The sequence below is a fragment of the Hemicordylus capensis genome, chromosome 4 (genome assembly GCF_027244095.1).
Source record: "Hemicordylus capensis ecotype Gifberg chromosome 4, rHemCap1.1.pri, whole genome shotgun sequence".
In the NCBI taxonomy this organism is placed as follows: domain Eukaryota; kingdom Metazoa; phylum Chordata; class Lepidosauria; order Squamata; family Cordylidae; genus Hemicordylus; species Hemicordylus capensis.
The window spans coordinates 118,674,906-118,734,789 of NC_069660.1; the positions used below are offsets into that span (position 1 = coordinate 118,674,906).

Below are 59,884 nucleotides of genomic sequence, written 5' to 3' on the forward strand. Positions count from 1 at the left end.
TATACACACACACACACACCTATGTGCCACAATAGAACATCATCCTAAATTATTTTTTTTAAGGTTTTGTCAATTGTGGACGATGCAAGTCATTTAATGGTACTAGAGAAAGACATGCTGTTCTGGTAGCTCCAGGTCTTAACACTCACATCCATTTAGGAGGATGAATACAACTGAAGGAAGCCCGGGCGGGTAAGCAGCTGGGGGAGTCAGTCATGTGACTTGCCTCTGGGGGGCCCCCCCAAGGCAGTGGGCCCTCAGACAACTGTCTTCCCTTGCCCTATTATAGTTATGCCCCTGTCTATGGCCTTTCATTTGGACTTCCGGATGCTGCCATCCAGAATATTGGTCGATGGCGTTTGCACACCTTCTAGCATTATATCTGTTAAAGTTATGAGTTTGCGTTAATGTGCATTTTATCTTGGCAGGTGCTAGACAGGTGGCAGCTCCACTGTGTTTGCCGATTTGTGGACATTCAGTTGTCTTCTGGGTGCACAGCACCTCCCATTTCAGTACCCAGTTGGGCTTGGGTGACTGAGTGTTGATATGTCGGCACAGCATGGGTGGCATGTTATGGGCACAGTTACTAGTTGTAATTAGGGAGTTGTTGGAAGTTCATCCTCCCCCTGGTTTGATTTTAGTGCTCTTGAGAGAAAATTATTTGGCCCAATGGACGGGAATATCTTTGATTCTGCAAGCTAAGGTGGACTTTGCAGCACTCCAGGTATGGATCCTGGGGCTTGTCATAGCTGGGAGAGATTTGTGGCAATGTAGAGTATGGAGGAGTGTTTCCAACTTGAGGGTAGGGATGTGCATGAACCTGTTCAGAGGAGGGCCTCTGAACTAGTTCAAACGACTGGCTGTTTGGCCAGTTCGGAGGCGGTGGGGAATGCAAGGGAGAGTGCCTTCACCCCTCCCACCACATTTCCCCCACTGGCGCTCCATTTTAAAAATGTCCGTCGGGGTTACAGCATACCTCCCTGCCGCCCTGTGTCCTCTTCAGCCAGAAGTAATAGGAAGTGCCCGACGTGTGTGTGCATGCCCGGCACTTCCTGTTACTTCCAGCTGAAGAGGACGCGGGGCGGCAGGGAAGTATGCTCACCCTGATGGAAACTTTTAAAGTGGAGCGCCGACATGGGAAACATGGCGGGAGGGGTAAGGGCACCCTCCTCCACCCTTAAAGGTATCCCCCCACCCCACCAGTTCTGTGCACATCCCTACTTGAGGGGCATGGAAAGGGCTAGGAGCAAAGTTAACAAGGACATGGGACGGACAGTCCTTGAGTGGAATGGCTTTGTTGTGGCCCACCCTGGGATTTATTTTTCCAACCCTGAACTGTTTAGGCTGGATGGTGTCCACTTCTCTGCCTTAGGCTGTGATACTTATCTATCTGACCTGTGGCAGGGGCTTGCAGAATTCCGGGGGCGGGGGGCAAGACCAAGCAAGACTAGCCTTCTCCTGTAGCAGGGGCAGTGCGGAGGTGAGGGGGATCAGTGGAAGTTGGGGGTTTGCACCAATGAACATCCTAGGGCTACTTAAATAAGGGGAGTGTGCTTCGCGGCTCAGGGGCTACATTTCACACTCTAACCTGCTTTAAGGACTTCACAACTTCAAAGGCTGTGTGGCTTGAGGGCATGAAGTCTAAGAAAGGGCCCCAACCCTTTGGGTTGGCCATGAAGGACAGGTTTCAGTACTGAACTAATGCCAGTTTCTGAGCCAGGATGTGTCACCCGTCTGGGCCAGGGAAGGGCGACATTGTCCAACCTTGGCATAGGTTAGTACCGCACTACTTGGGGTGGATTTTTCCAGCAGTAAAACCCAATTTGAATGTATCAATAAAGTTGTGGCCCTTTCTCCCAAGTCTTGTTTCCAGTGTATTTTTTGGGCACCGTGCTGGTAGGTGTGGGGAAAAGGAAAATTAGTCCTGAGCACCCAAAGAGAGCTTTAAAATTGTGCAACCACGGGTACTCAGCCAGCCAGATTTGCACTGTTGGATGGAAGAGAAGGGTGGGGAAAGCAAGCTCAACGATCTGGACTGGAGAATTACTTCAGCCAAGGCTGAGAGCTACTGGTATAGCTGCTGAGCAATTTAATGCCCAACCTGCTATAGAGTTGTCATAATCTAAGGGTTAATCTCCTGCTCTGCAAGAGATGTGGTTCCCTGCTGGGGTGGAGTTATTTGTTCAAAATCTGTTCTTACTATTTTTATTTATTTATTTATTTATTATTAATGACATTTTATATCCTGCTCTTCCTCCAAGGATACCAGAGCGGTGTACTACATACTTGAGTTTTTCCTCACAAAAACCCTGTGAAGCAGGTTAGGCTGAGAGAGAAGTGACTGGCCCAGAGTCACCCAGCAAGTATCATGGCTGAATGGGGATTTGAACTCAGTTTTCCCCGCTCCTAGTCCAGCGCTCTAACCACTGCACCACACTACACATGCACTAGAGGGCTGTGCTAGAATTGTGGTCTGCATCTTCCTTGTAAACTAGGCCCAGCTTACAGTGTTTGTAAATAAATAATTTCCTTTTCTTCTCAAGTCATGCCTCCTCAGGGCTACTGAGCTGTGTGGGGAATCCATCCACGGTGAAGCATCCATTACCAGAATGCCAGCACAGTGTACTTGTGCTTTAAGCCTCTTACCAACCTGAAGGCCTTGTAATAATTCTGTTATTAATATTTAGCACCCTGGGCTCTGCCTTTTCTGATATCTAAGAAGTAAGATAGATGTGAAGGGCTTCAAGAGAAAATAGCTGCCCAGTGTTTTCTGTTTAATCAGTCCGTGTATCTATATCTAACCCACTCAATGCTTACCTCAAACACTGCCTGGCAACTATCTAGAGAGAGTATATGTTCCACCTAGAAAGCAAGCAGCGTGTTTACAACAGGCAAATACAGTACTAACAACAGGTAAGTACAAGCATACTTGTAGTTACTGCAAACAGCAAGTCAAAAGGCAAGCCTTAAGTAGCAAAAGGCCTTTCTCTCTCTTTATCAGCATAGCTTGCAGAAAAGAGAGCACAAGATTGATATTCCATCCAAGGTGGTTACAATCCACTTCCATTCAAGATGTTTCCCTTCTGCTGTGATGTTCTGTTTCAGGCCTCAATTAAAGCGTTTCTTACTCTCCTCCCTCCTTCCATCCTGTAAAGATGAAACCAGGTGCAAGATGAACTAAGGTCATTGTTTTAAGTAGCTAGGGCTATCAAAGGCCACAGATGTTCTGCCCAGCAGCACAAATAAATTAGACAATGGCCGCCTTCAGATGTAATGTGGTACCATGGTCCAATGGACCTGAAGTTCCATGTTCCACCACCAAATTAGGCACAGGGAAGGTAACCTCTAAGGATGTGCTCAAAGCATTTCGGCACCTCTATTTCCAGTTGCCGAGACACTTTGAGCTATCCCAGCCGAATCCCTCATTCAGCTGGGGATGAGTTGGCACTTTAAAAGGAGGAAGGCAGGTCTTATTGGCTAATTGGTTGCAGCTCCACTGCCTCCGCCCCCACCATCTCAGAGTGGTGCTGTTTGTATGAAGCAGCCAGCTGTTTGCTGGCTAAATTTGCTGAGGAACATGAAGTTCCCTGTTCCCAGCAGGAAATAGCATCTGAGCATCTTGAGTATGCAATGTTGTTCAAATGTGAAATTGCTGATCTCCTAGCAGAAATATGTAACTTGTGCAGCGTGGGAGAAGCTATGGAAAAATGATTTAAAATTCACTGCATGTTATGCTATAAAAGAAAACTATTATAAAATGATGTATAGATGGTATCTAACGCCTAAAAAACTGGCATTAATGTATAAAAATGTTTCAAACAAATGTTGGAAGTGTGGGCATACTGAAGGTACTTTTTTTCATATGTGGTGGACCTGTGGGAGGGCCAAGGCCTATTGGGACATGATATATAATGAACTGAAGAAGATATTTAAAGTGACATTTCCTAAGAAGCCAGAATTCTTCCTGCTAGGAATAACACAAGGAGCAATTTCTACAAATAATTTAACTTTTTTAATGTATGTTTCTACGGCGGCCAGAATATTATATGCACAGAAATGGAAGACTAACGAACTGCCTTCAAAAGAAGATTGGCTGATAAAAACTTTAGAATATGCAGAAATGGCAAAACTTACAACACTGATCAGAGACCAAAGTTTAGAACGTTTCAAGGAAGATTGGAAACCTTTTTTGGTTTATTTAAAGAATTATTTTCCTACTATGGATCTTACAGCAGGATTTGAAATTTGAAATGCAGGTTGGGCAGATTAATGGTGGTGGAAGGTTTAAATGTGTGTTTTTCTTTTTAAATTAATATTACAATAAGGGTAAAACTTATAGTTGGTATCACGAAAAGAGGTGCGTGGGAAGTCAACTTGTAACTGTGTTTATTATTATTGTTATGGTTACTATTATTGTTAAAAGTTAATAAAAATTTGAAACAAACAAACAAACAAAAATATGTAACTTGTCTCTACAGTCAGGCTCTATACTAGCGGACTGGAAAGCAGTTAATGTAACTCCGGTGTTCAAAAAGGGATCCGGGGGGGATCCAGGAAATTTCAGGCCAGTTAGCTTAACTTCTGTACCAAGTAATTGATGGAAACCATACTTAAGGACAAAATTGTTAAACACATAAAAGACTGAGCCTTGCTGAAGGAGAACCAGCATGGCTTCTGCAAGGACAAGTCTTGCCTCACTAACCTTTTGGAGTTCTTTGAAAACATCAACAGGCATGTGGATAAAGGTGATCCTGTTGACATGGTATACTTGGATTTCCAAACAGTTTTTGACAAAGTTTCCCACCAAAGGCTCTTGAGTAAACCTAGCTGTCATGGAATAAGGGGTAGGTTCATGTGTGGATTGGTAACTGGTTGAAGGACAGGAAACAGAGAGTAGGAATAAATATACAATTTCACAATGGAGGGAAGTAAGAAGTGGAGTCTCCCCAGGGATCAGTACTCGGACCAGTGCTCTTGAACTTGTTCATCAATGATTTAGAAGTTGGGGTAAGCAGCATAGTGGCCAAATTAGCAGATGACACTAAACTATTTTGGGTAGTGAAATCCAAAACAGATTGTGAGGAGCTCCAAGAAGATCTCTTCAAACGGGGTGATTGGGTGACAAAATGGCAGATGCGGATCAATGTAAGCACTCACTGCCAAAAACCCCAACTTCACATACAGTATGGGAGCTGAGCTGTCGGTGGCTGCCCAGGAGAAAGATCTTGGGGTCGTGGTGTACAGTTAGTTGAAAGTGTCAACTCAATGTGTGGCAGTGGTGAGAAAGGCAAATTCCATGCTATGGATCATTAGGAAGGGGATTGAAAATAAGAATGCTAATATTATAATGCCATTATACAAAGCTATGGTGTGACCACATTTGGAGTATTGTGTACAGTTCTGGTCACCGTATCTTAAAAAGAATATTGTAGAACTCAAAAAGTTCTGGTCACCATATCTCAATACCAGTTGCAGGAAAGCAACAACAGGAGAGAGGGCATTCCCTTACCTCCTGCTTGTGGGCTTTCCAGAGGCATGTGGGCTTCCCAGAAGCAGAGTATTCAAACACACTATTAACTTCACACACTTTTAATTCCACACAGTCAATATGGGGTGTGAGGGAAAGTTTTATTAAAAGTTTATGAATAAGGACCAAAGTTTGAGAGAAAGACCAGCCATATAAGAAAGAAAAACTGGTATGGTATCTTTCATGTGTTTCAGATAACCTTGCTGAAAACACTATTGTAGTGATCAGACTCCCCTCACCCTAAAGAGTTAACTGGAAGTGAACCCTGTCTTGACTGACAGGCTGGTGAACTCCAGGGCTCAGCTGATCAGCACACCAGGTGGGTGGGACCTGAAGAACTGTTGCCAGGAGAAGAGAGTTCTTTGTTAGAGAAGCAGCTTGGTTGGAGGTGCTGAGGAGGACATGTGGCCATGGAGGTTGGCTGCAGAATAATAATTCTACAGATCCTTGAAAGACAGGAGGCAGGAAATTTGAATTCAAAAAGCCTGGCAACATTTAGGTTTCTTTTGTAGTAATGAGAAGGAAAAGAAGTTCATCTAGTGAGAATTACCCTATATTCTTTCCATGGGCTGTAACAAGGCTAAAACCTGCCTAAGCTGCTGACATCCAAACCAAATTATTCAAATTACTCAAGAATTATTCTAAAGGACTACTAAATTTTAATAGGGCTACTCGAGAGTAATTTAGTCTAGCTATCAGCCATTGGATTTTAGATATTGATTATCATAATTGTATTTATTTCCCACAGTGGCACACCTAGGAGAAACTGGTGCTCAGACCACGCCCGATGCGAGGCCCTCCTGCATTTTGGGAGGGCCTCCTGCCGCCACCCCACGCCCTCCCCTGTTCTGCTGTGAACTATCAAAAGTTACCTTACATTAGCCATCAATGTGCACGGCAGGGGAGTGGGGGTGAGCTGAACAGGCCTCCCCCTGCCCCATGGCAGCAGCGATGGAGGCAGGTGGAGCAGCCGCTTGGCCTGCCTGTCTGGCCCAGTGGTCCTTTCAAACTGTGAGGCACTCCTTTCTTGCAGGCACGCTGGAGCGCCTCGCAGTTTGCAAGGACCACTGGGCCACTGCCACCACAGGGAGGAGGGAGGCCTGCTCAGCTCACCCCACCCCCACCCCTGCCCCCCCCCCCAGCTGCACACATTGGTAGCTAAAGTAATGTAACTTTTGATGATTTGGCGCAGTGGGGCAGCGGCAGGCCGAGCCCCCCAGGAGGCTCCCCTGCTCCAGTGCAGCACCCCGGACCTTGGAGGCTACAGGCTGGGTCCCCAGGATCTGGGGGTTAAGCGCTGCTGGTTTTCTAGCACACTGGCAGGTCCCCATAAAGTCACAATAAGATGGGCTGAAAACTTAAGTTTCATATTTGTTCCTGCAGACAGGAAAGCATTTACAGTACTGTCCTTCACTTCAGTGACCTTCCTTTGGCTATTTTGGAAAAGAGATCCAATTGCATTACTTACAAAAGTATAGAATTAGAAATTGTATTTCACATGTTATTACTTAGTAAATTTTACAGAGACAAAAAAGCAAGACTTTTATTACTTCTGATTGCTTCCTTTCCAAGGAAACCATTGGAATGGTCTATGGCCTTCCTGGTTAAGGATACACAAACTCAAGTAACAAAGACAGTCACAAATGTTGCATTCAGATGTAATGGGTAAAACCTGGCTGAGGTTGTAACTCTTACGCCTGGATGCACGGAACCATGGTTACAGCATAAAAGCTAACTCTTGTTAGCTTTGCCTCACCAAACTTCAGTTGGAACCTTAGATTATATCTAATGTTTGCTGCCGACAACTGAGATTTTGCTGCCAAGGCATTGCGTCCTACTCCTTGCACAGTTATAACCATGGTTTTGTGCCAATTTCCAAACCCTAATCATAGTGGTGCAGACCCAACCAAGGATATGGCTGCTCCATGCTTTTGACGCTTCTCACTGGAAACCTTTTGGAAAATCACCCATGCCTCTCCTGTCAGCTATGTGACTATGGAGTTAGTACACTACAGAGATGCCACCATGCCCCATCCCGGACTGGCCAGCCTGTCAAGCTGTGCAGTCACTTGGGGACAGCCCCAATTCCCACTCTGCCCCTTGTTCTGCCTACCTGGCAAGCAGGTGGAAAAGGGGATGGGATGACAGGACAGGCAGTAAGTGCTTTACTCCCTGAGAAGGGGGCAACAGTCATGTATGCTTACAAGAACAAATATCATTAGTTGCAACATGAGCAGGGCACCCCATCACAGCTCTGGGAGGGAAGCAAATGCCTGGAGGAGAGAAATCTCAGAGGTTGGGTATAAAAGTCTGGGCAGTAAAATTCAACTTTTTGCACATAGCAGTTGGGGAAGAGGGGCCCAGCCCCTTGCACTTTGGGGGGTTCATGCCCACCTTGGCTTACTCACGAGCAGGGCTGGGCGGCTGGATTGCCAATGCTCCACCATCATAGCCTGCACCAAAAACCACTGTTCAAGAGAGTGTCAGGCCATCGGGACACCCCCAGACAACTCATGAGAAGGAGCATCAGAGGGGAGGGGTGAGACTTGCTGAGCAAAAACTCTACTGATTCATGACAGCAAACACATCCCCTCCTTCCATAGAGAGCCCTCTCATGAGAGTGCCAGGCCATTGAGGCTCTAAATAAAGCAAGGTTTATTTTGAGATGGCAGCCATCAGGAATGGTGCCATGGTGACAGCTTTCTATGTCTTGGGTACCATGGCCAAGCTGCTGCAAAAACATGCTCCCTGCCAGCCCAGCCACTTATGTGGAGATGTGTGCACCCCCCACCCCATGGGCAACACAGCCATCCTGGGGCATCTGGAAACTGGGGCTCTCTACTCCTGGGAATCCCCGCGCCTGGAGATCTGCATATGGTGCCATGCCAGGCTGGACCCAGGAATTTAGAATGGGTTTAAGGGTCTGTGCCACAGCAGCTTGTCTGCACCATCCATGCAAATGCTTTGGTTGGGGTGCTATTGGCAGGCTTTGAAAGGAAGCCCCTAGCAGCCAAGTTCTGTCATTTTCACAGAGAATTTGAGGCAGGGGTGGCCAGCCCCTTCCCGGGGGGAGGGGTTGTGCCAACAACACCGCCCTCATGAGAGTGTGAGACCATGAGACCAAGACCAGGGAATTTTGAATGAGTTGAAATGTACATCCCAGTGTCAACTCATTCCCTTTTGTGTCAACTCATCCCCTTGGGACTTGTTTGCAAGGTGCTGCGGAAGCAAGTCTCCTGCCTGGCTGTCCACACCTGTCCACAGGTGTGCCCTCACTTACTGTCCCTGCTGTCACCCCACTGCCCTGGGGCTGGGGAAGAAGAGGAAAGTGCCCTTTCCCATGATTCCCCATGCCCACTTATCTGCAAATGGCGCACAGACAGAATGGACCCAGGATTTTTAAATTTGTGCAAATGTATGGTTCCTCTGGTGCACTCCAGGGCTGTACACACAGTCAGGCTATGGCACATATGGTGTCAGGATCTGCTCTGGGGCTCATGCAAGGCTTCAGAGGGATTCAGGAAGAGGGAAGGAGTGGAGAATCATTTCTAATTTTTAACAAAGAGAGTTGGGGGCCCCACTAAAGCAGGAACCCCTTAGATTCCCTGGTAATTAAGTGGACTGGCTATACTCATGAGCTCGCAGTCCATGGGTAGGGATTTGCCCTTTTATGAGCAAGACCATCTACATCCCCAGTAGGCTGGCCCTCTCATGAGACAGACAGCCCACCTGGTAGCAAGCTGCTGGACAGAAGGAACTCTCTTGGGTTTCCCTGGACTGCTCTGCTGGGCTCATCCCTCATGACATCTTCTTAGGTTATAGTGGGACAAATTTGTAAACAAATAATATTGAATTGAAACAATAACAAATTTGTAAACAAATAATATTGAATTATTAAAGGGCATTTGTTTTAAACCATTTAGTCTTTTAACCATTTAACCATTTAATGCAATTACATTTTAATTGTTTAGTTTTAATTGGAGCCCCTTTGTGTTTTATCTTTTTAGAACATTATTATTACTATTTATTGATTCATGGGACAGTTCATCTGTCCCAGATTTATAAACTGAATGTTGCCATTTGTGTTTATAAACTGGCAGTCTGTTAACCTCTAAAGAGGATTTTAATATTATAGGATATCATAGCTATTTAAAATAAATACATGAAACTGATTGTTAGGCTCTTCTCCTTTGTGTCTTTGTTTGTACTGGTTGCAATTTCTTGAGGCTGTGGTGAGCAAGAGAGGTTTTCTGCGCTGTGCCTCCTTACAGCAGCTATTTAATGTCCCCAGATAAAGTGTAGGACTGCAACATTCTGCGGGGTGTGGGCGGAATGGTAGGTACCATGCTGTTGTTGTTTTTGTGGTGGGCACCATTTCATTCCCCCACAATGATTTGGAGAGATGCTGCATCTGAGACATTGCACAAATGAGGGTGAATGCTAGACGGGTGGCACTGGCTGCACTGATACATCAATTGTCTGCTGAATAAACTAAGCACCCAATCCCAAATGCTGCATGGGTGATTGGTTCTGAGGGTGGGCCACCAGTGGTGGTCAGCATGTCTTTCTGATAAGCATCATTTCATTTCCCTCACAATGCTTTGGACAGCTGCTGCATCTGAGATATATTGGGGAAGTAGTAGCAACCATTATTAGGAACTGGCTGGCTACACAGAAGATGTCCATGGTCTCCTCCATCCCAAATGCTGAATGAGTAATAAATGGGGTTGTGAGGGGAGAGGGAAACATTTGAACCCATTCACTGCAGATCAACTTAGTTCTGGAATACAAACTGAATTGATTGCTCTTGGTTTATTCTCCCTTCGTCCAGAAAGCACATTCACACCCTTAATAATATCCAAGTCCCTGATCACACAAGCAGTGCAAACACATCACGTCACCGTATTCATATATCTAGTAAAATCAAGAGACCACCACATTATTTTTCTTTTTGAATGCAAGGGTTTATTAGGAAATCATCTATTTCATTTATGGTTAAACTTTTTTCTACAGGGAAATGGCTCTTTAGAAAATCAGATTTCTTTTAGAAGATTCAGGAGAGTTTTTAAAAGACTGTTTAAGTTAACATCTGTGCAGTTGCCTTATATTGACATTCTGGCCTCACAGAAGACAGAATTATGGGTTTCTAAATGGTTGAGCAGGAAATTCATTGAGTACAAGAGCATGCCGTGTGGAATTCAGTAAGCTTCTCCATGTCTTCATATTTTTCAGTATGTCTTCTAGTCAAGCTCACAGTGGAATCTGAAGACAAAGAAAGAGAGTGAAAAAGTTAAAAGAATGAAATATTTTGCAATGTGAAGAGCTTTTTCTTACTTGCATTGGAAATGCATTACATGGGGGAAAGTTCATTTCAAATCAACAGGACATATCTCAGATTCAGACTGCAAATGAGACTTCCTTCTGGGTTTAGGATAGGGTTAGGGTTAGGGGGCTGTTGCCCCTGAGACTCTGTTAACTTCTGCTCTAATGGGAGTGAGTTAGCTCCTGAAATACTCGGCTATATAAGTAATTACCCTCAACAGAATCATTCTAAAAGGCCTCCATTGTTTATATTATTAATTCTCCTGGGTGTGCCTTGGAATGTGCATCCCAGCACCCAGCTGATTGGGTGGGCGGCGGAGGCACCTGATTGGCTGAGGCGCATCCAGGAAGATTGGTCGTCATGGTGGCAGCGGCCAGCCACTGAGGCCAGAGGCAGCAGCAGGCCCAGCCCGGCCACGGAGGCAAGGCCCAGGAGGAGGGAAAGAAAGTGGGGGGGGCAGAAGTGGCAGTGGAGAGGAGAGGCAGCTGGGCCTGGCATGGGCTGGCCATGGTTAGGAAGTGGAGACTGGGGCAGAAGGTGGCGGGGGGGGGGAGAGGTAACCGCCGGCCCCAAAGAGCGCACAGATGCTCTGTGTGGGGTTGGCTGGTAGAAGCCTAATTCATGTACTCCTCTACCCCAGAATGATGCTGCCAGGTAGGAGACTCCTTCAACCTTCCAGGAACCAGGCCCTTTGTTTCCTTCCTAGCCAGAAATCAGGCTGGGTGAGACCATGTGTGCAGGATCATCTCCCCTGTGGATTTCAGCTGGCCTCATATAGACCTCTCTGTCCATCTCTGTTTTTCCTGCCACATGATCTTGGACAGGAAGAGAAAACTAGCCTGGGAGTTATTCACACTTGGCTTCAGGCTTCGGGGTAAACGTTGAGCGAAGGCACTTCAAAGTACACTTGAGGCATTGAGGAAAGCAGCCTCTCCCCTCTGCTCTTGGGTTTTGTTTCTGCAAGTTCACATGGCATGCTCCGTGTTTTCCTTCTAGCCAAGGGGATGGGGGAGCTCCTGCAGAGATAGATCTGCATTTCTGAAGAAAGTATGCCTCTTATCACGCTAGTGATTGCAGGTCAATGCCTCTCCCGTTTGCTCCAGCGTTTTCAGAAAAAGTAGCTTAAAACCAGCATTTTAAAAAACCTGTACATACATCGAGATAAGCTAGAGTTCGCTTCACAAAGCCCGGTTTGTGTGGGGGGTGGGTCCAAAAATCTCAAAGGGACTTTGGGGTAAATTTGGCTGGTGTGTGAATGCACACGCTCTCTTCTGAAGAAGATTCGGGGCAGAAGCCCTGTGTGTAAAGCCTCCTGGAGAGCAGATTGGAAGGTTTGACCTAATCCAAAAGGTGGTAATTTCAAGGAAGAATTTGGCCCATTTTCTGAATGTTTGAAAATGGAAAGCAAGCAACCATTGACAATTCCAGAGCTTTTTATGAAACAGAATGCAAATAAAAGCAGATACTCCCACATTCAACAAGACTTGCCCCCCCACCTCACACCATTGGCTATTATTAGTATTGAAAAAAGTTGTCAAAGTCTCTTCATATAAAGAAAGTTGTAGACAAGTTGGTTTCTTGTCCCACAACAGGGATAAGCAGGTTCATTAGTAAGATAAATCAACTAACAACATTAATCACCTAACCTCTGTAAGTATTTGATATATAGCAAAAGCCTTGCTCCCCTAATAATGCTCTTTGCCGCCCCTTTGCTTCCCCAAAAATGTTGTTCTGGAATTGCCTCTGTCTCTTACACTAGAACAACTTTTCAAAGCACTGCAGCTGTACAAAGTCTTTCCATTAGTACCCACTTTGTATAATCTAAACCACTATATTGACTTACTTGATGGCACACAGTGGAAACCAACAGTAAACTCTCTGGTTTCAGAGGGCATGCACCCATCAATACAGCGCAACACAGGCATATTGGGAAGGCATCTTGACAATTCACCTTTTCCTGTATATTCCACAGATTCTTGCTTTAGTTTACAGGCTGCAACAGAAAAAGCACGGATCTTTTAAGAAACCAGAGGTTCTCTCACAGCATTCCTCCCTATCTATCTGTGATCATTTTTGATGAAACATCAATTGAACTTCACCCCTCAGTTACACAGCAACATTCATAGAATCAACATCTTGCTGCTTATTTAAGCAGGTATGTGTTCAAGACATTTATTTCAGCTGCTGAATAGATTTATTGGCTGACATACAGACTAAGGCAGCATCAGTGCTCTCAACATTGGGAGTGCTGGTGTTGTCTTAGTCTGCATTTCGGCCACTGATTTTAGATGGCTGAAATAATAAATGATTTTAGAAAATTTCAAGAGAAGAAAAACAAATCTAAGTGTTGCATGGATTGACTACAAGAAAGCCTTCAACTCATTGCCTCACAGATGGATACTAAAATGTTTAGAAACAACTGGTGTCAGCAAAAACATTCAGATATTTATTTTTTAAAAAGCAATGAGTATGTGGAGTACACAGTTAACAATCAATGGCGAGACACTTGGACAGGTTAGCATTAGAAAAGGTATTTTCCAAGGGGACTCACTATCCCTTCTGTTGTTTGTAACCGGCATGACTCCACTTTCACAAATGCTAAACAAAACAGGCCTTGGATACCAAACATCTAAAACATCAAGTAAAATAAAACATCTGTTGTACATGGACAATCTGAAGTTGTATGGGAAGTCCCAATCAGAAATTGAAACACTGCTAAACACTGTCCGTATATTCAGAAGCGATATAGCAATGGAGTTTGGACTAGACAAGTGTGCTGCATTAATAATGAACAGAGGAAAAATAAGAAAAACAGAAGGAATAGAACTGCCCAATGGAAGCAACATCAAGAACCTAGAAGAGAAAGAACATTACCAGTACTTGGGCATTCTCCGGGCTGATAACATTCCATACACTGAAGTTAAAAGAAAAATTGGAAGTGAATACATCAGGAGAGTTAGAAAAATCCTCAAGTCCAAACTCAATGACGGGAACACCATACACGCCATAAACAACTGGGCTATAGACTGGACCCAGGCGGAGCTAGAGACGCTAGATTGTAAGACCAGGAAAATCATGACCATCAATCATGCTCTACACCCCCTCAGTGGTGTAGATAGGCTATACCTCCCTCGCAGCTCAGGTGGAAGAGGAATGCTGCAAGTCCATCAAACAGTAGAGGAGGAGAAAAGAGGCCTTGAAGAATATATCAAGGACAGTGAAGAAGATGCACTTCAAATGGTCAATAATGAGAAACTATTCAACACCAATATAACCAAGCAGGCCTAGAAGAAAGAACAAGTCAAGAACCAAGCAGAAAAATGGAAAAATAAGCCACTGCATGGTCAATATTTGCACAATATAAGCGGAAAAATCAGACATCACAAGATGTGGCAATAGCTTAAGAATGGCAACTTGAAGAAAGAAACAGAGGGTTTAATACTGGCTGCACAAGAACAGGCACTAAGAACAAATGCAATAAGAGCAAAAGTCAAAAAATCAACCACAAACAGCAAGTGCCGCCTTTGTAAAGAAGCAGATGAAACAGTGGACCACCTAATCAGCTGTTGTAAAAAGATCGCACAGACTGACTACAAACAAAGGCATGACAAGATAGCAGGGATTATACACAAATATCTGCAAAAAAATACAAGCTACCTGTAGCCAAAAACTGGTGGGACCATAAAATTGAAAAAGTTGAAGAAAATGAAGATGCAAAAATATTATGGGACTTCCAACTACAAACAGACAAACATCTGCCACACAATACACCAGATATAACTGTAGTTGAGAAGAAAGAAAAACATGTTTTTACATACACACACACACACACACACACACACACAGATCTACAAATTGAAAATGAAAGGCTGTGGCAGAAGAAGACCACAATAATCCCAGTGGTAACTGGCGCCCTAGGTGCAATTCCAAAACAACTTGAAGAGCACCTCAACACCATAGGGGCCACAGAAATCACCATCAGGCAATTACAAAAAGCAACTTTACTGGGAACAGCCTATATTCTGCAACAATATCTATAATAACAGCAACAACATTGATAATAAAATTTAGCTATCCCAGGTCCTTGGGAAGGACTCAATGTCTGGATAAAACAAACCAGTCAATAACACCTGTCTGACTGTGTAAATAAATAAATAAATAAATAAATAATAAATGATGATGATGGTGATTGATGGCAGTGGATCAAGACAGGCAACTTGAAGAAAGAAACAGAGGGTTTAATACTGGCAAACAGGCACTAAGAACAAATGCAATAAGAGCAGAAGTAGAAAAATCCACAACAAATAGCAAGTACTGCCTCTGTAAAGAAGCAGATGAAATAGTGGAAGATGAAATCAGCTGTTGTAAAAAGATCGCACAGACTGACTACAAACAAAGGCATGACAAGGTAGCAGGGATGATACACTGGAACATCTGCAAAAAATACAAGCTACCTGCAGCCAAAAATTGGTGGGACCACAAAACTAAAAAAGTTGTAGAAAATGAAGATGTAAACATATTATGGAACTTTTGACTACAAACAGACAAAAATCTGCCACACGATAAACCAGATATAATTGTAGTCGAGAAGAAAGAAAAACAAGTCAAAATAATCAACATAGCAATACCAGGTGACAGCAGAATAGAAAAAAAAGCAACAGAAAAAATCACAAAACACAAAGATCTCCAAATTGAAATTGAAAGGCTGTGGCAGAAGAAGACCAAAATAATCCAGTAGTAACTGACACCCTAGGTGCAATTCCAAAACATCTTGAAGAACATCTCACCACCACAGGTGCCACAGAAATCACCATCAACCAACTACAAAAAACCAGAGGTGTATCTACGGAAAATAGTGCCTATGGCAAGCACCCGAAATTGTGCCCCTGTCCAAACATCTGACACTCATCTTTCAGATAGTAGTGTGCACGGATCGGTTCGGAGGCCATTCTACTGGCCTCCGAACCGGTCAGGACAAGGGGTGGTTTTAGTTCGGGAGGGTTAGGGTGGGGGGGTCCATTAAGGGCGGGGGGGGCTTTACTCACCCCTCCCGCGCTTTGCTGCTTCGGCGCCATAATTAGTTTAAAAAATGCGCCGCAGAATCCCTCGCCGCTCCGGGGCTCCTTGACTTCAAAATCGGGCGGCAGGATACTTCCCTGCTGCCCCCAAAGCCCCCTCAAGCCATTTGAGCTCTTTAAATCTCGCCCCGGACCGAGTGCTAAAGCGCTCGGGCGGGCGGCGGGGAGATGTCCTTCCGTCCGCCCGCCCCCTTCCCTGCCTTCTGCCCCGCCGCCCGCCCGAGCGCTTTAGCACTCGGTCCGGGGCGAGATTTAAAGAGCTCAAATGGCTTGAGGGGGCTTTGGGGGCGGCAGGGAAGTATCCTGCCGCCCGATTTTGAAGTCAAGGAAGCAGCAAAGCGCGGGGGGGAAGCAGCAAAGCGCGGGGGGGAAATACTTCCTAAAGCGGCATTAACAAATTCTAGAATGGGAGAGGGGCTTCCTAGTGTGATGCTGAGCCTAATTTCAGTGCTAAGGAAGCAGACAGGTCAAGCAAAGATGCCTAGGGTTCTGAAAGCATCACACCACACTTCCTTACCCTCAGAGGTCTGCCTGGTGGAAATCGTCTAAAAAGCAACCAGCCTTGGACAAGCCGGCAGGAGGATGAGCTCACTCTCAGAACCTTTTGGGAAGCGGGAGGAAGTAGTGGCCTTACCCTTTTGCACCTCCAGCCCCAGTGAGTTCCACGTCTTGTTTTTGCCTTCTAGGTACAAAGTCTGCGCAGCTAAGTCTGCAAGGAAGAACAGAAAAGGGGGGGAACCAGATGAGCATAAATAAACCCAGCCTGATCCTGGCCCCCAGCCCAGCCGTTCCCGGCAAGGGAGACAAGGTCCTTTTCCTGAGCCAGCCTTGCTCAAGTTCTCCTCCCACCAGGCTCCGCCACTCTGCCACTCTGCCTCTCCTCCTTCCCCACCCAAGTGGCAAGTCCCGCATCCAAGAAAGAGGAAATCCAACTTCCGACGGCAGCCGTCAGGGCAGCTTTAAATAGGGACGCAGCTCAGTGCGCAACACAGAAGCCCTCAAGGAGCAAGAGCCTGGGTGATGGCAGCAGGGAGGGAAGGGATGGATCCCGCACAGGGAAGGCCCCCCCTGGAGGCTGGGCTGGGCAGCCTAGCATCACTCCCCCACCCTACCTAGCAGGTACATGTTGAGCACCAGGGAGCATGGAGCGCCCGAATGTGGTGATGAGCAGCGCCTGCTGCCCGTGGAACCGGCCAGCAGTGGCAGCACTGAGCGGGGCTACCCAGCCTGGGTTCCATCGCTGGATTGGAAGCAGTGGCAGTGGCACTGGCGCTCCCCCTTCAAGTGGCACCCAGGGCATGTGCCATGCCTGCCCTATCCTAGATACACCTCTGCAGAAACAACTTTACTGGGAACAGCCTACATTTTGTGGCTATACCTATAACAACAACAATATTGATAACAAAATTCTGGCATCCCAGGTCCTTGGGAAGGACTCGATGTCTGGATAACACCTGTTTGTGCAAACAATAAAACAAACAAACAAACAAACAAACAAATATAATAATAATAGCCTAGCCAGCATCTGCCTACCTCTTTCAACATGGGTCACCCAAGAAAGAGCAAAGCTCTGTTCATTTTTAGCTACGTAGCCAGTTGGTGTTCGGTATTCTTTTAATATTTCATCATCAAATTTCCCACAGAGACCACATAAGGCTCCTCTCATCTCGTCATTGACCTCAACCTTCATTTTGGGGGGAACAGTGCTTAGTTTACAATAAGAATGAAAAGTAAAAACAGCACTATAAATTCATCCTATAAAAGCAAGCACTGGAAAAAGAACTGCAAAGCAAAAGTGTATATTTTTCAAATTCAAGTTGTATTCTGACACACCTGAAAGCAAGCACAGGTTGTGTTTTGCAGCTTGCAAATCATTTTACAACTTTGAACATATTAACTGGAGAGAGAGAAATACCTTGATCTTCACTCCATCATAGGTTAATTTTTCAAGTCCATATTCGTGAGCAAGAAGTTCAAGCTCCTTATTTTTTTTCAGATCGATTTCAATGGACGAGTCTGTAAGTGAAACCAAACTGTAATGATCATTCCATCAAGAGGGTATAACAACAAATAAGCAAATCCAATTAGATGGTGCTATTTGGAGCACACTGTTGTGCCTTTTAATCTGAGCATTCTTATGCCTGATATCCTCAGGGTCTATTTTAGTCTATTTGTAAGAGAGGGGACATAAATTAATCTGTCATTATACATAAAGATTGGTGTAACCTACTGCTTAGGTAGAATTTCCCAGCCTTGAACTAGATCAATAAATGCTCAGAATTCAGTATTGCTTCCATGCTGACATTATTATCTTGATATTATCTTGTTATTACATTGATATTTTCTACTTTTCAAACCTTGGGACATACTGTTCAAAACTATGAGGTAAACCATAAATGTATATATATATATTTACATACCAGCTCCTGTTTCCGTTCTGACTGTGTGTGGGAATGACGTAATTTCACCATAATTATCTGTCGCATTGAGCTTTTCATTGCGTCTCAAGTGAATGGTCCTTGTAAAAGACAAAACAAAAAGGAAGGTTGACTTTTTCTGTAATCACAATTAATGATTTTGTCAAATCTAACCAATTGCTGCCAGGCATGCATGCTTATAGGACATTATCTTATTATTAGCCCACAAAACACAAGCAAGTGCAGCCGCAGATTTGTTCTGATGCATTGCAGTAACTTATCTTTATTTATTTATTATCATATTTTTATGCCTCCTGACCTATACATCACTATTATGGAATATCTATAAATAAAATGTGCACGTCGTAAAATATCTGCACATGTATGCATCTTAGAAAATATATGTAAAAGGCATATGAAGGGACAATACCATATCATTTACCTTTTTAATATATTTGTTTATAGCTATTCCCAGAGAAAGATACGTGATTGAAATGCATCAGAATAAATCTCTTCTGCAGCTGTTCTTGCTTTTTTTTCTGTGGCCATCTCAGCTGATATTGATCCTCTGTACCAGGCCTGCACAACATGGATCACCGGGGACTTTTTTGCTGGCTGCCAGGAAGGAATATCCTGCAGCAACAGCAGGAGCCATGAAGACCTCTTGGCCTTTCCCACTGATAAGTGGCAGCAGCTCAATGCAGTTGACTGCTTAAGACCAGATGTCCCATGTCCCCTGCCCCCAGACTAGAGCCTACTGACACCATTCTTTTGCCCGCCCCCCAGACTCCAACCCTCTGCCCCCTTACTTTTGTTAATAATTTAAATAATTAATTTTCATGTAATAATTGATGTGCTGCAAATTGTCCTTGGCCTCGGGCAACAAGTCATGCCCACTGGTGCATTTGAATTGTGCACCCGTGCTCTAAATTATTTTGTTGTCTTCTTTTCTTTCTTTCTTTCTTCGATTTCTATACCGCCCTTCCAAAAATGGTTCAGGGTGGTTTACACCACACACACACACACACACTTGCCATAAAGGGACAAAAAGTTTCTCTGCCTGCACACTGTTTATAGTATTCATTATTTGCATTATTATTTTGTCAATGACTGTGCAGACGACAGATCTCTATTAAGTGATCTGCAGCAGATCAACTGTTTGGACCTTGTATGGCAAGTAAAATAACATGGCTAATGATATATACATATAAAGAACACTGTAAGTGGTTTGAAGAATGAGATCAGCTTTTTGACCTAGAAACTATTCTATTGCTGGATTCTTTTAAAATTAAGTTACATCCTGCTCAGTTAAGGTTAAACCTCCTCTCCTGTTCTGTCCTGTGTATGTTTTTTATTAATTTGCAAAAATATTAAGCTTCACAAAGCCAGAGAAGAGTTTGTTTGCCACATTGATATCCTAAGGAGGAAGAACATTCAAGGAACAAAGGTAGCAAGAAATGTAGAGAGGAAGGGCTCGAATAGACTCAATGTATGCCAGATATGATCATATAGTCCAAATGTGTACGTTGGTGTGGTGAACTTGCTTTTTTTCCTTCTTTGTTCTTGTTTAAGGTTAAGAGGCTGAAAACCTTCCTTTCCACCTGTGATCAGACTGGATTGTTGCATTGGGATTAACTGTACTTACATGCTGCCAAACATGACCATGACTTCTTTATACTCTGGGTTCTCAGACTGCTCTTTCATCATCACCAGGAACTTGCTGTCTTTCTCACAATCCTTGACCAAGATCTGGAAACAGTTTTTAGGCAACACATTCTGTATTTCTTTTTTATTGAAGGTTGTGATTGTTTCACCATTTACTGAGCAAACGCCTGAAAACAGGAAATGGCAGCAAGAGAGAGAGAGAGAAAGAGAGAGAGGGAGGGAGATTTTTATGTTTTTAATATCTTGAAAGCAATAAACACCATATTTAAGATAATTTAATATGAGAGGAAAGTTTGGATATTTTATAGGAAGATTCCCCCCCCCCCCAATAATGCCAACATTTTCCATCCACCCTTCCAAAACAGATAACATTAAGGATGTTTATAGCTGATGGCAGACTGCACATGATATAATATGCCTCTGAAATAAGATTTAAAATCATGGAATCAGGGTGGTCATGCAACAATTTGAAGAATACTTTGGAATATATTATACCAGCTAATAAAGAGATACTTTGACATTAGATCTTTCAGTCTAATTATTTCACATTGTTTTCCCTACATCCACAATAATTTGACATAATTGTGATAAAATACATTAGGTTCTGCAAGGAAACCAATTTGCTACAGTCTATTTTAAGAGAATATCTTTTTAAAGGACTGAAACCTCTGGAGATGATAAAATACTGACCATCCAAACTCAGAAAGCTTATTGGCCGTAAGATGTCAATAGATGGCTTCAGGGTGAGCGGCACTGGAAGCCTACCATCTGTAACATAGATGACCTCCTGGAAAGGAATATTAAAATTGATTAAAACAGGGCCAATGTCCCTTCAGCCCAACATCCTTGTTCTGATTGTGCTGGAGAGGGGTGCAAGGAAAGAGCCAACATCAAAACATTAGTTTGTGGAAACAAACTTCATTTTTCATGAATGGTTTTGTACCTTATCTTTGGTCGTTTCTTCAGCCTATATCAGCTAAATCATATCAGTAAAATAAACCACATTACATACATTATATGTCAGAAGTGTATTGCTGAGGTTGTTAAGTAGCAAGGTTGAAGTGGGCTCTGGGACAAAAAGTAAAGATGGGCCTTCTTCTTCTCCCTCCCTGTGCCTTTGGTGCAGAATATCTATGTGGACATGTTGAAAAGCAAAACATTCTCAGCATGCCCTTTCTCTTGCTTCTAGGCAAATAATATCACACACTCCCCATACAGAAGTCAGCAGATTTCTACTGTGTCAAAGGTAGGACAGGAGAGCAAAGGGTGAGCCTTTTCCTAGCCAGTGGGCTCCCCTCCCCCATGGGCCCGGAAACATTTGTCCCTCCACTTATTCAATGAGAGCTATGCCCTGTTGCGGAACACTTTTGAACATACAATGCAGTAACAAACTGATATGTAAGTGCACATTTTTTAATTTTATTTATTTATTTAAGGTATTTGTATACCGCCCTAAACACATAAGTACTGGCATATGTATCTTCTGCTTCTAACATGATTATCTATCCCTAGAGAAATTCTCTTCGGAAACAGAAGGGAAGGTCACAAATAAAGGTGAATAGAAACTCTTTGATTTTAACTGGAACCGATACTTTCAGATCTGGCACCATGGAAATAATACTGCATAGAACTCACAGTTGGCATCCTCATGACCAAGAAATAGTTCCATGGATTAGTTAGACCTGCTATCAGCTCCAGCTGTTGAGGGGGGTTTCTCTCTTCTTTCTGTGTATAGCCCATCATGGCAGCAATTCCAGGGACCAGTGTTAAAAGCCTTGAAAAAGGAAATCAAAGATGGGTTAACTGGCTACAGGAACTCTGTGATGTACTAAGGACATCTATCACATGGCCATATGAATTTTACTCTGGATAGGGACTGGACTGATAGATTGGAAGGCTTCATTCCATGTTACTGGACCTTGGATCAGCAACGGAATTGCCTGGCAGGCCAGTGTAACACAGAGAGAGCACAATTGTGAAGGGTGCGATCTCCACTCCCCTCCCTTTTACTCAGCTGACATACTCAAAGATGGCTGCCTGTTCTGTGAAGGAAGCCCTTGCTTGTGACGCCACCCCCACCCCACGCCTTGCTTGAGAAGCCCTTGCATTTCTTCTGACCAGCTAGGCTGGCTGGAGCTAAAAGGTCTCCTTTTTGCATCTAAGCCACACAGGAGTGACAAGCTAGAGCTGGTCCCCTCACCTTCAGTTATCAATAGTGTCAGGATAGTGCTACCAGTTTCCCTGCTTCTTTGCCTTTAGCAGCTGGCCAAGGGCACATGAACAATATTCATATCCCATTTTATATATTTTAGGCCTTAACAAACAAGTTTTGAACCTGATCAGGACCAGAAAGCCTGTTTCCAGTCATCTGTGTGAAGAGCTCAGTATGGTCGCACCCACACACACCACTGCATAGCACAATTCATCCTACATGAATTATTTAAAGTTATAGCTTGACTCACTCTTTTCCTATGTACTTCAAACATGGAGGAACCTTGAGGAAGTCAACCATCAACCGAACAGCAGGATAATGAGCAAATGTGCCATTTTCATATACTGCTCTAACCTCGTACTCCTGGCAATCACGACCTGCCTTCAGGGTGGCCTAAGTGGCAGAACGGAATATGAAACAATTTGGTCAAAATCGATCATTCGCTTCTGGATTTAATGCTTTGTGGGAATAAATGTGCCTTGAAGAGACTCACCATGACCCTGTGTTCGGAGAATGCAGCATGCAAGCAGGTTACTGGCCTTTCTGTTCCTATGGTCTTTGCCACAAGAATCTGTAGCTCGACTTTAGAGACTGCATATACGGCAGCATCGTATCCTTCTACTTTTTTATTATTTTGTAAGCCATAAAGACTAGCAACCAGAAATGCTCTCCCATTTTTGGTCTAGAAGTCAAAAGGGGGGGAAATCTTTACATTTCTGCTCTAGTAAAAGTAACTACAGAAATCTAACAACAGGTGCCAGTGGCTCTTAAGCATTTTGTTAATGGGACCTACCAGCAGAAACTGGCCTTTGTTTCTTCACTGATTTTGGAAAGCCGAGGATCAAATGGAATGTTTTGCCTACAAGCATCTTACTTTAGAAGAGGGACACTGCACCACCCTGAATATACATGGAGTTTGTTCATTCAGTTACCAGACCTACTGAAGTAATTCTAACAGTAAATAAGCATGGGAGAGAATGCTTGGTGCCTTTCTAGTTTAATGTATTTATTTATTTTTCAATTTATATTGCCCCCTTGTAACATAAATGCTCTTGAGACATCTGGCAAACAATTTAAAAGTATATTATCAATCACAATTAGAAACTTTATATCATGTATCTCACAACCACAAGAAAAACCAGAAACACATCAATATTAAAAAGTAGCTGTAGCAAAAGCACACACAGCAGGCATAGGCATGTGGAGCAGAAGATCTTTGGCAGGTCTTAATGGGTGCAGAATCATAGGGACTTAGGCAATCCTTTACCTTGGTCCCAAACAATTTAGCTGGACTGAAACAAACAGGTTTCAACAATTGCTGGAGATTCTTAACAAACAGATTCATTATCAGAATGTCAGAGGAAGGTTCATGTGATCAACAGGTGTATAAACCAGTGGTTCCTAATCTGGGGGCCTCCAGATGCTGCTGAACCTCAACTCCCGTCAGCCCCAGCTACAATTCATTGTGGCTGGGGATGATGGAAGTTGTAGTGCATCGACATCTGGAGGCCCCCAGGTTGGAAACCTATTTAAACAAGATTCTGATCCATTTTTGAGAGTGAAACTACTCTGATCACAGTGGGGGATGATTTTTCATGGTAACTAGAAAGTGGGAAGTGATCTTTCTAGACTTCTTAGCACCTTTCAGCACCATTAACTATGATTACCTTCTAGAAAATGTTTCCAGAATGGGAGTGTGGTTTACTACTTACTGCAATCTTAATGTACAGGAAAGTTCCAGCGGTGTGGTGCTGGGAGACTGATATTCAGTTTACCAGTGAGTTTCAGGGTGTAGTTCAAGCTGCTGCTATTGATGTTTACACTAAGTGTTCTCAGAGAGTACCTTGTCCCATCTGGACTCAGATAACCAAATACATTATAAGGTTATGATCACAGCCTTTTTGGTTCAGGACATTTGGAGAGGAGAGCTGGTAGCAAGCATGACTTGTCCCTTTAGCTAAGCAGGATCTGCCATGGTTGCTTATGAATGGGAGACTAGAAGTGTAAGCACTGTAAGATATTCCCCTCAGGGGATGGAGCCGCTCTGGGAAGAGCAGAAGGTTTCAAGTTCCCTCTCTGGCTTCTCCAAAATAGGGCTGAGAGAGATTCCTGCCTACAACCCTGGAGAAGCCGCTGCTGGTCTGTGAAGACAATACTGAGCTAGATAGACCAATGGTCTAACTTACTCAGTATTAGGGGTGTGCATTTTGGATTTTGTTTTGTTTTGTTTTCAGCTGAATCTGAAGCCCTCCCGATTCGGATAGGGTCCGAAACAAAGCCCCCCGAAAACCCAAATTTTCGGTTTTGGAGCTGACTTGCTCCGAAGCTGAATTACAGGCTGCCAATCTCCCCGCCACTTCCCCCTCCTCCCCCCCCCAGTCCGTTCCCCGTTCTGTTCTCCTTGTTCTGTTCTCCTTCCCCAGTCCATTCCCTGCCTTCTGTTCTCCTTCCCCAGTCCATTCTCCTGTCCTTTCTCTCCCCAGCACCGGACTCCCTCCTTCCCTCCCACCACCCTCACTAAGGAGCTCTTGGGCTGGCAACCCAAGCTCCCTGTCCCTGTCCCTGTCCCTGCCACTCTGGAAACTCCCTGCCACATCTGGCCCTGCTTTTGCCTGCCAATCTGCAGGCCTGAAGGGTGGGAAATTCAAGCTGATGTCAGAAGAAGAACTAAAGGGAGACTCTTGAGAGGCTGTTACGATTGCAAAACAGGTCAGAAATGGGGTAATTTCAATTCGGCTACAAAAATCTTCATTGTGGCATTTTTCATTTTCGGTAGGTGTACAAAACATCCGAAAGTGCCATTTTCAGTCACAAAACATTTTGTAGCTGAATCAAAATGCACATCCCTACTCAGTATATGGCATCTTCCTAGGTTCCTAGGTTCCTCTGACTGTTCCTTTAGTTCAGGTAAGTTCTAGAGATAATCCTTTAGAAGGACAATTGCAAGTTTGTTCTGCAAGGCTTTTGGTTATTCTTTTAGTTGTTATTTGGTTCAATTCAGTTCTATTAAACTCTTTTATATTGGTATGAATTGCTTAGCATATATAGCCTTGTTAGGTCAAAAGACAATTTATCAATTAAAAAACAGTAATGCAAAACACAAACAAATCAGAACTAATGCCAAACTATGCCAAATTCGCAAATTCCCATCAGTGTTGCTGTTTGCCAAAGAGAATGTATTTCAAAACTTACCTGAAAGCCAGTCTTATCAGTTGGTTTGTCCTGCAATATATTATTATTATTATTATTAGCATCCTCAAGACTTATAGCAGTTTGCTGAAACTTATTCTATACAATCACTTAGGCAATCCTGGAGGCACCAACAGTTTTGATACCACAGTCACCATTTGGAGTTTGCAAATGAAAAATGGGAGACTCTAGCAAACAGTCGTGGGGAGATAAACTATGCTTGGAATCATTAGGGGCTAATTGAGGTTTCATTTATTGCAATGGAAGCTTGTCGTGACTAACATTTGCTGGATTGTGCCCCCATTCTTTGCCCTTTCTGTGATCATTCTGACATGGTAAATGTCAACCACTTTCACTTTATGTCCGTGTATTCACTTTTAATTTATAATAAATGATTTCTCAGATAATCTGGAATTCACAGTGCACTGACGAAATGGATCCTACAAGAAACCAACCCCTGAGTCACACACACACCCCAAATGCTATAAGAACATAAGAACAGCCCTGCTGGATCAGGCCCAAGGCCCATCTAGTCCAGCATCCTGTTTCGCACAGTGGCCCACCAGATGCCGCTGGAAGCCTCAGACAGGAGTTGAGGACATGCCCTCTCTCCTGCCATTACTCCCCCGCAACTGGTACTCAGAGACACCCCGCCCCCGAGATGGGGGTCATCAAACTAGTGATGATTGCTAGTCCCCATGCAAAATGGAAGGTTCTTTGGAAGCAAAGGCATCAAGCTTTTTCTAGCTTCAGCTGTGTTCAGTCACCCCATGTTACGGCCATTCATTAAAATAAAAGAACAAAAGGTGGCGATATTTACTCTTCCTCGCCTCCATGTAAACACGTGAATATAAGATGAAGCTTTTCACACTGGGCTTTTGAAGCCCTTTAACCTGCATCTCCTCTGGAATGGAGGGGGTGCATTCACATATTGCCTAGATTTACCCCAAAGTCCCTGTGAGTTTGCAGGGAGCAGCTCACACACAATTTGGGGTTTTCACTGCATGTTAGCCCAATTTCTATCCAGGGTAAAAAAAAATCCATTATTTGCAGCAGGTGTTTTTGACAACTTTGAGTTTGCAGTAAAGCCTCCCCATAACCCCACAGTGAAATCTGCTGTGTGTAAAAGTCCCTGGTGAAACTGAAAAGCTATGCTTGCTTTCAGTGAGATTTTCAAGCTCCTTGCATAGACAGAAGGGAAAGCCTGGCTTAATGCCTGGCAAACTTTGCTTTTGGGGTGGGGGACAGAATACTGATGCAAACATATAGTGTGGCTTTCCCACATGGCTCCTGATGTGGAGTGAAATTGTTTTGTGTTTCATCACCGTATTTTTTTTTTAAACCGTAAAAATAATGGCAGTGGCAGGATATGGGCAGATGCCACTGGGGCTGGAGAGGTTGGTGTACATACCATCATTACCAATGTTACCACCCCAGCTAGGGTTGCCAATTGTCCCTCCTTATGCAGGATGTCCCTCATTTCAGGAATGAAATGTTGGTCCCTATAGGGACAGCATTTGTCCCTCATTTATTCAATAATTCAATTGCATATACATCAATGATACTCAGGCTCTTGATTACCACTGCATACACCTGCCAGCCCCCCAGCCAGCGCCCCCAGCCAGCCCCCACAAACTTGTGTCCCTCATTCTGGCAATGAAATATTGGCAACCCTAACCCCAGATGAGATTAGAGTGCTACCGTCAGTTCACACCTAAAAGAACAGCTGCAACTGCAGTGGAAGTTCTTAAAAAACATGGTAAATCTGAACTTGGAAAATTGGAGAGACAACAGAAAAACACAGGAATGCTGTGCTATGGAATGAAAGGCATCAAAGAATAAAGGAGTGGGCCAAAGTTTAAGGCACCCTTATCACTTATACATTTCAGGGAAATACAGTGGAAGGAACATTCTAAAATACTGCAATATTAATAATGTCTCTTTGATTGTTTTTTGGCTTCAAATTTTCCCTCTATTCAATCAGCCTTCTATGATAGTACAGACTGAGCTGGAGAATCTTACCTGCTGTTCATGCCATGAACGGAACTCATTATTGTAGATCTTTTCTAAGCTTTCCTTGGAAAAAAGAAAAGTAAGAAAAGTTGAAGAGCTTTAAAGAGATATGCTTTTCTTTTGCAATAGCATTAGCAAAACAGGTAAAAACCAAAGAGATAGATTTGATGGTATTCATTTTAATGAATGGAAGTGCCAGTGCTTCTGAATGTTAAACTCTTGAAAATATTGTTTGAGAATTTGGATAGTAATTCACACCGGCAACAGCTAAACCTATTTTGTTGGATGACTGGCTACAAAAAATGACCTGCCTCATCAACATTACCTTATCTAAACCTAAAATAATATTTTGCTAAAGTTTCCAAGTTTCATCAATGTTGCCAGGTCTTGTACTTTAGACACTGGGCAGAAAGAATGAACTTCATACTATCCTGCAAGAGCATAACAGCAACACAACACCGTAGTTTCCAGAGACTATTGCTTTACGGTTTAAGGGATTCTTCCTGCGAGATTATGTGCTTGTCTTTCACATCCAGTATCTTCAGATCATATAGGTGCCCTTCTCCATGCTGATCTCTGGGAATCCAAATGGCCGACCAGGAGTCAGCACAGATGGTATATGGTGGGGTTGTTGAACAAAATTCCACGCAGCCTTTTACCTAATAGTGTGTAATCAATGGATTCCTACCCTTCTGGTTTCATGCCACAGTGTGACAAGAAGCTGTTGCTGTAAAGACACAACTTTACGTACTGCTTCATAATCCAGAGCAGTTCCACTGACCTCCTGCCATGCAATAAGTGGTTTAAGGATTACAGACTGGCATCCTAGTCCTCAACACTCATGCCATCATTTCCTTTTGTGGCACAAAGCCTAACACCATGCATTACTCATTATAGTGTACATTCTGCAGAAGCTGCTTTTGTTCTCCAGGACTTGGGCTGAGCAGATGGAGGGGGTCTCCAACTAGATCAGCTGATGGAGCATTATGAGTTCTAACGGATTCACATTGTGCACCCAGTCAGCTGGAACTTGAAGCAACATAGCTACATATCCTCAGTCCTACTGTGGCCCAGATGAGTAGATCTGCTTGTAAGTTGGATCCATTAGACAAGGTTTCCTCTGCTTCTAGAGTGAAGCTCTTCCCGACCCTCCCACTAGGGATATGCATGGAACCAGTTTGCCCAGGCAGCTTGGGCTTCATTGAGCCAGGGCCAAGTCCAGTCTCCTGTTGAGCCATGTGGTGGTAGAAAGAACCTCACTGCCACCTCTACTGTCCCTGCAGCAGCAGCTTGTTTTTAAAGATAAAAGAAAGACTACCTTTTTGCTGACCCCTTTAGCCCTTTACTTTTACAGTGGAGTCCTTGCCAGATTCTCCTTTACAAGTACAACCACTGAGCCCCTCCAGCTGGCTTGCAGGTTTTCAAGCCAGACTTGGTTCGACTCCCCTCGGAATAGCTCCCCTCCAGTTTAGTTTGAGGGCAGGCCTTTGAGCTGAGTTGGCTTGATACCAAGAAAGACTAAGACTACCTTTTTCTTTGCCCCACCCTCACACTTGGCCCTTTACTTGTAAAGGAGAATCCTTGCCGGATGCCCCTTCACAAGTACACCCACCGAGCCCTTGAGTTGGCTTGCAGATTTTTGAGCCAGGCTTGTCTCAACTCACCCTTGGACCAACTCCCCTCCTGTTCAGTTTAAGGGCGAGCCTTCGAGCCAAGCTGGCTCAATCCCAAAATGGCTCACACACCTCTACCTCCCACAACACAGAAATCAGCTTGTGGCAATGATAAGACAGTTACCTTTTTCTTGTAAATTTCAGCACTCTCACTGCTACTGCTGCTGCTGCTCCTGCTGCCACTGCTGCTGCTCCTGCTGCCACTGCTGCTGCTCCTGCTCCTGCTGCCGCCACTGCTGCTGCCACTGCCACTGCTGCTGCTGCCACTGCTGCTGCTGGAAGAGTGACCTCTTAACCTTTTTTGAGAAGAGCGCCTGGCTCTGGCTCCATGGTGACCTGCTGCCTTGCTCTCACTGCTGGATCTGGTGTTGCTGCTACTGCTGTCACTGCTGTCACTGCTGCTGCTACTCTTGCTGCTGTCACTGCTGCTCTTGCGGCTGTCGCTGCTACTCTTGCGGCTGTCGCTGCTGCTGCTGCTCTTGCGGCTGTTGCTGCTGCTGCTGCTCTTGCGGCTGTCGCTGCTGCTGCTGCTCTTGCGGCTGTCGCTGCTGCTGCTGCTGCTGCTGCTGCTGCTGCTGCTCTTGCGGCTGTCGCTGCTGCTACTGCTCTTGCGGCTGTCACTGCTGCTGCCTCTCTTGCGGCTGTCACTGCTGCTGCTGCTGCTGCTGTCAATGCTGCTGCTACTCTTGATGCTGCCACTGCTGCTGCTGCTGCTTCTCTTGCTGCTGTCACTGCTGCTCCTTCCGCTGCTGCTGCCGCCACTACTACTCTGACTACTCTGAGGAGAGCAAGGAGGCAGAAGAGAAAGGTGAGGAGGAGGAGGAGGAGGAGGAGGAAGGGCTAGATTTCAAAGAAGAGAATCTAGCTGGTTCTGACTGAGGTTTATCACTGTTTCTTTGATTTCCTAGAAGAATGCTTATTTTGAGACTGTAACATTCGAAGGAAGGCAAACACCTTGGTTAAAACCCTAATTATTGTTTGATGAAATTGTATTTGATCATTTCCTTTTCTTATCAGGGAAAGAAAATAATTGGAATTAGAATGACTATTTTTATAACACCATGATAAGAATGGTAGACAAAATAAGCATGTTGTTTCATTTAAAAGAAATTTTAGCTCTGAACAAAGGATTCACAGAACCGCTCAATTCCTACCTGGAGAGTTTTGGTCCTTTAAAACTGTATCATCTCCATAAAGCCTTCCCTGTAGATTGTTCCAGAGAACATTTATTTGGGCAATTCATGGAATATTATTTCTAAGTTTGATGTTGTTTATATACCTGGTATCCTTTTTTGTCTCCAGTGAATACTATGCGTCTAAGGTTTTCCATACTTAAATCAGTCTCAAAATCATGATCGTCATTGTCATCATCTTCCACATTCCTTTTCGTCCTTTGTTGGAAACGCATTTGGACCCTTGCTTCAATCTTGTCAACAGGCACACCTTTGCGGACTATAGTTCATACATATGCATTAGAACAGGAATTCTTCACGAGTGCTACTAAGAATACAAAGTGCACACATTGGTCACGTGATAATTACCTGGTCTCAGCAGAATTCTAAATTTATGTTCTCTACACAAGGCATGCATCCATGGGTTCCATAAGGATACGGCATCTTTTGTTTTCCTTATCGTCTGTTTACAGACTTCCGCATAGAAGATAGGGATTGGGATTGCGAATGGCTCGCAGTCAGATGTGCGTGATTCTGCATTGTAGTAACATTCCTCTTTAGCCCGGTCTCTGTGCTCCTTGGATCTTTGCTGTATTGAACATGGATTTGTCAATACTTGGCAATATGGCCCAACAAAGTAGCATGCAAGGTATGCATCCCCCCAAATGAAAATGATTCAATCAATAAACCCCAGGTCAATGATATCCAAGGAAAAGTCACTACATTTGTTCTTTGTTATGCCTCCAAGCCCTTGATTTGCAAGCCTTCCTATGAATAATGGCTTATTATGATTTCTTTCTTTCTTTTATTGACCGCCTTAATGTTGGTTTCAATTTTTTATTGTATCCTTTCCTCTGTGGCCCTTGATAGACAGAACACTGGGTCAAACATTCAAAATCAAATGTGGCAGGGCGGGGGGGGGGGGTGAATGACATGATGAAAGAAGATTAACAATACTGTTAAATAATCTTAAGATTACCAGTAGTAGGTCATCTAAGGTTTAGTAGGTCTTCAATATCTAATTGATTAACTGAATAAAAAGTGTAGTTAGTTTTAATGTAAAACCTGACAAACATGCTCATGGCTGGTGCCATCTTAGGAGTCTTCCTAGCCTGGTGGGGGTGGGTGAGGGTGGGGCGTGCCTTTTTCAAGATTGTGCTTATGATAATAGCTGCATGCATTTTCTAAAAATGAAATATGCTTTCTTTCCTTCCAAGTTATCGCTTCTGCTCATATACAAACCTATCCAATCAATTGTTTGATCAGCTAAAACTCATGCAATTAATCAACTAGGATTTCTTTAACTTGGTGACAGCCCTAGTCTTTAGCTATTGTCTTTATCCTTAATTAGGTCTTTGCCAGTAAATATTGACTTTTACCAAGACATTTATCAAGGCTTCCCCTGTGGCCCTTGCCCAAAATGTCTCAACCCTTACCTGAAGATATAATTTGTTTGTTGGTTTATTTGCTTGATTCATAATTGTTTTATTTATATGAAGATACAATCATTTGAGATGTACATATCAGGTGGTATAGAAATATGATAAATAGATACATTTGTTATGGATATAAATATCTCAACAATTTCCAAGCACAGTCAACAAATGATTTAATTTTATCCTCAGTTCCATCACTTGCCATTAAATAATGACAAACCAGAGGATACGTGCCTGTGCTCACAAGCGTAAGTGCACAGACAGACACACACACACACACACACACACAGAGCAAGATATTTACTGTTCTGTCATTTCTGCCTGAAGTAGTTCCATCAGGGTAGAAATATCCATCCTCAATTCTGGTTGCAGCTCTTGGAGGAAGGACTGGAGCTGCTTTCTCATCATCTGCATCTCTTGACACAACGTGAGCCTCATGACTGTGTAAATATGCAATGAAATCTATTAAACCTATGCAAATGCAAACCCTGATTGAAGAAGTCTAGGAATGCAGCAAAATGGGAGAGGTCATTGCTCAGTAGCAGATCACAGGCTTTGCATACAAGCCTCCTCCATTCAGTTCTTACTATCTCCAGTTAAAAGGATCTTAGTTAGCAGGGTTTGGAAAGACCTTCACTTTAGACCTTGAGAGCCAGCTGGACAACATAGTCCTGGGCTACTTCAGCCCGATTCAATATAAAGCAACTTCCTATGTTTATAAACCTTCCTCAACACTGCAAAAGAGCAATATAACACAACAGGATTTTTTGGGAAGCCAATGAAAACATTTAGTCATGGTCCCTGCTGCCCCTATGACTCTTACCTTCAAAAATCCTACTAGTTGCATGGGTTCCTAATTAGGGAAAGCTTTAGGGAACAGGAAGTAACAGAAACAACATATTTTACTACACTACCTTACAAGCAGCAGCTCAACCTGCTCATGAAGTGGAGTGGTTTCAATCTTCAAGTGCTGATTTGCCATGTTCACCGTGACAGTAAACCTGGGTGAGGCTACGGCACGTAATGAGCCTTTGATTTCCACAAGATGCTGCATGTCATGTGTGTTAATTCCAAAATGTAATGTACCATTACCCTGGAGGCTAAAAGAAGAGGGGAAAGAGCACACATTTGAAATCCTTACACTGTGTTTACCAGATGTTCTGTCAGAGTCAATATTCACTTTTCATGAAGGACTGTTAACCTGGATAATTATTTTAAAATTAATATATATGTCATTATTTTCCTTACACAAGGTTGCCATCAACATGAACTTGTACATTGTCAATCCTTTTTTGCCGTGCGTTTTCATGTGATAGAGTTATCTCTGTATTTACTACAAGACAAAAAAAGAAGAAGAAATCAGCCAAGATGAAAACAAACATGTATAAAGAATCTGGGACTTCCTTCACCATTTACTACTGAATCTCTAATTCATAGCATTCTTTGACTTAATTTTTTTTAATGACTCATTATTAAGAAAAACCCAAGAGTAGGTCCTCAGTGTCAGAACACTAGGTGTTATATGATGTGCTATGATTACTGCTCAATAGTATACTTGCTTATGATTTGCAGCAGAAATGGACCACCCACTGGTGGAATGTTTTGGAAAAACTAGGTTGCTCCTTTGTTTATAAATACAGCAAAGTTGTAAGACAGACTGGTTCTAATGAGTATTGGCTAGTTTGACAGTATGATGGCTGATGATGCTTTGATGTATTGATTGATCCTACGTAGCATATGACAGATATTGATTGTGCCCTCATAACTCTGTAATTTATCTCATTAAATTAGAATACTGTGCAGAAAATTTTAGCAGGATCAGAATCCAAACCATACCCTGAGTCCTAGAGCATTATTGTATAAATGATTCAGAATTGGCAAGTGACATTGAAAGAAGAAAGTAATTATAATATTAGTCAACCAGTGGAAAACAGGTATTTAAAAAGCTACTTGAGCACAGGGTATTATATGAATATATTTTATATACTATATGTACTGAAGAGATTTTTACATTCTGTATCTGTGTTCATGTACTGTATTTCTTTGTATTTGAATATATTAATAAATTGTAATGTATTCTTGTAGGGGGGGAAACAGCTAGTGAAGACAAATGTAATTGTAAGTGTCCAGGATCCTAACCAGATCACACCCACTGATTAAATGGTTAAACCTCTTTTTTTGTTTAGTCTTTTGTACCTTGTGTATATATTTGCAGGAAGGGGGCAAATAATCCCTGCTCTATTTTTAGGAATAGCTATAGCACATTAATCAAACCTCCTCCCTAACTTGGGTCTGAGTTTGGTCATACCCTGCAGCTTTCCCCAGTGCATTTTACTCCCAATAGAGTTTTGAAATGTTGCAATCTCCAGGCTCACCCTTTAATTGTGCCAAAGCTACACCACTGCCACTTGCTTGAAATGGCAGACCAACAATACAAGGAGCCCTGAACCCAATCTCTGTAATCATAGCATGAGTCTTTTCTCCTTGAACTTGTTCTCCGAGGAAATCAATGAAGTCCTTCAATGGTTCTTTGCGATTCAATATCTGCAGCAGGGCAAAGATACAGTATGTTAAAAGATAAGGCAATAAAGCCGCTAAGTAGCTTGTGAAAGAAAAAAGGACCATCCCTACCTCCTGTATAACTTTTTCATCTGTTTTCAAAAAGGCAATTTCTTGGCCTAACAATTTAAGAGAACCCATCATCAACAGAGCTTCAGGCGATGACCATTCGTTCTGCTGAAATCACACCAATGACAGTGATGTAATATTAGAGCTGTTCCAACAGGCAAATGTAAGAAAATAAAGAGCAGTATAATTGCTTATGATTCTGTGCCTACTCCCCTTACAAATGCTAATACTTTCCCTTTTTAAGAGCCAAACTCTTGCAATATCCTCAGACTGGCTTAATACGCATCAAAGCTATAATACGACTAGGTGATCTGGTTGCTTACTGCACTTCACACCATGGGTCTTCTTGGTGGCTGACATTGGGGAGAAATTTACCACCAAACTCTGGGTTTCACTAGTGCAACTTTCCTGACCAAAGCTTTTCCAGTTCTGGCTTAAGCCCACCCACCATTTCCCTAGGCAAATGCACTCAAACAATGAAAACATGTACCTGTCGTTGAGTCCTCTGTTGGGTAGGGTCCTGATCAAATGGGTTCTTCCTGAGCAATTTATTGAGATTTTGAGTGTGCAGCGCAACCTATGTTGTTTGGGTTTTGAAAAGAGCATGATATTAGTTAAAATGAATCATAGCTGAAGCAAGATGATAATGAAACAAAGCAAAACTATGGAAGTATTTTTTTCGAGAAGGAAATTCTATTAATGCAACACACACCTCTGTCAGTTGAAGACCTGCACGTCCAAAGAATACTTCCCAGTTTGAGATAATATCTGTGGGGAACACTGTTTTGGGGCTGTTCAACATGAAGAATTTCCCAAGTACTCCATATCTGTATCGACCTGAAAGAGAAACAAAGGCAAATCTTTGTAAATCGAAACAGGATGTCTCTGTTACTATCCTAAGGAAACATTTCCCTGTTTCTTGCAGTCATTTATGTTTTCATTCATGAGATGCTATGGGATGTTATTTCAGACACAATCCTAAATAGTTATGCTCACATACCCTTGCAAATAAGAACATGAATGTTACTAGCTCACTGGGTGGGGGCGGGGGGCGGAATTGCTACTCCTTCTTTCATGCCTTCTTTCCTCTTATCTAATTCATTGACTAAAAATGGGATTGGGGGTGGGAGAAAAAACATCTTCTGCAAAGCTTCCCTACTTCGCCTGGCCATGCGAATGTGAGCAAGTGGCTGTTTACAAGCCTGAACTAACGTATCTGTCTTCTGTAACATGAGTTTGCAATGTTGTGCCAATACACCACATTTCAAGATTGGGTCTCTGAAACCGGTCTGTTGAACTGAGGAACATGTTACAAAGACAGACATTATATGGCTTCATCCTTCAAACTTCACTGTGGAAAACCACTTTGAAGGAATAGTGCTTCCAAAGAATAGTGTGTGCAAACTTTTCAGTAGCATAGAACAAAGGTTTTCAGTCCTCCTATATCTTTCACAACTTTCCTTTTATATAAGATCTGCACAAACTGTGGCTTGCCAAGCTGAATGTAGACCACCAAACTTATGGGTGTTGGGGCAGGGTTTCCTCAGTGGTGGTATTGCAGGTGTGGAAGCAACTATGCAAAGAGGCCTGCCCAGCTTCCTCTTTATTAGAAATTAGGTACCAAGGAAAGAACAGTTCATCTTCTCAGACATGTTAACTGAGGGAACAGGGTGGAATGGAATCTTTATTTCAGTCATTGACCAAACAAAAATATAACATAATAGATAAGTAGTAACCTCCAGCATTCATGATTCTGCCAGTACTTTCTTATAAAACACCGTTTACAATGTAAACAATATATATAGTACACTCAACACTCATGATTTTACCCATTGCTTCCTTACACTGCTTGCAATGTAGCAAAATTTTGCCACCTTGGTAGAAACATTAATATCACTGTCAGAGAAAAGGAGAGACACATAAAAAGCCAATGGTGTACCTGGAAATCTAGACAAAATAGGTGACAAATTGCTAGCCGAATATCTCTATAAAACAAACAGTGATGTAACATATGATCAATCATCTCAACCACTCCTGACTGATGTGCATAACCGTTGAAAGGAATACCAAGATAGCAACCCTCTAAGAAAGCTGAGGGTAGCGCATTCAAGCATGCCAAGGCAAATGCCCTTCTTGATTTGGCAAGAATAAGCTCATGAAATATTTAGCTGGTCTATGAGGGTGAGTTGCATTACCGGTCCTAAGAAAGGTAGATGTCTGACTCAGGCCCTGTCTTCCTGAGTCACTATGTCCCAATCCGCTGCCTAATTATCTTCTTGGCTTTTAAGTTCCCTAAGGAGACCAATGTTGGGATACTTGGCCCATAACTTTCTAATTTCCTCACAACTCCCTTTCCATGCAGATGCAAAGTTGTCTTTCAGGACCAGAGGTGCAAGGTTTGCTTGACCAAGATTTAGTTTCAGATAATAAGAGAACTTCGCAACCCAGACATGCGCTTCAATCGGTATTAACTCCAGCTCCAGCCTTAACGCTGCATTGGGCATCCTTCTTGGCGCCCAGGATTGTTCTAATGAATTTGGTTTGTACCAACTCTAGGGGACAGTAATCCTTGTAATTACTCAGCTGGGCACTATTTAGTAGTTGGGCTAATATTTTCCCTTTGAAGACCTGAATTGCCGCGGAGACGTAACCATCTCCCTTCCCGGAAAAAAATCTAATGAGCACCATTGCAGTCTTTTGTACCTCTTATGTAACGTGGGGCAGATGTGCTCTCTAATAATCATTAAACTGGAAAACCACACCCAAATATTTATAGAGCTTGACTTGTTCTATATCATGGCCATCAATTTGCCACTTATTCTGCACAAATTTCTTCTGAAACACCATGATCTTGGTCTTCAGATAGTTAATTTCTAGTTCTTCCTCTTGGCAATATATAGCAAATTTTCCAAGGACTCTGTGCAAGCCTGTCTCTGTAAAGGAGAGAATTGCTGTGTCATCTGCATACAGTAGTGCTGGAACTGGTTGCTGGCCTAATTTCGGAGAATGGAAATCTAACAGAGTTTATATCAATTGGTTTATATAAAAAACGGAGAGGGGTCAAAATGCAACCCTGTCTCACTCCTTGCTGAACGAGTATCCTCTGCATTAAATGGCCCTGTGTACTGTATCTCACGATAAGCCAATTGTTATCATGTAGCATACGTATAAGGACCAAGAGGCTGTGGTCTATGGAGGAGACCTCCAATTTCCTCCATAGCTGTCCCTAGCTATCAATTCAAATGCTGCTTTAAAATCCACGAAAATCGGAGAGGGGGGGAGTCATAATAGCTTAATTTTCTAGGGCATAGTGAGGGCTTCTCAGGTGTGTCAGAATGTCTATGCTGAGTATGAGGTGGCTGTGACCCAAATGGTGAACCTGGAGCTGCATGCTAGCTACGTTTATTTGTCTATGTCTTATCAATTTGACCGTGATGATGTAGCCTTGAAACCCATGGCCAAGTTCCTGGGGGAGCAGTTCCTCCAGTACCAGGCCAAGCGAAGAGGCCATGTGGTGCTCCAGGACATCCAGTGGTATATCCACAGTGGTGTCTGGTCTTTAAATTTGACTCTTGGCACAGAAGCCAGAGCAGGACAAGTGGGGCAGTGGCCTGGATGCCCTGGAAAAGTCCCTGCAGCTGGAGAAGAAGGTGAACCTGGCCCAGCTGGATCTGCACAAGCTGGCAAAGAAGGGAGACCCCCACCTGTGTGACTTCCTGGAGTCTGAATACCTGGAGGAGCAAGTGAAGGCCATCAAGCGGCTAGGAGACCACCTCACTAACCTGAGGTGCCTGGGATTGCCCCAGAGCAGCATGGGGGAATACCTCTTTGACAAGCTCACCTTCGGGGAGAAGAGCTGAACTCCCATCACTGAAACTCTCTTATATGTGTGTTTCTCAAAAATAAATGTCAAAAATAAAAATAAAAATAAAAATCCACGAATGCTACAAATAGGACACTCTTTGGCCAGTTACAGTATTTGTTGATAAGATGTTGCAGAGGAAACAGGGTCTGTTGCTATCTCCTGTACTTCTATTGACTATTGTTTTAATGGTGTTTTAGCTGTTATGTGGTCTGATTATTGTGGTTGATTGTACATGACTTGGGCATCTTAAAAATAATCATCACCACCAACACCAACACCAATACCCGTTTTTTGTAGTGCAAGGCCTGTTTGAGGCTAATATTTTCTGAAGTTTATAGATAACAGCTTATGATATACATTTGAATATGAAGACCAAGAAATTGGATGAGAAATTAAACATCCTATGACATATAAATTATAAACATATTTTATAATTCTCTAGTATTTGGAACAGAATGGATGCTCCTGTGAAGGAACAGGTGATTATGTTTAACAGATCATAGATTATTTGGCAAAGAGTTGAGCAATAAATGTCTGCTACTCACAGTTGAAGAGATGGAAATAAATAGCTTTGCTATAACGATAGCTCAGATCACCAAAGGTGGTGCTCAGAAGTTTAATGGCGATATTGCAAGCTGAAGACCTACATAAAACAGATGACACTATTGAAATGAAAAGCAGCTACGTGGCACCCTAAAGACAAAAAGATCTAATTCTGATGAACTAATCATGCATCTGATTAACTGGTATCTTGTCCACAAAAAAATATGCCACAGTAAATCTGTGAATAAGTACATTGAATGAACAACAAGAATAGTTCCATTTTGTGATGGAGAGTCTGGTTTTTTTCTACTTACACACTGTAGAGGTGTGGGAGGTCAGTGTTCACCAAAGACTTCATGTAAGAGTATACAAAGCTGCCAAGCTGCATATTTTTCTGCATGAGCACTATATTAGCAATAGTTGTTGGCATAGTGAGAGTGGGTTTAGTTTCAAGGAGGCCCACGCAAGCCATCATTCGAACAGAAAGAGGACGTGTGTCATCTGCAAAGATGTTCATGAGGATGACTTGTGCCTAGAGAAAGAACCAATGTTCCATGGGTATCTGCTAATTGCATTCATCTTGCCATAACAGTGTAAGTTCCAGACCAGATGAGCCTTTGGGAAAGTGTATTGGTGGGTTCCCCAAGCCTTAGTATGTGCTTACCTTAGCTTCTAGGCAGGTAGTGGCCCACTATAACTATGCTGGTGGCCACCATATTTCCCACCATCTTTCCTATATTTCCTAAGTATTACCACTAATGCAATGCATTTCAACAAACCTTTCCCATGTGCTAGTTACACAGTAACTGGGGCACTGAATTATTGGTTTGTTTTTAAGACAGCTACAAGCATGGCCAGGGGTGCTCTGGGTCCCCGTTGCCACCACTGTCAAAGTGAGCCCCCACAAGAGTTTGTGTGAGACTGATTTTGGCAGTGGTGATTGTGGTGGCTCAGACTGCTTCTCATCAGCTTCACTGGCAGCTAATGTCTGCATTTACTACATAAAGTCAGGGACTGGGACAGGCCTCATGGCTTGTCGTGGGTCCCCCGATAATCGTGGGCCCCTAGCTAGTGGCCGAGTTGGTGAATCCTTGACTCTAGACCTGGTTGCACAGATCATCCACCTATTCAGATTTAAAGAGGAGCAAACTGATCTATTATTGAGTCAAATCACAAAGTACCGTTAATAGGTTCAAACAAGAACCTATCATCGGTGCTACATGGCTGTTCTATGGCTGCAGAATTATATCACTGATATGTAATCCTTGGATATATATATATGAGAATTGTAGTTCATTGAGTCTACTCTGTGGCCTTTAGTGCCCAGACCGATGCCCTTGGGAGGGTGTGATGGTGATAGCCGTCCCCCATTTTATGCCCCCATCCAGCACTTAGATGTCTATTGCCTTTGAATATGGAGCTTTTGTGTTTAGCCATCATGCCTAATACACCTGTCTTCGATTAATCTTCCTCTGATACAGAATTTGGCAGTCTGGGAACTTCAGCTGTCTCTTTTCTTTTCTTTTCAAGCAAATTTCAAATCCTAAAGATTGCAGAGAATACCTTGGAAATGTGTAGGCAAGAATGTACTGTAGAAACAAGCAATGGTGCAACTTAGGTTGGGTCTGCACAAATGAAGACCTTTAAGGGCTAGTTTGGCACTTTGTTAGAGTAGATCTCAGTGCTCAAAAAGCCTATGCAGATTTGTATTGTGCTGGCTATAGGACATGGACATGGAATTAATTTATTTCATGAAAACATAATTTGCACTTAACATGCACCTAATATTTTGTTTTGATTGTCCTGATTAATTGTTGCTGCTTTTTCTATTTGTATACTGCTTTATTGTATACTTATTTTATTTTGTTTGTTAATGTGATAAGTATTGTTTTCATTATTGAGTTTAATGCTTAGTTCAATTTCTTTGAAGAAAAACTGGGACTTACTATTATATTATATTATATTATATTATATTATATTATATTATATTATATTACAAAGTGAGTTTCCTTCCTTCCATTTACCTTTATAGGATCCTGTTTGCCAATCTTCATGATGGCCCGAACGGCTTCTAGCTGAATATAGTCTGGACGACTATTTTCTGGACGGTCAGACAAGAATTTCATGACTGGCTTCAAACTAGGTGGCTGGCCTGCATTGCTAATAGCTTTCAGAGCCAATATTACTTTGTCTTCATCAGAGTCTTTATTTGTGGTTAAAAGCTCGTGGAGAGGCTGCAGACAAAAAAGATGAAAGCTGTCTAACATCATTCAGAGCTTCGTACATGTAATACAAGTTGTTGTACTTGCTTAATTGGGGGAAGATGAAGAGAGGCATGCAAGTCATATTATTGCAGTCATTAATGAATTTGTTGTTTCAGAATTTGTTGCTGTATATTTATGTAGTATAAAAACGTATCTCATAGCTAAGCTGAGATGGTAGATGCCTTAGAGTCATCTTTGTTGACTCATACAAAGAAAACTCCAAAAATATGCAACAAATATTCATTGGCAAACCAGATCAAGATCATATTTCAAGACTATGATTGCTCTTCATTAAGGAGAGAGAATAAAATTCACTGCAGGGAAAGCAATACAGATTGTAGCCTTGTGTGGGAGCTAATCCAATGGTAAAATTATTCTTTTGACTATGATGGAGTCTTTTGATAATAGCTTGATACCCATAACTTGTCATTGTTTGCTAGAATTGAACAAAGAACGCTCCCCAATTTCTTTGGAATATACATTATTCCTTTATAAATAAGTTGTACATTAATCTGACATGAGGATCACATACCTGAAGAAATGAAGGGGAGCAAGATTGATACTGAGCACAGTGCCTGTAAACCAGGGAACCATATGCCAGATAACTAAACATAGTAGTCACCTCCCATGGATCTTGTATATTGCGAAGAATTGCCTGTTGGAGAGAGAGAGAGAGAGAGAGAAATCGCTCTGTGAGCCAGAATTTGATGGAAGGTTCTTCTTACTCAGGTGCAACCATTATTTGCATTGTGGTTTTGATTTGCATTCTTCTGATTTACCAATAAAGTACTTCATATACCACGCTTTTCCATGTTGATATGGACAATGGTGATTTGAAGTGTACTCACTTTTATCTCATTAACTGTAGTCTCATTAGGGCTGGCAAAGTGGATGCACATGGGAACAAACCAAACTTTTTCATAAGTGTCCGGTCTTTTCTTTTCCACACATTCTCTGGTGAATTTCAGTGACTCGGTAGTGCCTGCATAAGCAATTCCAATCAGCAGAGCATGTCTGAAGAAGAGAACATTGTTACATTTTATTGTTAGTCTTTCTTTACAAGAGAAATGCTGATTGGATACTATCAATGGGCCAGCCCTGATGCCCGCTGCTTGAGTAAGAAACTGGGCACCAACCATGTGGCCAGCACAGTAAGGTGATATATTATGTATCGTGTGCTAGTCAGCCAACATACCTGGCACGAGGTTTCTCCTTAAAGGTGTCAAACAGTCTATTTAGATCATTAAAATTCAAACGACGGCACAATTGGGCAAGTAGTAAATACTTCTCAGCATCACTTGCTTGGATACCCTGCCTGCTGCTCTGCTCTACTTCTTCCAATATTCGTTTAGCCTGTCAGATTAACAAGGGGGGAAACCCAGTAACTAGAATATATTCACTATAGTAAAGTATACACTCTCTTAGTGGCTGTAGTAGAATCATTCAGTTTGTTAAAACATCTCTACCTGTTCATTGAAGTTTGTGGCCTTGATCAGCATCTGAGGGGGAAGAACTTTGGGGAAGACATAAGTAATGTTTCCATAGTTTGGCCAATAGTCTTTTGGCCTTTGTTCAGGCACATTTTTCACCGCATTCACCTCTGTCAATATGAGCTCTTGTCTGGAAGAAAAGAGAAAACCACACGTGCCATTAAGGACCAAGCCATTTGCATCCACTCCTATGGGCTGTTTCTGGGTTGCCCCCTGAAAGCCAGGAGAACAGTTGGGAGATATGAGGTACAACATGGACCCTACAGGTGCCAACAGAAATGGAAAAAATGACTTTCTGGAGTCAGGATTGTATTAGTGCACACATTTTACTTGCTTTAACACAAACTCAAGTTTTAAATTTGTATTGCAAACATAACTTTCTTTGCTCTTGAAGGAAAACATGGTGTACTAAAACCCATGGAAGTTTGGGGTAATAGGAAGTAGATTGCACAAGTGAGACCAGTTCTTGCACAGTGGCATTTTTAGCCTACTTTGTGACAGGCTTACAAGTTCATATTTGTGTTGTGTCTTTGTGTGTTTCCCCCAATAACTTTTATGTTTACTGTCAGGTACAAGTCAAACTTGTAGTACATGGAAGGGACCCTAGGGAACCAAGATGGGGAATGTATTTTTATAATCTGCTATACTGAAACATGACGGAAGCCACTCAAATGAGAAGTACTGCCCTTTTAGAACTCATGCATTGATAGTCCAGTACAAACCAAACCTAAATTAAGAGAGTAGAGGATCCTTGGTGAGGCTATTTTTATTGCCATCTGCCATCTTGAAGCAACTTTGTGACCATTCAGATTATAACCACCATCTTTTGTGTTTACAGTTCAATACCAATCAAACTCACAGCACATGAGAGGAGGCCCTAGGATATTTTGGTAGAAATATTTCTATTCCAATTGATTCCCTGGAAACAGGATAGTAGCCACTCAACTGACAAGCATACCTCTTTACAACTCTGTGCTTAGAGTTTGATACAAACCCAAATCATAGCACATCATAAGGTGTCACTGGGTATAGAGGAGAGCTGGTCTTGTGGTAGCAATCATGAGTTGTCCCCTTAGCTAAGCAGGGTCCACCCTGGTTGCATTTGAATGGGAGACTACATTTGACTGTAAGATATTCCCCTTAGGGGAAGAGCATCTAGGTTCCAAGTTCCCTCTCTGGCATCTCCAAGATAGGGCTGAGAGAGATTCCTGCCTGCAACCTTGGAGAAGCCACTGCCAGTCTGTGTAGACAATACTAGATAGACCAATGGTCTGACTTGGTATATGGCAGCTTCCTATGTTCCTACTCTGACAGAAGTATTTCTACAGCAATCCTCCATCTTGAAACAAGACGGTGGCCACTCAGCTGATTATTACTGCTCCTTTACACTCTGATACAAACACACATGTAAAAACACATGTATTCACACTCTGATACAAATCTGACTTTGATGTTGAAAGAAGCAAAAAGTTGGTCCCATTCGTTTTAGAAACTACTTTTTGCTGTGTTCAAGTAGTTCAGAAACTATTTGTTCCTGTGTTCAAATTCAAAAAGTGTTCTGTGGATGATAACTGAAAAAAAGCTTTTAAATGTGAAATTCCTAAGTTGGGAATTATGTGGTTTATGTCGTTTAACTGCATAAACTACCAGCATTTTCAAAGTCAACATCCTGTATGTCACCCAGCAGTGATAAATTGATTAATTAATCAGTGTGAGATTAATCATGCAGACTGGCTGCAGTACTTTTGCTTGCCATTAGTTCACCTGCTCTGATGTCATAGAGCTGCTGGGTAAACCTGGGGTAGTGGAATGCTAGAACTGGAATTCTGAGGTCAATGAGCAACTTTTGTTGAATTAAATGCATGTGTCTACAGGACAGGGAATTCAAATTATACCTTGTGGGTGTGCAAAGAAGCTAAACAATTCTGAAGACTTATCATGAGCAGTAATTGATCCCATGCAAATAAAGTTAACTGATGATTATATAGAAGGATTCTTTGAATGCCAAAAATTATTGCTGTTGAATGAAGAATGCCAAAAATTATCCAGTGCCTGTTTAGGCTAAATGGAATCATGATTCATGTGGTGCCTTTATTTATTATTATTTCTTGTTTACAAGGTCAGACAGGTGTTATTGACTGGTTTGTTTTATCCAGACATCGAGTCCTTCCCAGGGACTTGGGATGGCTGAATTTTATTGTCAGTTGTTATAGATATTGTTGCAGAATATAGGCTGTTCCCAGTAAAGCTGCTTTTTGTAACTGGCTGATGGTGATTTCTGTGGCCCCTATGGTGTTGAGGTGCTCTTCAAGGTCTTTTGGAACAGCACCTAGGGTGCCAATTACTACTGGGATTATTTTGGTCTTCTTCTGCCACAGCCTTTCAATTTCAATTTGTAGATCTTTGTATTGGGTGATTTTTTCTATTTCTTTTTCTTCTATTCTGCTATCCCCTGGTATTGCTATGTCGATTATTTTCACTTGTTTTTCTATTATTATTATTATTATTATTATTATTATTATTATTATGCTATTTACACACAGTCTACCAGATGTTATTGACTGGATTTGGTACTTTAATTATCAGGTCCTTTCCAAGGGTCTAGGATAACTAAAGAATTAAAGTTATTATATTATTATTATTATTAAGCTTTTTCTACTTACCGTGCTGTCATAACTCCAACGCCATCAGGTTCATTGAATGGAGAAATTTCATATATTTGCTCTGAGTTAACTTCCTTGATCAAAGACATTTGATTGTTTTTATATTGCATTTTGGTGACGAATGATGCAGTTCCTTTTATCATATTATCTTTCTAAATCACAAAAAATGGCAAATTCAGTGAATCTGAATACAGATTGCTTTTCTGCTCATTGGAAAGCAAAATATTTTACAGCATTCTTACCTGTGGGTAGTTAGGGAGGAAATAGATATAGGACATTCCAGTATTCTTCACCACTTTATTCTTGCAGTTGTTCAAATCCTTGGCCCTCGTAATGATGGCAACTTTGTTCTTCCTGTCTTCTTGGATGCTGTACCTTGTGTGGCACACACCTACAATTCCAATCTGCAAATATTGATTATGTCAGTCTACTAAATGACAAACGAACCTACACCTGAATTTGGGGTGGGGGGCAGAATGGATATGTACAGGGAGTATGGGATGTGTTCTAGAACACTGAAACTAATATGATGTTCATAGAGATATTTACTGATGATTCTCCTTTATCATGTAGCCGGGGTCTTATGTCTACTCTTTATATGTCATATGTTACCATGGGTCATTTCTTCATATTTTATTTATTTATCAAATTTTAGAAATCAAGATAGAAATAGACTAGGCTGTTGTTTGGCTAGTTCAAAAACTTTGACAATGGTCTCAGACCTATGGATTTCATAGTGAGGATAACAAAATGGGCACAATTTGTTTGGGTCAAATCTCGTTCATCTGGCAACTCTAATTCTACATTAGACCATTCAATTAAAAGAGTATTGACTTGAATAAAGATTAGCCATTGAACCAGAGATTAGACATTTGGTGGTGGATTGGACAAAAAAGACTGAATTTCTTTGATGACTACTGGTTCATATTTGAACATAAGAAGAGTAAAATGTCAACAAAACAGTGTAATCCTTTAAAAACAAAGAGTTATTTTGTTCCTCTCCATAGCATAGGGATACGTTCAAGTTAGCAGTAGTGTTGAATTACTTCAGGAAGTAATATTTAGTGTTAAATTACTTCAGGAAGATCCAGCAGTGCTTTACTGCTGTTTGAACATGGTGGAAAGATATGGTAATAAAGGTTTTGGAATGGCATATAATTAGTTTGGTCATTCTTAGCAAAAATACAGTGTCCTTTGGTAAGATAGAATCCTCTATCTAGCTTACATATTGCAACTGACTCTCTTGGGACTGCTGTTTTTCTTCACTATCTGGGGAACTAAACAAAGAACAATAGCAATAGTGCAGTAGCCACTGAAGAGAGCATAAATAGTGTTTTTTTAAAGTAAGATATTTCTCTAGTGAAGTAAGCTAAAGCTGCTTGAAAAGATGAATGCAGATACACTCAATATAAATTAAAGATACAAACCTCTTGCAGTTCATATGAATCCTCCTTTATTGTAGTGTACATCATGTTCAGTATCCCTCTGACAAGGTTCATACAAAAGTCAGAGACATCATGAGGTGCATAAATCTTTTCAACACGCCCATCTAAGTATGTGAATTTGTAGTCATAATGGGCACATATCATAACTGCTGCAGTTTGCTTGGGAGAATTAGAGAACTTAATTCTTGAACGGAATCCAACATAGTTGTCCAGCTTTGGATTATGAATCTGAAAACAAGTTTTTAAATTATTTTGACTAGATCATGTTCTTTCATGTTATTCAATGGATCTCAAGAGGAAACAGCTAATAAGTTGATTAATAGGTTAAAAATCATCATTGTATGTCATGTAGATACATTAAGTCCCATTGCAACCAAATTCAACACAGTGTAACTGGTTTGTGAGGCTGTATTCACTAACTAGGTCCTGAGTTCACTTTCTCACAGTAATTCCACTGAGGGAGCTCAGTACTGGGCTACAACTTGCAGAATGCCACTTTTTTCCACACTAGGTAATGCCAGTGAATTTCACAGGACTAATCTACATTTATTGGATTACGTCTGTTTTTCTCAGACTTTATCATAGTAAACCTCTAGAACAGTGTTTCTCAATGTTTTTGGAGTCATGGACCGTACATTATTCATGCACAGTTTCCCGGACCAGCAGTTAGAAAGGGATTGGCCCCCTCTTGCCCCGCCCCACCCCCAGGCAACCCCCCAAAAACAATTTCGGGCAGTTCTCCGGAGCTCATTTCCAGGCAACCCTCACTGCTGGATAATGTTCATTTTGAAGCAAAATGAACATTATCCAGCAGCGAGGGCTGTCTGGGAATGAACTCCAGAGAGCTCCCGCCAGCCCAAAATTGGGGTTTTGGGGTAGGTGATTTTTATTAGTGATGCCTCACGGACTGGTACCCAACACCTTGCAGACCGGCACCAGTCCGCGGACCGGTGGCTGAGAAACACTGCTCTAGAATACAATTACTCAGGCAGGGGCAGAGCCACCATTGGGCAAACGGGTTCAAAGAACCCAGGCCGCCGCTAATCAGGGACCGCGTCTCGTGGCCCCAGACATGTCCCCTGCATCTGATGTCAGATGCGGGGGCATGATTTCACTCCCAAATGGGGCCGCATGGCCCTGTTTGCAAGCGAAATTGGCCAGCGCTGCATTCACAGCATGGCCAGAGCCACTCTCCCTGCCTTTTAAAGGCAGGGAGAGCCTCTCCTGGCCACGCTGCAAACATAGTGCTGGCTGATTTCACTCCAGAATGGGGCTGCATGGCCCCATTCGGGAATTAGATCAGCCAGTGCTGCACTTGCAATGCAGCCGGAGCAGCTCTCCTTGCCTTTAAGGCAGGGAGAGTCACTTTGGTCACGCTGCGAACACAGAGCTTACTGATTTTGCTTCGGAACGGGGCTGCGCCGCCCCATTTGGGAGTAAAACCATGCCCCCTGCGTCTGATGTATGACACAGGGGGCGTGGCTAAATGTGCCATGAATCATACGTCAGATGCAGTGGGCGGGGCTGGGGGGCAGAACACGGGCCACTGCTTGGCTCCCTCTGTGCCTGTACTCTGGGATCCTCTAAGAGTAACCAATGAAGTTATGAGTCACCAATAACTTATGAGTCACCATTCTTACTAAACAAGAATAAAGCACTACCCTAATGGCCAAGTGAACAAGCTTCTACATATTAAAGAAAAAAGACAATGTGGCATACCTCCAGCCTCAGAGGCAAGATGCTTCTAAGTTTGGTGCCTGGACCTGAAGGGCTTCGGAGGGGCCCCCTGCCGTAAAACACCCCCCCCCCCGATCGTGAGGCCCCCCCCCAATTTTTTAGGTTTAAAATTTTTTAAAAAGAATTCTGAATTGGGGGGGCCTCCAAATGTCCTGCAGGGCCTCCTCAGAAGCCTGCCACCGCCCCGCCGCTACATCTTAAAAGTAAGAACTTGGAACTGGTGGATCAATAACCAGAGTGGCACAAGACATTTTGCAGCCTGAGGCAAAGGACAATATGACATACACACATCCATATGTGGGGAGGTGCGCAACGTTCTCAGCCCATGCAGGGGAGACTGTGAACACTCCCATAACAGGCAGTGATAGCAAGGTCCTAGCTCAAGGTGCACGTGAGCAGGGTGAGCAGGGAGAAATGAACAGTGCCCCATCAGGTCAAGGAAGAGCAGTAGTGGAAAGTAAGGTGGCAGCCATGGTGATGAAGACCTGGCACTTGCTGCCCCCCTTTGCCTGAGGCAACCATCTCACCCTGCCTCATGGGAAAGCTGCCCTGCCAGTGACTAAAATGAAAGCTGGGTGGGCCTCCCTTTGTTTGTAATGCAAGTGTCATTTGGGAAAGAAAAGGCACTCAGCAGTTTCCATCGCTCAAGCCTTTTGTAGAGGCTGCATGCTTTGTAAGAAGCTTACCTTGAAAAGGTTTTCCTTATTGGCACCCAGGCTCTGGATCTCTACATTAGCAGTCAATCTCATTGCAGACATTCCTAAATTTTGTCCTGGTACTGTGTTGACGATAGTGCTGTTATATTCATACTGGTAGACCTTCCCAGAAGCAAATCCTGGGTCTACAACGAATGAGAGAAAGATCAATTTACATTGCCTTTAATAAATGCAGAATTATCAGGGCTGCATGCTATAACGAGGTTAACCACTAGATTCAGCAGATGAGAGTGGGTTTTTGTTTGTCATTGAATCCACTCTCAGCTGCTACCAGAGAATCTACACTCAGAATACCTCAGGAACAACAAAGCCCAGTAACCCATGGGTTTGTGGGTATGGGGGTGGTTGGCACCCTGTGTGCACTACATCACGACTCACTCTTGGCCACCCCGGTGCTCCCCAAGTGGAGTTATGAGGCTGCTGAAACTCCCATTAGTCCCTATGGGGGGGAAAGCTTAAAGACACGCAAACTTCATTAATTCTTTAAAAATCAGCCCTTTGTCCAATTTCTTTGAAATATGGGTGGTGGCAGGCACCCATTGGGACACTACTGCCCAACCCACTCTTCTGCCCCTGAAACCCCCTTTCTGCCCTGAATCTGCCCCAAAGACCCGCAAACTTCAAACTTCAAACTTGCCCAATTCCTTTGAAATATGGGTGGTAGCTTCTTTGCAACCATTGGGCACTACCACCCATCACACCATGCTCTGGGCCACCTCAATGCCCACAATGCAAAGCTATAAGTTTGCTGGAGTCACCATTATTCCCTATGGGAAAAATCTTAAAGATGCATAAACTTCAAAAATTCATTAAAAAAACCAACCCAGCCCTTTGCCCAATTTATTTGAAATTTAGGTTGTAGCTTCCACCCATTGGGCACTACCACACTGCACTCTTTTTGCCCTGGGGCCTCCAAATCCCCGGATTCGGATTTGGAAAATCCAGGTACAAATCAAATCAGGGGTGATTCAGGGGTGGGGGTCAGATTCGGACCCAAAGCAAATCAGAGGTGTTTTGATTTGGGTACAAATCAAAACAAAAAAATCTATTGGTGCACACCCCTAGTGAGGATGCATTGGTAAAGGGGAAAAACAGTTCTCCTCCTCCATCACTGCTACAGATAGGCTTGATAATTAGTTCGATCAGACTCACCTTGAATTTTCCTCTGGACTCACCACCCCAGACTCACCCTGACTTTTTCCCTAGTTGTGTTCCAGCTGTCTCCTAATTGCCCTCAACTTGGAAACATACCAAGGCAGCGCACAGGCTCTGTTTTGTGGGCAAGGGTGCTTGGGAGCGATCATGTCAATCACCCAAGTTATCTCTCCGTTCCAGAGAGCAACTAGAGCTTAGACAGCAGTGCCTTTCATACCAGCTGGAAAATCCCCCAGAGCTCTCAGAAATTAATTAGAGTCTATGAGCCTCCAGTTTCTCCAGGGCTGGCCCATTTTAATAGGTGCCTCACAATTGGTCCAAAGACAGCCCCATTGTTGTCATAGCAGCCATAAAGTCCTGGGCTGCCCCAGATAAGACAGCTTCGGCATGGATATTGAAGTAACCCAGAATAATAATAATATTGGAAGTCCTCAACACCAGGTCTGAGACCACCTCTGTGAACCCAGGCAAAGAGAGATTGTTGGGCAGTGGGGTGGATAATACACCAACAGAATCCTCACCCTATCCTGAGTGCCCAACACCAGGTACAAACACTCTGAACTAGCACCTTCCCCACACCCTCCACTACACCATTTCAACCAGTGCTTCCCCCACACCCTAGTGGGTGACAACCCTAATAGTCCCTTCAAACACGTGCTGAGGTCTGGGGGGGGGGGAATAAATAGTAGACTTACATGGTACTGTGGCCTTCAGACTCCCTGAGGAAAAGAAAATTGATAGGTTGAATGTGAGTATAACAGCAAAAATAATAATTCATTCTAAATTACATTTAGATATATAATAATGGCACATAACTCAACAAAGAAATACGCAACACCTTTATGCGTATTGCATCACCAGTATAGTAATTAATTTAAAGAAATGATAGTAAAAAGAAAATGCAAACTTACCCACGAGGGTGAGCAGGAGCACTAGGAGACTCCCCTTCATGATGAAGGTGAATGTCAGTCCTCAGCCACCCTGGGTATTTTATAGGGAGAGCAGTAGCACCATGTGATCTCTGCTGACCAACATTTTGCTGAGGCTGCAAATGTTTATCTGTTTCAGCAAACAATTTGAAGACAATTGTTTCTTCACCCAAATTTATTTTCTTTTACTTTTAAAGGAGGGGAACCCTTTTCTGTTTTGCCACAAATGTGGATACATACTCTGTCTTTAGTGATCAGTTCTTACTGACATATTTCTTTTTCTTTTCTTTTTTTGTAATGGCAAAACAATTAATATAAAGGATTATTTTACTATGCTTATTTATGGCTTGTGGCCATCTTGGGCACTGTTTTAGATTAGGATGACTTTGCCCTGGTTATTCTGACCAAATATATGATAGAAATGTTTAACTAAGTGATAACCTTGTAGAGGTGATGCTGGTGTCTGACATAGCAAATGTAACATCTGGCACGCTTTCCCCCCCTCTATTTGTTGGTTTTAAATTCCTCTCTTTTGTCATTTTTAAAAAATGGCAACAGTTCCATGGTTCACTCTTATAGAACTGGTTTTAAAAACACATCTATGATAAAGAGTATGTCATCTATATTTTGGAGAATGGCATGTAGACAATTGGATTGTGTTTTATATTCAGATAGGATTATATTTATAAAAGATTACATTAGATATGCAAACTTAAGAACAGATTGTGTTCCAAAAGTTTGTTTGTAACTTAGATATTCATAACTCAGAAAGCATATTCACAATGGAGGGAAGTAAGAATTGGGGTTCCCCAGGGATCTGTACTGGAACCAGTGCCTTTAAATTTATTAAAAGATCTAGAAGCAGGGGTAAGCAGCGAGGTGGCCAAATTTGCAGATGATACCAAACTCTTTCGGGCAGTGAAATCCAAAACGGATTGTGAGGAGCTCCAAAAGGATCTCTCCAAACTGGGTGAGTGGGGAACAAAGTGGCAAATGCGGTTCAATGTTGGCAAGTGTAAGGTGATGCAGAATGGGATGAAAAACCCCAAGTTCAAGTATATGCTGATGGGATCTGAGCTGTCGGTGACTGACCAAGAGAGGGATCTTGGGGTCATGGTGGATAGCTCGTTGAAAGTGTCGACTCAATGTGCAGCAGCTGTGAAAAAGCCCAGTTCCATGCTTGGGATCATTAGGAAGGGGATTGAAAATAAAATGGTTAATATTATAATGCCCTTATACAAAACTATGATGTGACCACACTTGGAGTACTGCATACAGTTCTGGTCACCACATCTAAAAAAGGACATTGTAGAACTGGAAAAGGTGCAGAGGAGGGCAACCAAGATGGTCAGGGGCCTAGGGCACCTTTCTTATGAGGCAAAGCTACAAGGGCGGTATAGAAACCAAATTAATAATAATAATAATAATACAGGAAAATAATGACCATCAATCATGCTCTGCACCCCCGCAGTGATGTAGATAGGCTATACCTCCCATGTAGCTCAGGTGGAAGAGGAATGCTACAAGTCCATCAAACAGTAGAGGAGGAGAAAAGAGGCCTTGAAGAATATATCAAGGACAGTGAAGAAGATGCACTTAAAATGGTCAATAACGAGAAACTATTCAACACCAATGAAACCAAGCAGGCCTACAAGAAAGAACAAGACAAGAACCGAGCAGAAAAATGGAAAAATAAGCCACTGCATGGTCAATATTTGCACAATATATCTGGAAAATCAGACATCACCAAGACCTGGCAATGGCTTAAGAATGGCAACTTGAAGAAAGAAACTGAGGGTTTAATACTGGCTGCACAAGAACAGGCACTAAGAACAAATGCAATAAGAGCAAAAGTAGAAACGTCAACAACAAACAGGAAGTGCTGCCTTTGTAAAGAAGCAGATGAAACAGTGGACCACCTAATCAGCTGTTGTAAAAAGATCGCACAGACTGACTACAAACAAAGGCATGACAAAGTAGCAGGGATGATACACTGGAACATCTGCAAAAAATACAAGCTACCTGTAGCCAAAAATTGGTGGGACCATAAAATTGAAAAAGTTGTCGAAAACGAAGATGTGACAATATTATGGGACTTCCGACGACAAACAGACAAACATCTGCCACACAATACACCAGATATAACTGTAGTTGAGAAGAAAGAAAAACAAGTGAAAATAATCGACATAGCAATACCAGGGGATAGCAGAATAGAAGAAAAAGAAATAGAAAAAATCACCAAATACAAAGATCTACAAATTGAAATTGAAAGACTGTGGCAGAAAAAGACCAAAATAATCCCAGTGGTAATTGGCACCCTAGGTGCAATTCCAAAACAACTTGAAGAGCACCTCAACACCATAGGGGCCACAGAAATCACCATCAGCCAATTACAAAAAGCAACTTTACTGGGAACAGCCTATATTTTGTGACGATATATATAATAACCAACAATATTGATGATAAAATTCAGTCATCCCAGGTCCTTGGGAAGGACTCGATGTCTGGATAAAACAAACCAGTCAATAACACCTGTCTGACTGTGTAAACAAGAAATAATACAACAACACCTGGGCCTTTTTAGTTTAGAAAAAAGATGACTGTGGAGAGACATGATAGAGGTCTATAAAATCATGCATGGTGTAGAGAAAGTGGATAGAGAGAAATTCTTCTCCCTCTCGCATAACACTAGAACCCGGGGTCATCCCATGAAATTGATTGCCGGGAAATCTAGGACCAACAAACAGAAGTACTTTTTTCACCCACCACATAATCAACTTGTGGAATTCTCTGCCACAAGATGTGGTGACAGTCAACAACCTGGATGGGTTTGGATAACTTCAAGGAGAAGAGGTCTGTCAACGCCTACTACTCGGAGGGCTATAGGCCACCTCCAGCCTCAAAGGCAGGATGCCTCTGAATACCAGTTGCAGGGGAGTAACAGCAGGAGAGAGGGCATGCCCCTTTCAACTCCTGTCTGTAGGCTTCCAGTGGCATCTGGTGGGCCACTGTGCGAAACAGGATGCTGGACTTCATGGAAGCCTTGGGCCTGATCCAGCAGGGCTGTTCTTATGTTCTTATGTTCTTAAGCTGAGCTCTGAGACCTGCTTATCTGAGGACTGCACTGCAGGGACCTGAAATATGACAATTTCCAAATATTGATGCCTTTTGTCCAGAAGCTTATAAAGATGCATGTGGTGTACCATCAGTTACAAATTTAGGATTATTAGGAGGCAGTCTCCCAATTGAGGGCATGCCCATTCAAGAACACCTGAAGGGTGGTGGTTTAAGGCAGAAAGCAGCACTTGAGGAAAGATCAGCAGTCATTTCCCACCTGACACACTTCCATTTTAGATCACGCCACACACAGCACCTCCACTTATACCTTTTCGGCATTCCAGTACACAGACTGTGCCCTCATCACCACATTTGGTTAGAAGCTTTAAGAAAAAAGCAAAATTACACTCAAAGGCTGTTCTCACAAGCAGCCTAACCCAGGCTAGGGCAGCCCAGCCTGGGTTTGGCTGCTCGTGTGCAGCGCTGGGATCTGCGTGAATCCCAGCACTGCCCACCCACCTGACCCAGCCTTTAACCCCAGCCTGTTACCCAGGTTAAGGCTGTGAGCAAGCCCTTGTTTGTTGGTTTATATTTATTTGACATATTTATATCCTGCCCGAAACGTACATCTCTGGACAGCTCACAATAAAATACAGATTACAAAATAAAAAGGCTAAAACCAGAATAATTTAAAATTTAACTCAATGTTAAAAACTATCAAAACATTATCTAATTAAAATCCTGGGTTAACAAATGTGGTCTTGAATGCCTTTTAAAAGGTTGCCAGAGATGGGGAGGCTCTTATTTTGGCAGGGAGTGCATTCCAGAAACTTGAGGCAGCAATGGAGAAGGCCTGTCCCTGAGTAGCCACCAGACCAGCCAGTGGCAACTGCAGACGAACTTCTCCTGATGATCTCAATGGACAGTGGGGTTCACAGTGAAGAAGATGTTCTCCTGGGCTTAAGCTGTTTAGGGGTTTATACGTTATAACCAGCACCTTGTATTTTTCCTGGAAACTGATCAGCAGCCAGTGTAGCTCTATCAATACCGGAGTAATATGGTCTCTCCGAGATGATTCAGAGACCAACCTTGCTGCCACATTCTGGATCAACTGCAGTTTCCGGACTACGTACAAAGGCAGCACTGCAAAGAGCGTATTACAGTAGTCAAGTCTGGAGGCTACCAGCAGATATACCACCATTCTGAGGTTGTTCATCTCAAGAAACAGAGGCAGCTAGCGTATCAACCAAAGCTGATAGAAAGCACCTCTGGCCACCACCTCAACCTGAGAGACCAGGGAAGGGTATGAGTCCAGAAGTATCCCCAGACTGCGTACCTGTGCCTTCTGGGGAAGTTTGACCCCATCCAGAACTGGCAAATCAAAATTGTCTCCCAAGTTCCAACCCCCACATAATAAGTACCTCCATCTTATCTGGATTCAGTCTCAGTTTATTATCCTTCATCCAGCCCATCACCGCTTCCAGGAAGGAATTTAGGGAGTTTATGCCTTCTCCCAATGATGTTGACATGGAGAAATAGATTTGGGTGTCATCAGCATACTGATAACACCCTGCAACAAATCTCCTGATGATCTCTCCCAGTGATCAATGGAGACAATATGGATCCCTGAGGGACACCATACAAGAGTTCAGATTTTGAAGAACAACAGTCTCCAAGGGACACCATCTGGAATGTGTCTGAGAGGTAGGAGCAGAACCACTGCAGAGCAGTGCCTCTCACTCCTAACCCCATCAGACAGGCCAGAAGGATACTATGGTCGATAGTATCAAAAGCTGCCGAGAGATCCAAAAGGACCAACCGAGTCACACTTCCTCTATCAATTCCTAATTGGAGATCATCCATCAGGCCAAACAAGGCAATCTGCACCCCATAGCCTACCCAAAAGGCAGTCTGAAATGGGTCTAGATAATCAGTTTCCTCCAAGACAGCCTGGAGCTGGGAGGCCACCACCCGCTCAATTACCTTGCCCAACCACAGGAGTTTGGAGACAGGCCTATATTTGCTTAAGTCTGAAGGGTCCAATGCAGGCTTCTTCAAAAGAGGTCTAAAAATTGCCTCCTTAAGGCAAGGAGGCATCCTGCCCTCCCACACAGAAGCCTTTATAATTTCTACCAGGCCTTCTACAACAACCTCCCTGCTAGATATTATAAGCCATGTTGGACAAGGGTCAAGAGAATAGGTGGTAGGCCGCACCATTCCAAGCAGCTTGTCCATACCCTCAGGAGTCATAAATGGGAACTGATCCAGCCTAACTACATAAGAGGAGTTGCTGGGCACATCCGTATCAGATACTGCTGTAATTGTGGAATCTGAATCCAAGTCGGCCCGAATACGAGATATTTCATCCACAAAGAACTCACTAAACACATCACAGTGGGTTCCAAAATTCTAATTCAAGGGAGGAGAGGCACTTACTAGCCCTCTCACAACAATGAACAACTCCACTGGACGTGAGCTTGCAGACACAATATGGACAGAAAAGAATTGCTTCTTTGCTGCCCATATTGCCTGCGCATAGATCTGAAGTTGTGTGACCCCTCAGGCTGCTTGCAGCCCAAGTGAACAGAGAGACAGGTGTCGCATCGGGAGTATCCCCCAATGTACCGTGCTCATCACTGTGGGATATGTGGAGGCCGGGATGTCTCTGTGATTCCTTCGGGATGCAGCAGCACAGATCATGTGGGGGTGCATTCCATGCTCCCCACCACTGTGGAAGGATTGTATGTGAATATCACATACTAGGAACAAACTCCATTGAAATCAAAGCACTCTAAAAAAAATGTCATACACTACACATGCATAATCCACTTCTTTGTATAATTTTTTCTTCTTCCTTTTAATACAGGTCACAATGACCAGAGAATTTTTGTTTGTTTGTTTTATGTACAGAAGTTTCACCAGCAATCAGCAAATATTTTACTTTCTAAGGTGAATGCCAGGTTGGAATGGGAATGATAAAAGGTTACAGATATTCTCAGTTGTAAAGGTAACATAGGCAATTACAAGGTCAGTGAGGGCCTTTCAATTGCTTCCAAAGAGTAATCAAAGAGATGAGTGAAGCGAAAGTTGTTGTCCAACCAGCCGGATCACTGCTGCACATAATTTTGTTATTTTTCAGCTTCTTAGTACAGCAAGACAGAATTCTGTTCAAAGACGCAGAGCTTCGGTGTTGTAAAAAAGGTTGGACAATGCCGAATTGGAATATGGGTGTCATGTGCCTGCTCCTTCCCCGCTTCTCCAAGTGGTGAGAAAGAATTTCCATGAAGTGGTGTTTGGGTTCTGGCTCCCTTTGGAAGAGAAATCCCTGGAACCTTGTGATTGTTGCAGAGTGTATTCTGTCTACATGGATTACAGAGCAAACACCAGTGAAATTTTTTAAAGATAATTTGGGAGACAAATGCACTAAGAGGTTACTACTGGACTTGTTGCCCCATACGCAAAGGAGCAGGAACAAACAGGAACAACAAGAAGAACAGAAACTCCTAATTACCCCAACCAATGCAGAGGAAACTGTAGTGCCCCCTCTGGCTTTGTAGTAGATTGCATGCAAACTATACAGCAAGCTAAGCTGCAGCTGTTGCATATCCAACAGTGGTGTCTATAATGTTTGGTTTCTTTACAAATATAAAGTTGAGCATTAGATGGAGCTGAATTAGCAAAGCATTCGTATGAGCATCAACAGGTTGCATCAGTTCTGAGTGAACACAGTCCACCCTACACTGCTTCAGTTCTCCTGCCCAATTTCTTTATTCCACAGTCTCCAGAACTCAGTCTTTGCCTCCTAGTTTGTCTGCCTTTTCCTTTATGCTGACCACTCCAACGCCCAGTTGGGAGAGGGAATGTAATGCCACTTTATACTCTCACATCACCTCCTCCCATCCAATGGATGTTAGCACCTATCTTGCAAGACTCTTAATCGCGTTCCTCTCAGAGAAATACACTCAATATCTACTAGCCTCCTAGACTATTAGCCAGTGATTGGCTTAACAAAGAGACTGCTAGTTAGCATTTACAGTATCATCATAACCAGGGCCGGCTCTTCCGAGGAAGCAAGAGACACGTTGCATCGGGGCGGGCACAGCTTGCTGGAAGGTGCAGAGCGCCACCCACTGGGCTGGGAAGGTGCCGCTGCCGATGGAACTTGAAGAAAAGCAACAACAGTCTCAGAGTGTGCTGTGCCCTCAGACTGAGCTCTGACCCTTTCCTGTGTGTCCCGCAGAGCCTGCCTGTCTCTTTCAGGGAATCTGCATACAAGTGGATTGCAATTTGCAAAGATAGACAGACTAAGCAGAGGTGGGGGTGGGGTGGCTTCCCTTTGTTCTGCTCAGTCTGAGTCAACAAGTCATCAAGTCAAAACAAAGGGACTCTCTTTGTTTTGCAAAGGGACTCTCAAACAAACTTGACCAGAGCCACATAGAAAGAGGCTCTACTCCTCCCCTTGCTTGCTCTCTGGGCTAGACTTTCTGTACATGCATATACTCACCTCATGTGTGAGGCTCTTCAGAACAGAGTGAGGAGAAAGGAGACATGGGGAGCAAGACCACAGGCACAGTCTCATTTCAAAGAGGAAGCATCCTTTATCATTCCTTTTTCAAAAACAGTAAGCAAAAATGGAGGGGTGCATATGGGGGATGTTTTGTGAAATGGGGAGATACCAGGCATGGAATCACTCTGTGTCTGTGATTCTGGGGATGGCAGAGTATTGAATGCAAAACATGCAGTGCCTGTAGAATCCAGGGCAAAAATGCAAAAATGCAGTATGTTTTAGTTGCTTAAAGCAGTATAATGTTCAATTTAATTTTCAGTATGATTATTATTTTGAGTTAATTGAGTAGAATTTACAGGCATAGGTAGGGACTATTTTTTAAAGGGTGAAAATAAGGAGCAAGGACTACTTGAGTGTTTTGCCTGCTTAATCATGAATGTATGCACAAAATGTTAATTGGCACAAAGAAAAAAGCGTGTGTGTGATCTTGTGTAAGTTTCAATGATGAGATAGAAGGGAGTAAGAAGGAGGTTGTTTATGCTGGCCAGTGGATTGCTATGAAATGAATACCTTACTTATATGTTACACCTTAGTTTAAAGAATATATATATGGATATCTCTCTCACACACACACACACACACACTCCTCATTCAGTTCTGGACATGTAAAGGTAAAGTGTGCTATTGAATTGGTGTCTACTCCTGGTGACCACAGAGCCATGTGGTTGTCTTAGGTAGAATACAGGAGGGGTTTACAATTGCCATCTTCCGCGCAGTATGAGATTATGCCTTTCAGCATCTTCCATGTAACATGTGTATAAATGTGGTGTAGTGGTTAGAGTGCTGGACTAGGACTGGGGAGACCCGAGTTCAAATCCCCATTCAATCATGATACTTGCTGGGTGACTCTGGGCCAGTCACTTCTCTCTCAGCCTAACCTACTTCACAGGGTTGTTGTGAGGAGAAACCTAAGTATGTAGTACACCATTCTGGGCTCCTTGGATGAAGAGCGGGATATAAATGCAAAATAATAATAAAATAATAATAATAATAATAAAAATACATAATTATATTATATACAATGTTATGTACATAAGTACATAAAATCTTTGTGTATTAAATTTTGAATACACACTAATTGTATTTTGAATTTTTATTTTTCATGATAACTAAGGGCGCT

At 42.8% G+C, this 59,884-nt stretch overlaps 2 protein-coding genes across 2 annotated transcripts; one reads left to right on the top strand and one right to left on the bottom strand.

Moving 5' to 3' along the window:
• Nucleotides 1-10,482: 10,482 nt before the first annotated feature.
• On the bottom strand, nt 10,483-36,166 carry LOC128323150 (vitellogenin-2-like). The gene is made up of 23 exons (XM_053245872.1): nt 36,163-36,166; nt 35,046-35,170; nt 34,337-34,441; nt 34,081-34,249; nt 32,954-33,038; nt 32,620-32,805; nt 32,010-32,145; nt 30,639-30,858; nt 30,377-30,549; nt 29,506-29,875; nt 27,750-27,760; nt 27,434-27,487; nt 22,716-22,904; nt 22,473-22,615; nt 21,646-21,784; nt 20,701-20,797; nt 19,991-20,177; nt 18,349-18,446; nt 17,844-17,944; nt 17,462-17,612; nt 16,563-16,637; nt 12,694-12,843; nt 10,483-10,789 (listed from the first exon to the last, which is right to left on the bottom strand). Exons 1-23 carry the CDS (start codon nt 36,164-36,166, stop codon nt 10,695-10,697), a joined length of 3,063 nt encoding a protein of 1,020 aa, XP_053101847.1. The 3' UTR covers nt 10,483-10,694.
• A 342-nt stretch (nt 36,167-36,508) lies between these two features.
• Nucleotides 36,509-38,193, top strand: LOC128323151 (ferritin heavy chain A-like). Its single transcript, XM_053245873.1, has 3 exons — nt 36,509-36,514; nt 37,638-37,883; nt 37,915-38,193. Exons 1-3 carry the CDS (start codon nt 36,509-36,511, stop codon nt 38,191-38,193), a joined length of 531 nt encoding a protein of 176 aa, XP_053101848.1.
• The last annotated feature ends 21,691 nt before the right edge of the window (nt 38,194-59,884 follow it).

What these genes read in the sequence shown, in the direction of transcription:
- LOC128323150 (XM_053245872.1), bottom strand. An exon ending in ATGAAAAAGTTATACAGGAG is followed by an intron (nt 34,250 to 34,336) that starts GTAGGGATGGTC and finishes GCCCTGCTGCAG; the next exon opens with ATATTGAATCGCAAAGAACC. An exon ending in GGTGACCCATGTTGAAAGAG is followed by an intron (nt 16,638 to 17,461) that starts GTAGGCAGATGC and finishes TCTTCCTTGCAG; the next exon opens with ACTTAGCTGCGCAGACTTTG.
- LOC128323151 (XM_053245873.1), top strand. An exon ending in AGTGGTATATCCACAGTGGT is followed by an intron (nt 37,884 to 37,914) that starts GTCTGGTCTTTA and finishes CTCTTGGCACAG; the next exon opens with AAGCCAGAGCAGGACAAGTG.